Below are 72089 nucleotides of genomic sequence, written 5' to 3'. Positions count from 1 at the left end.
AAATACAAAAGACAACCTGATCCTTGCCTTGATGGCCTGTTTCTTCATGGCAGTGATTCAAAATCAAGCCTATCTCTTTTTTATATGGCACTTTTCTCAAAATGCTATCCTTGCCATAAACCATGAGATCCTCACCTACCAATGTGTAGTTTCTTGCTTTTGAAACTATTCTCTTACGCCGAACCTTTGACATGCCCTCTCGGCATTGCCCTTTACCAAGAAATACCTTTACATATTGCAATGATTCCCTTCCCGCATACAAGGCTTCCTTGACTTTTAAAGGAGCTACCAAAGCATCCAACTTGCTCCTAACCAATTGCTCAGCTTCTTTATTTTGCTCACGAGGAACATGCTTAAATTGTATCTTCTCAAACTCATGCAAAATCTTCTTGATGCCATAGACCCACTTTTTCAAATTGTCTTTCTTAACATTCCACAAACCAAGCAACTGATTCATGACTAGCAACGCATCCCCTTCTGCAATGCCCCTCTTTAATCCAAACCCAACACACTGCTTCAACCCAAGGAAAAGCGTGAGATACTGTTACTTTCAGCTTCATCAAGATCGTAAGCTCTAGAAAATATTACACCGCCTTTTGGGTTCTTAATGACTACCCTCCACTTGCCTTTTGAATAACTTTCCTGTATGCACCATCAAACATCATTGTATACGCATCCATAATATCTACTTCCTCTTCATGATCATCATTGCCAACCCTTGGATAAGATGGAGGCTCCCCTCCCTTGTGGAGTTAGGTCTTCAAGCGAGCTCAACAGAGCAAACTTTTTTTTTTTTTGGAGGGCCTCCCTCCCTACGTTCCCTTCCTCCTCTTGCCTCCCATGTGCTTCCCCCTCTTCCCTTGCTTCTCCTCCTCAGCTTCCTCCTCCACCATCCTCCCTTTCCTCCACCTCCTCTCTCCATCTACTCCTCTAGCCGCCCTCCCTTCTCCAACAATCACCCTTTGTTCCTCAAGATTCAACTCTTCTTCCTCTCTCTTTCCTTATCATTATATAATCTCTCTCTCTCTCTCTCTCTCTCTCTCTCTCTCTCTGCATGTCCCTCTCTCCGGCCCCTTATTCTTCCTTCTCTTTCTCTTTGTCCCCCCATTCTCTCTCTCTCTCTCTCTCTCTCTCTCTCTCTCTCTCTCTCTCTCTCCCTCTCCCTCCTCATTGGATAGATCTTTAAGGTCTCTTGGGATAGCTTTCTACGACATTAAAATTCTCTTCATCTTCTTCTTCTTCTCTCTTGCTCGCTCTATCTCTCTCGAACTCACTCATTCACTCTCTCCCTCTATCTCTCTCTCCCCTTCCTATCTCTCTCATTTGTCGGGGGACAAAAGGGAGGAAAATGGTGGGGTAGCGGCGGTGGCGGAAGAGAGAGAGAGAGAGAGAGAGAGAGAGAGAGAGAGAGAGAGAGAGAGAGAGAGAGAGAGAGAGAGAGAGAGAGAGAGAGAGAGAGAGAGAGAGAGGGAGGGGCCGTAGAGGGGGGGGGGGGGGGGGGGATTGTGAGAGGGAGAGAGGAATGAAAGGAGTTTATGCCCCCAAAAAAAAGAGCTCTCTCAAGCAAAGCTAGTAAAGGAGCTTCAGGGCAAAAAAAGAAAGAGCTCTCGCTAGTGCTTCCCTTGAGAGCTCTTTTTTTCTTTCTTAAACTCTCTTTCACTCTTTTTTTCCTATTTATCTTGTTTATCCCCCGTTGGACCCTCAGTCCTTAACTGAGATGTATATGACAACCCTATCCATTGTAATGTTTTGTTCTTTTTTGGTCCCATAGGTCATATATGACCTCCGTGCACGATAATATAATCTATCTATCTATCTATCTCTCTTTGTATCTCTCTCTCTACCCTAGCGAGCACCCTCCTCTCCATCGTTGGCATCCCCCAAGCCTGAAGGGCTATCTTGTGGGGTGGCATTAGAGCTTAGTTTTTCCTGTTCCAAGCCCACACACATTCACTCTCTGCTCACCTTGCTCTGCCTTGCAGTACATTCTTGTAACTCTACCTCGCAACACCTCGTGGATCTACCCTTGCTCAGCCTCACAATTCAATACTATAGTTCAGTCCTGCTGCTTAGCCTTTCGCAACCTTGATGTGCCTCCTTTTTTCCTTTGCACTCAACACCAGCCCACGCGGCCACCACAATATCTTTTAGGTTTACACTAGTCTACACACTCACACACTTTAGCCGGTGCTCCTATGCTGCAAGCCAACCCAGCCCCATCGTGGGCGATATGAGAACCAAAGAGAAGACTACAACACCAAAAACCCTGTGAGGGCACGGTCAAGCTTTGCGGTTGTCGTGGCAGCTCGAAGCAAGGTTGGCCGCATTAAACACTTCAAACGGCTCTCAATTGGGACATGGAAGAGAATAGAGCAAATCTTGTAGCTTATATGCTCTTTACTTGATTGTCTCGGATGCTTTGGCATGCTGATTTTTTGAGCTGTCCACATCAATAGTGCTTGTTTTTTATCTTTAACCACCATTGGTATTTTGGTTTTCTTTGAGCAGAATGGTGTGGATCAGTCCTTTGAGGCTTAACTCTCCATTGTTGACCGGTTTTACAGTCTTGGGAGGGGATAAGGGATCCTTTTTCTTCCAAATCCATTTTGTTTTAGGTTTTCTGCTCAAAGATGCTTCTCTTTGTGCTTTGAGCTTTAGAAATGTCTCTGGTACTGTAGATGATTTTGTGGGCACACATATTTGAATCGGTTTGTCCTTGAGCTTTGCTTCTGGTACCCAAATTTGCCTGACTCCTTGCATGCTACTTGTAGAATTTACTTGTCAATAGGATGGAGAAGATTGATTGCTTCGTGGTTTGCTCTGCTGGTAGCCTCTTTTCCATTGCTCTTTGCTTGGTTCAATTGAAACAATCAGTTGTCCACCTTTAGGTGATAGTTTGAGCTGGTTGGTATCTCAATCTGGTACTGTCTTGTAAGTCCGCATCCATGGGATTCCAAGAATCATTGTCTCATTCATCTGTTCATCTAGTAAGCATACAAATTGATGAGGACATGAACATCCATGTACTATAACATTTAAGTTGACTACTCCCAATGTTGGTGTTGGGTTCTTGTTGCATCCTTTAATAGTCGCTAATCCTGCTATCAAAGATTGACTTGTTGCTTTCTTGTACGTGGAATAACTGGTTGCATTTACTCAAGCTCCTCTGTCAACCAATGCATTTGTGCTATGATTGTTCAGTTGTACTTTGATGTGAAGGTCCATTCTATCTAACCATTCATCATCTGTTGACACTGCATCTTTTTGTGATTCCCATTGTCGGTCAACTATTTGCAGAGTGTTGATGGAATAGGTATTTGTTGATTCTTGAGAGTAGTCAAAGCCGAGATTCCTCTTGGGCCTCATCAATAATCTGTTGTCATTTTATGTTTCGTTGTTTTGCTGGATGCATTCTTTCTAGCAATTCATTGGTTAGTGACAAATTGTACTTCTTTAAACGGCATTCACTAATACAATTAGCCATTGGTTCACCATCCAGGGTGGACAACTTAACTGCTCCATTTGGAGATACATCTTCAATGATAAATGGTCCATTTACCTTTTTCTTAAACTTGAAAATGTGTTGCTTAAGGGAATAGACTAAAACTAAGTCCCCTTTTTTGAAGATTTTTGTAAGTAGATGGAAATCAAAAAACTGTTTTTGTTTTCGCTTTTGTGCATGGATGTGAGCTACAGCAGTTAGACTTTACTCACATCAAGATTTTCCAAATCTTCGGTCTCTGTGATGATTCTTTGTCCCCAGTCTTGTCCCCAGTCCACTCAAGATTCTTATCTACCCTTAATGTTGGCAATAGAAATTCTATTTGTAGTATGGCATGAAGACCATAAACAAGGTTAAAGGGTGTAGCATTTAAATCTGTTTTGAATGAAACTTGATATGCCCAAAGAGCAGCATGGAGATTCATTTCCCAATATATCCCTCATGAACTAACTATTTTTGTCAATACCAAGCTAAGAATTTTATTCATATGCCGAGCTTGTCCGTTTGCTTGTGGGTAATAGGGAGCTGATTTGTTATGGATGACCATAAATTACTTAAGCAGATACGTGATTACCTCACTAAGGAAATGAGTTCCCCTATCACTGACTATTTTTATTGGAAGTCTGTATCTTGTGAACACATACGCATATAAGAATGCGATAGTGGTTCTGGCATCATTCTTTTGGATTGCTTTAGCCCAAGCCCAATTGGTCAAATAGTCCGTAGCTACAATGATATATTGAGCTTGGGTTCTATAAGCAGGTGGCTGTATTGGCCCAACAAAATCTATACCCCATTTTGCAAAATCTCTAACCCCCATCATTGGTCTCAAGGGCATGCTATCTACACAGGTTGGCATTTTTTCTCACTGACAAGCACCACACTCCCAACATATTCCTTAGCATCTGCAAAGAGTGTTGGCCACCATATGCCTACCATTAAGATTGCTCTTGCAGTGGTCTCGCTAAAACAGTGATCTCCAGCTAATCCAATCCAACATGTGCTTGTTCTATAATGGGAATATATTTGTCTTCATTTCCACAAAGACGCAAATGTTGGCCCTTACCTCTCTAATACAACTGGTTTCCAATAAGAGTATAGTCTCTTGCTTTTGTTTCAATTGACTTTTGACGGCGTTTACTCGTATCCTCAGGAAATGTTCGGCTCAATAAGTAAGTAGCTAGGTAGTTACTCCACTTAGGAACATGCGACATTTGGAACAATGTTACATGAGGTATGGGTGTTTTTTTTTTACATTAAGGACAATCTTTCACAAAAGAATATACATCCCTCCTCATAGTTGGCCAAAATACTCAAAGTCTCAAGATCCGTGGCATAGTTTGGTCTTCAGCAAAGTGAAGTCCTACTACGGTAATATGTGGTTCACTTAGGTACTGGGTTTTCTCCTCAGGATTAATGCACAAAAGCAATATTCCATCTCGATTTCTTTTGTACAACCTTCCAGCTAGTAATTGATACATAGCCGATTGCTCAATTAATTTGATTTTAATATGAAGCTTTATTTGCAAATCCACTTGAGCTATTGTCATCAATGATACCATGTTTTCCGACCATCGAGGTATCATTTCAACGAAGAACAGATATGAATCTCTTAGGTCATCGTCTACACCCTTAGGTGGTTCTCTTGAAACAATCCTCGACAAATGATCCGCTCTTTGATGAGCGATGCCCTTTTTTACAACTACAATGAAATTAAATTTTAGAAGAATGATGAACCATCTCACTATTCTTCCTGTGTTGCGTGGCTTGTTGACCAAGTACACTAAGGCTTGGTGGTCCACAAAGAATATAAATTTGTTTTTAAATAGATAATGTCTATACTTTTTTACGGCATAGATCATTCTTAATCCGTCCCTTTCGGTGGTGGTATAATTTTTTCTTCCATATTCAACTGCCGGCTAGCATAAATAGGAAAATCAAATTTTCCGTCTCCCGGTTGAGCTAGTAAACATCCGGTGGCAAAATTGGAAGCATCTACATGTATGTGAAAATATCTTATACCAATCTAGTGCTTTCAATATTGGAGTTGAAGTGAGAGCTTGCTTAAGCTTCATGAAGGGTTCTTCACACTCATCAATCCATTAAAAGTGTGTGATCAAGCTGGACATGGGTTTCTTACTTGGGAGAAAATGAAGATGAATCCATAGTGTGTAAAACCACTCAGGTAAAAAGAGCGAAACAAACTCTAGAAGTAGACAACATCCATTCAATCATGTCTACACCCATCCAATGCACTCTTACTTTAGGAGAAACATTAAAATTAGACCATATTTATTCCCTATTTATTGAATAATCTACAAAAAACTCTAGAGAAGGTAAGAATAATAGGGCTAATCGCAAAGAATTTGGTAAAATTGAAACAAAAATTGGATAACAAAGAGATTAAATCTGTTCCAATGAACAAAGTCGGAGAATACTACGAAGGGGAAGAAGGAAACACCACTCTTCCAGTGCGATATAATGATATGGAAACCATGGCAATACTGGATAGTGGGGCAACCATAGCCATAGCCACAAAAGTAGTATGGGAATCTTGGGGACAACCAACCATTAGACAAACTCAAATGAAACTGCAATTGGCTGATGGAGGTATCGAAAGACCTTTAGGACTCCTTGAGAAAGTGATAGTTGATTCCTGTGGGATTGAATATCAACACACTTTTGTCATACTAGACTTTGGAAAGAAGCTAAATTATGAAATCATATTGGGAAGATCTTTCATGTGACAAGTATATATCATCCAAGATTGGGGAAACAATTATTTGTACTCGAAGCAGGTGGGATCAATAACAAGGGTTAATCTAAAAGATCACACTTAAAGATATGTCATGAAAACAACCATACAAGAATTTGATTCAGTCTCCTTGGCTGAAACTAAGCTTCCATTTTGGTTGAACAAAGACACTCCTATTTGGATGTGCAGAGCCTCAGAAAACGGGAGCTGAAAACGAGAAGAATGCATCTTAGAAAGGGATTGCATAGACGAAGCCTATGTACGAGAACCCTTTCCAGAGCATTTGTTTGAGCCATCTGAGTGGACTCAAATCTTAGCAAGAATGGATGTATGCATAAATACGTTTGTGCCTACTCAATTTTGCAATGGGGATGCCTATGACAAAATTCCCATACAAATGATTTCAACCCTTCACATTGAAGATGAAACTCATGAACCTAGAGACTTGATGAAAGATCAACAAGGTTTTTTAGACCTCTACTATGATACAATAGATGAGCCAGAAGAACATTCAGCTACCTCAAATTATTCAGGGTCAGAAAAAGAACATGTGAGAGCTAAGCTACTCATGCAAGGAGGAGAGGAAAAGTTTTGAGACTTTCCAAACTAGAAACCGAGAAGATAGAAATGGTATAGATGGAAAAGAGACACCAGAAACTTGAACGCTAGACCTATGACATCCGTCTCTAGCAGAACACAGTTCCTGATGCAGATAGAGGCACATGATTGTGTCAAGGACAAAATCACTGGTAGGTATCCTTTAAACGAAGAACAAAAAATATCAAAAACATCAAGAAAAATGAGAAAGGAAACTCAAGTAAAACCAAAACACCAGGACAAGAACTCGACCATGACACGAGTTGAACGGAAAAAGAAATATCAAGAGTTAGAAAAAGATCTAAAGGAGATATATACAACCGAAATGGAAACCACTGAGGAGGATGGTAATGATATAATGAGTGTTCCATCCCATTACAAGAAATATACTCTCCAAGACCAAAAAATCATAGTTGAACAACCTGTCAGGGAACTACAAAATTAGGGTAAGTCCTATGAAGGACTTGAAAACGCAAAAAAGATACAAGGTCAATGGTTTCGATATTCCTGAAGCTTCAAATCCGCAATCCCCATACAAGGATTGTACATCCATGTCCATATCAGAAGGTAGGTTGTCTAACCAAACTTCCTCTATACGAGCTGACTTCAGAGTTAATCTCCCGTCATTAATCTCTCTAACTTTTTTCCATAAGTGTCCTGGCCAATCTTCATCTACGAACGGAATTCCGTCTAAGGCATCTTCGTTGTCCGGCATTATAATTTCTGGCTCTCTTGTTTCAAGGTAGGGTTCTACCACTACTTTGAATTTTTCTTTATAGGTTTCTACCACGAGCTCCTAAGGTTTTGCCATACTTTTGATCTTGGGTTTTTGTTTTTCTAGCAACTCTTGCGTGATTCTTACCAACTTTTGATAAGCTTTAAGCTTAGCTACTTCCATGTCTAAAGAAGGATAGTTTTTTATTTGTTTCTCATATTTTGGCCTGCTTCAAGTTCTGCTTGGTAAGATTCCAAGGCTGCATTAATAGGCTCAAAAATTTTGTTAACCAAAAACGATCCTCTAGATTTAATGGTGGATTTTTATATTTTGCTTCTAGCTTCTTTCACCTTTTCTTGGAATAGTTTCTTTGCTTTCTCCTCGATTTCAGCCTATTGTTTCTGTTTTCTCATTTCATAGCTTTTGTTTCTGCTTCTTTTGGTCTTTTGAAAGAAAAGTTTTGTATTCTCCGAATCATCAGAGGAGTTATGTTTCTTTTTCTTAGCCTGGGCTCTGGTGATTACCTTGATTGTAACAATTGGTTCGCTCTCAGATGAGCTACCAAGTATCACTTGGACTACATTAACTACCGTTTTATCTTTGTTTAAAGCATTTTTAGGACAATTTTCAAGAAAGTGTCCTCCCTTTTTGCAACATTGTATGCAATAAGCTTCGACTGGATTGAGGTTCTTGTCAGGCTCTGGGAATGCATTTTTCCAATGATCATCTACACCACAGTTATGACAGTTTCGAGTTCTTGGCTTAATCATGGGTCTTACCATAGGAGGTCTAGCACTTTGATTAGCTACATAGTACATTGGTGCAAGTTCTGGTGTAGTATAAGTCACAGGTTCTTCCATTCCTGGTGGATGTGAACTTTACCATTCTCCTTCTACCATTATTGTAGATGGACTAGGCTCAGCATAGGGTGTAACTAGCACTCGTGCTTGTTCATCTATGATTCCCTCTGGATGCATGTACTTTATAGGTACTGCATTATGTCCAGGATATGGAGGTTGTTGGCCCAACACGGGTTGAGGTCTTTCCATACCCATCGGTGGTCTTTGATCTGGGACCATATGAGGCTAATATTTGTATATGGGTTGTCCTTATGGCCTCATAGGCACATATTGAACATTTCCATCATACTTTGGTCAGTAGTAGCACTCATTGGTCTCATAGTTGGTCCATTTATCCTCGATTGCACACTATTTTTGTGTCCTAATTGGTTGTCCTTGTTGAAGTATCCCTTGTCTTGGTCCCTTCATAGGTGCTTTTTGCATGTTATTAATCATGTCATTCATCCTTTTGAGCATGTCTTCTATGGTTGAAAGCGGTGCTGCAGCAGCTGTTCCCACTTGTCCTCGTTTGGTGGATGTTGTTATTTTCTTTGGTTATCCTTAGGGACATCTTCTTCGTTGAAAATATCACAATTGTCTCCTAAGTCAATAGCATTTGACATACACTTCTTCGAGGGTCGTATGCTTCTTGCTATATAGTATAGCATGAAGTTCTTTGTTTAACAGTCCCTCTAGAAACAATGATACAAGTTTTTTTTTTTTAGGTATCTCTAGATCTGGACATCTTGCAATGCATTGTCTCATTCGAGTTGCACAACCCCTAACAGACTCACCTTGTTTCTGTTTAAAGCTGTAGATTTGAGCTAGTGTATTGTGTTTGATCCCCGTTTTGAAACAAGCAGCTACAAATCCTTGAGCTAATGTATTCAAGTCCATGATTGACCTTGGTGGAATGTTTTGGAACCATGTCAATGCTTTTCCTTCTAATGGCATTCCAAACCCCTCGAATTGAGTATGGAAATCAAATATGCATTCTGCTCTTAGAGCTTGCTTAAATCTTGCTAAGTGGTCGTATGGATCCTCAGATCCACTGTATTTTTTTACCCATTATTGAAAATCAGCTAGTATAACGTGCCTATTTGATTCAACTCCCAGTCTCTTGGCAGTTGGTCCTGTTCCGAGTCCTTCAAACCAGTCTATTGAAAATAGTGACTCATGTACCCCTGGAATGGCTTTAGTGTCGCCCGGTTTTCTTTGTGATGAGGTGGTTTTTGGTTTCTTAACATTACTCTCAGATGATCTCTCATGGTGTTCATCTCTTGGAATAGTTTCTGGTCAATATCCAATCCCTTATAGAGTACCCTTGGTATTTGGTTTGTTCCACCTCCTCAGGAGTGATCATAACAAAGTTATAGGTATAATAATCCCTAAACAGGTAGGTTGGTAGATCTGTTGATCTCTTATCTTTGATTTTGAATATATAGATGATCTTCATGGATGTTAGTTGTCCTGATTTGGCATGCAAAGTCCATAGGAGATCTTGTATATTTCTATCCTCCCAACAATAGACTCTGATCCTAGGATTATCCGTACTAAGCCGTTACAAAGGCTTCAAATCAACTTGATCGTATCCCTTGAATTCTAAAGTTGGTGGTCCCTATTTTGCTACCATATATGGAAATATGGTATTTACTTCTAACCCCCATTTGTCTATCACGTTAGGGTTTTTGACTTGTAAATATCAATTCCGTTTCTATCCATGTACATTTTTCCTTGTTTGTTTGCCCTCATCTACTCTTCAAACTCAATACCATGGTCATCGATGTGAATAGCATACTCTTTGTTAGGATCCAGGTAAACCTGAGCTCCATGGCAATTAGTCTTATAAAAAGAGAGTATATGCTTATAGGGCACTGTCGTTCCGGTTTTTAAGTGAGTCGAATAGGAAGAAATTTCAGATGTTGAATCCGAAAAAGCATCTCAAACTTACTCAAGGATAGTGTGCAAGGAATTGCCCTAATTCACGCTTTCTTCGGTGGATATTGTACTAGTGGTATCTCCAAATATGCCTTGGTTTCCTAATACACGACCAGATCTAAGGTTCATATAGACTTATGAAGCCTTAGATAGAGTACTTACCGTCAGAGTACTTGTTGTCAATTTCTTCCACTTGATTTGAGTGCAACTTCCATCAAGCTGTCGATTCCTTGTGTGCAACCTGATTCTTGTATCATTTTTAATCAAGTTAGCTATTCTTTCACAAAGACTGTATACTTCTTGCTAACTATGGTGATTGGTCTATGTGTATCACTTCAAATTAAGCTAAGTAGTAAGCAATTGAGACTTTCACATATCACTTTTGCAATAAGCCAAAGGACTAATTTGCAACTTGAAAACTAAATGAACATGTACCACTTTGGATCCAGTTGAACCCAAAACTACCCAGTGGCCTTGTATTATGTTGGTCTAACACTGTATAAGTACAAAAGTCAAAAATGGTGTCAGAAATCGTGATTATTTACTTTTTCTCAATTTTTTGTACTTTTTGGCTTGGTTTGCCAACTATACAACCTATCAAGATCCCTGGACAAGTTTTACTAAGTTTGGACAAAAATAGTTCAAGTTTAGCAACTGTTTCGTGTCCGTAGATTCAGTTTTTGAGAATCTGGCTTAAGTCTCACTTTTATGATCCAAATTTCATCAAAAATTGATTTGTTGGTCTACTTGATATGCTTGACCTTATGGTATATTCAAATATGAAAGATTATCAATTTTTGAAGCAAACGTAAATAATCGTGATTATTTACTCCTACTATATTTTTGCAAATTTTTGTCTCAATCTTCACACAGATCTGTTAAGTACCTCAACTTAAGTTTGGACAATTTTTGGTTTAAATGGTCATCAGCTTTTTATCTGCAAACTAACTTTGCAAATTTGGCCACAATTTCCAATCCAATGATCCAAATCTTACCAAATTTGGTTTGTGGGCTTAATACAACATGGTTAGGCTAGTGGTATGCTAACTTGGTAAAAAAAGTTGAAAAATGGAGCAGATATAAACAGTCGTGATTATTTACATCAGGTATTTTTTGCATCTTTTTTATCAATTGAGCATGTATACATGTCTATCATATCAATATAAGCCTATGAATCAAGTTTCATTGAGTTTGAACAATTTTTCTTCCAATTTACACAAGTTATCAGAAGTCAGTACATAATTTAGTTTTTACCCCTGTTTTGGTCAATTTGGTGATCCAAATTCAATCTGCCTTTACAAAAGTTGTTTGTACACATGTATAGAATCTCTGATACCAACCTTGGTCATTGTTTAGCCAAAATTAAATAATCAAGATTATTTAGTTTAAGCCCAAAATGAACACTTTCTTGAACTTTTTCACTGGACAGTCTTTTCATGAGCTATTTTAAGCCTCTGAGTCAAGTCAAAACATAATTTGGCCTAACATGTCAAGAAAAAGTAAATAATCTAAGTTTTTGCAAACTCTCAAAATTTTTACCTCAATGTGTCCTTGAGCTTACCCACTAGTTCATACAACTTCTAAGCATACTCTCCAGTCGGATTGAGTGGTTGACTATTTTTTTGTGCTATTTATGGCCGTAGACCTGAAATTCTACAACTTCAAATAACGAATAACAATTGATTCTTTTGGAGAGAGAACTGTTCTGAAACCCACCTTGGATCCTACTTACCCTACTCCTAGATTCTACTGCAATGGGGTTGTGGAAAGTGTTCACAAACACTCGTTTTCTTGTTTTTTATGGTTTTTTGAGCCTTAATCTTAAAACTTATCTTGTCTATCAATCATTCTCAAAACCCTACTCCTATTCTACAATCCTGCCATCCTAAAGGCACTCAGCAAGTACAACTACTTCCAAGCTACCTCTACACAACAAAAGATGACAATCTTAAGCTATGCGGTTCTAAAAAGAAAGTTTTGACTGTAGGTGAACCTAGAGGAAGTTAAAGGATAACTCCACAAGACGCTCGTGTTTTTCCCTAGTTTAGGTCTCTTCAATCCCCGGTAATGGTGCCGAATGTGGGACGGGTGTCTAACCTCACTCCTATCTTATTGCAGATGTAGCGAGAACTGGGACGAAGCTGACTCGACTAGTGCATAGAGGCTACAAGAGGTTGTCAATCTCTTGGAAAAGAACAAACAACTCGCATCTAACTCCAGCTACACTCAAGTGACTGAAATCACCAAAAGCCAATCGCTCATCGACAAACAAATCACATCCGTTACAGCACCATGTGACATACAAACGTAATGAAACTTCTAGGACATGTTTATAAGACATAAGCACACATGCTTATGGTCTCAAATCCCACTTTAGGTCAAGTGCAAAAATCGTACTTATTAACAGCAGTGGATTTTTGATCTAGTCGTCTTTGACCCAGAATGCATCTAAATGCTTAGCAATGAAGAGCAAATTCCTATTTATGATGAGATTAGGCCGTGGGTGGGTGACACCAAAAGCTACAAAATATCATGAAATGCTTACGCCATTGCATTGAGATCTTACTTGCGGTTGCAACGCAATAGACGCGACTGAAATGTGATAACCAGGGAGGGAGTAGGAAGCACGAGAAGGAGAGAAGTGAGCGCCGTTAGCTCACACTATGTATGTTATTGGGCACAATAACAACAAGAGAGACCCATTCGGATTCCTCCACTCTAAAGATGAAATATACTTTCAAAAAGCTTCGTCGCCTCTTCATGAAGTGCCCTCTCATGAATGATCCCCAACCTCCTAAGCTTTTGAACCTTTGGCTTGGCTCCTTCTTTTAGATTGATTCTATGCTCGACACATTCAGCTCCTTGCAACTCTGTATATTCAGTGGAGGATATCTTTGGAAACTCCGTGAATATGTCTTCATACTCCTTTTTTTCTTTCTCTGTCAAGTCCTCTCCTAGCATGCTCCTTGCGTTCACTTTGGCAGGCTCTACAATTGCTTTTGTATTATTCTTCTCCTCCTTGACCTCACCTCATGCATCAATGCTTCCTTTTTGACACTTATGCCAAAAAACTCAGGACATAATTGCATCAAGCCTTCATCTACACTTTCTTCTGATGATGTAGACGAAGCATCACTATCGTATAATGTAATTTCTATCGAATCTCTATCTTGCATCTCCAATAGGGTCTGTGTACGGCTCTCGTGTGTCTTCATGTTGTAGACAATGGTCCTTCCTTTCTCTTGAGATCAGGTAAGGTGATGAAGCCCATGCCCCAATCTTGCTTAGTACCAAGGGTTATAAGCCATGGACTCCCTAAAATGATCGGATAAGCATTCTCACCCAATTGCATCACATAGAAATCAAACAAGCACTCAATCCCCAAGACCTCTATCTTCACATCTCCACATATCCCAAGACACCTTGCCTTTTTGTGGTTGGCCATCCTCATATGGATCAAAGAATTCACTGACATCTTGACACCTACTTCCTTCATGATAGCCTCGGTCATGACACACACCTAGGCACCACCATCCACATATGCTTGCACTTCCGTCTTCTTTCCCAACATAGCTTCAACTATTGGCACCATATCTACCTGGTGACCAACCCTCAAGGATGACACCATGCTTTGATGCTTTTCCTTTTTGGAAAGAAGTTGCGTACTCACACACTTGGTCCACTGCCTCCTCAATTTAGCATTCAAAGCCACCAACTGACCAAAATATATATTTGCCTCCTTTGGACCTATTTTCCTTCTTCGTCCCCTCTTGCTACTCTCCGGTTTGTCTTCTACCTTAGCCTTCCCTTTCCTTGCTCTTGTTTCCATCTCTTCTTATGTCTCTTTCTCACTATCATGCTTGGCTATCTTATTGGCTAGAACATCCACATCTTGATGCACAAGGGTAATGATGTTAATAGCCCTACCTTCTCCATTTGCAGGCAACGGTTGTGGTTGTTGTTGTGGCGATGGTGCTTCTAGTACCCACTCTTGATGATTTTCTTTTATTCTCCCTCGACCACGTCCTTATAAGGGGTATATCCCTCCTCTTTCTATTGGTGGTTTAGGAAAATCAGGGGCGTAGTGACCCTCTTCATCACAATTGTAGCATTTGCATTGTAGCCTTCCTCCCCTACCTCTCCCAGCTGGCCACTCTTCTCTTTGGTTCCTATTCATTATGTTAATTCTTAATTCTTGCAACTGACCAGCAAGATCATGCAAAACTGGGCCGTAACGGGATCTGGACCTTGAGCCACTCACTCCACTCTATCATCCACTACCATAGCAACCATTGGCTCAGCATGTGTCATGGCTTGATCCCACCTTCTCTTAATCTTGTTTCTCTTGGCCTTGGCAATGTCCACGGCTCTTTCAAATGTAGCAGGCTCCTCTTGATTAACCTTCTTCCTTACACTTGGATGGAAACAATCCATAAACTGACGCACTTTAAAGAAATCCCCTGGAGGTACTCGGGGTGCCGCCTCTAATTGCACCCAAATTCCTTTGAAGTGTTGCAAAAGCTCTTTAAAGTTAGCATGAACATCTTGCAACAAACCTCTCAATTCGTTGCTTCTGTTGCGATTAGTTTCTTTCCAAACATATCAAAAATTGCCTGCCTCACCTACTCCAATGTTTTCTTTTTGTCTTCCGCTAAACCTTCAAACCACGTGCGAGCTTCTCCTTTGAGTGCAAGAGGAAATACATGAATCTTTGCTTCATCATTCACAATATGCATACCAAGCATATGCCACTCAAAGTCTGCTATTCAATCCTTCACATCCTCCTTCCTTGTGACCATTGGCCGACTATACGCCATCCCTTCAAAGTCGCTTCTCCATTGCATGAGGAACTGCACAAAAGTTGAAGTCTTTTTAGTCAACCAAACCACCACTTTTCTTCAATGAAGCTCAAACTTCATAGCAAAAACGCTTCATCTGGGTATGCAACTGGATAATTTCTCTCCCCAACGGGATCACCAAAAGATGATGGAGCAAAAGATGTCGTGCACACACTCACACACCCAGACAACTCAGCACCACACAAGGAATTTACTTGAATTACAACCCACACACACCACCACTCAAGAGATCAATAAAATTACTACCCACAAGGTCAATTCAAACTCCAAACACCTCGACCTACAAGCCCTTGCTTGCCCGCAGACACTACAAGGTGAGTCGAGTTGATCAACACTTGATGCTGACTCAAATATACGATAAAAACCATAAAAAATTAAAAACTCCAACTACAAATGGCCTCTCTCAAACCATTTCAAAGCCTTCACCAAACTCAACTCTGTCGGACTCTTTGGAGTAGCGCCAACTCTAATGGCATCAATACAGGGTCACATAGTCTTGCAGAAAGTCGCACCTTCTTCGCTCATTTCCTCACACACACACATCCATGGAAACCTTAGAAATTCCATAGAATCTCCCAAGTGCAAAATTGAAGAGATAAATCTCTCATTCACTCCTCCACACACTCAAAAAGAGGACGCGACGCGACAAGAGTGCACTAGACCACCTGTAGGAACCTTGCTTCCTCCAACACACAGAGAGGTGAAAGTGCCAAGATTTGGCTTTAAAAATTCTCCCTCAGCTAGAACACTCAGAGAACCATGAGTGATGTGGAAATTTGAAGCATTTTTTGCCATTTTTTTACCTTTCTTGACCCAGCTTGGCCAGTCTTGACCCCTGGCGGGCATTTTTCGCAAGAAAAACCCCAAACGAACTCCAAAATTCACCAACTTTTGTATGCTTGATCCTTGATACCCAAAGCAGTTTTATACATCCCCACATTGCATTTTTGACCACTTCTAGGGCGGTGCACGCATCATCGCAGATCAAGCACCATAAATAGACAGTTACTGCATGTCCCAAACTTCTCGAGTGGGATGAGAGTTTCGACACTTGTTGCTTGCATTATTTACATTCTAGAAAGCTCAAACACATTCCCCAAAGCCAAAATAAGCCACCTAGAACCATATCTAAGGCTCCAATATGCTATCCAGGCATGTACATGGGCCCGACCCTGTTGGTACGCGAACCTAACTCTCGCGGAGTTCACTATGTGTAAAACTATCATATCACGTGCGTTCAAGACATGTTTGTAAAACCCCTTATCTGTAAATTTTGTTACAAATATAATGTACCCTTTTATTTTAAAATTTGTAAGGTTTTTTCAAATTTGAAAAAATAATGTCCTTCTGTATATATATTTCTGTAAGTTTTAAGAACTTTAAATACCCTTCTGTTGAACTCACGTGATAGGTTACATTTTTCTTAGGTGACCTCCCCAGGACCTAACTATTCACAATGTGTACACTTTGCATCTTTTTAAAAACTTGAAACCACTTTGCAAAGCTCCCAAATGCATGTATTTACATCTTCTTGTACATATAGCCATTCATATACACGCTACTTTGTACACGCCAGAAGCGGTCTACCAACGACCACTGTCACAACCACAAAGGCACTTGACTACGACCACTACAAACGCCATGACACAAGGGAGGCTTGTTTGAGTAAAGCATCAAGTTATGGAAGCGCCAATTAGGTGGGCCATGCCTATGTTCATGAGTTTCGAACGAAAACATTAACGTCGTAATCATCTTTTATTCCACCTACACCCCTCATAATCTCTCTTTTGTGTGTTAACACAAGATCATTGTATATTTTTTACTCTAGGTTTGAAATCTAGGGCATGAGTGAGAGAAACAAAGACACATTAAATGAAGTCTTGGCCAGAGTTAGAGCCACTACTGCTATAAGTGGCGGATTTATCTTCTCCAATGACAAACCACCTTCGACAACGGCTTGTAAAAAAATCTCTCTCGTCTCAAATGAGCTAGCTACGACTAGCATATCTTGTAAAACCCCAATTCCTCTACCCTCCTTGCCCATCCATGTCTCTCTTCCCCTACTATTTTCTCTTTGTGCACCTCTGTCACAAGCATCATTGCATTAGAGATGGCTGACCCACGGTCACATGGTGTAGGTCACGTCCCAATAGGAAAATCCCACCCTCTTTTCCTATATAAGGAGGGGTCTCTATCACCAAAAGACACAAGGCTCTCACCAAAGCACAAGCTCTAGGGTATTAGAGGTTATGAGCATTTTTGAGGTGTAGGTACCATGCCTCCACACTTCTAATATAGATAGAAGTGTTAGTCCATGTAAAAGGGCATGGAGAGACACCATCACACCACAAGGTTAACAAAGTTATGCACACAAAACCTACTCATCAACACACTCCCACCTCCATCATCATCAAGAGCCACGTCTTGGTGAAATTTGCAGTGGAGGATTCGACATTCAAAAAGAGTGAAGCTTACCCTCACGCTATTCCTTGACATCATCGCCACCATCAACAAGGCACCCATGGTCTCCTCCTTCCTCTCTTGCTACTCTCTATCCATTATATCTCTCTCCCACAAATAATCTATTCTTTTTGTTATGTCATTCTTTCTATTGTGATGGATTTGTGACTATTTCACATAGTTGTTTATTTCTTTTGCTTTGTATGTAGAGGTGTGCGGGCTTGCCACCTCTCATGTGAATAGTAGTCCACACACCTACATTCACAACTCACACTATCTATATCCACTTGTTTCTCTGCCACCTCGTACCACAAATCATAACATGTTCAGTTGCGTGACATGGTGTGCGGTGTGCTGTATAGTATTGCCATTGCATCCTAGCCGCATTTCAAGCTAGGTGGTTCCCCTATTGTTTGCCTTGCATAATGAGGCCATCCTACGTTAGCCCTTGTGTTGAGGCCATCGGGTCTATCCTTGAAAGACACCTCTCATTTGGTTCCCCCTCTGAGGATGGCTCTTAAAAACTTCAATTTACAAGACTGACATGTTTACCTCTCTTCATGGACGAGCGGCTTCTTGATTTCTTCAACTAGACCACCAAAGAGGAGGGGCTTCAAGAAATCTTGACACAAGTCATCAAGACAGTCTTTCCACGGTGATGTATTGTTAGCATAGAAGAGGTGGTAAGACCCTCTTTCCCTACTCAAACTGTTTACATTTCTCATCATCCCCGCAAGTGTAAAAAGCAAGGCACAAGCCGCATCATGCTCACATTGTTGCCAAAAAACACACCTACGACATGAGTGCAACCCAAAGTGAAGAGAAAACCATCATTTTCTCCCTTGATATCCACACAAGCATTCTTACTTTGGTATGCTTTCAAGTAGCACCAGGCTTCTCTACACCCACACCCCCATCTTTGCCACCTATTCCACCTACACCCAGGACAAGCCTTCGCAACTTGAGGAAGCTACTACGAATGCGTGGTCCCTCCCTCCCCCTTGCACCAAAAGATTCAAGGGTGTTACAACGCCAAAAATCACCACATCTTTAAAACAAAAGGTTCAATCTTCCAAATTATTTTTATACCTCACTCTCATCTTATGAGCCAGTAACTAGAGACAACAACATGGATTCTACATTGTGTACCAAGTGAAGTGATGGAGCTTGTCATCGACAAGGTCTTTGACACGGGGTTTGCTTGGAAGAAAGACAAGACCCTCCACCTTCAAGGAGTGTTACTTGTGGACCAAGGCTATGATGATGACTTTACAGCCTCCTACATATCAATTCAACTTGGATTAATACAAGTGGTAAGACTCACCACCTACCTCATCACACCTGTGTATGCAATGGATGACACTCTATCTTGTAGGAAAGTGAATTTTCTCAGAGAGAGAGAGAGAGAGAGAGAGAGAGAGAGGCAGTCCTAGAGACAAAGAAAACCTTGTCCTGTGGTACTCCAAATTTGGCCTTGACTACCAAGAGCTCTCAAAGCTCTGACTATAACCTTCCACCACAAAGGAGGGAGCCTTTTAGCATTATCATGTGATGGATCTAGCGCATTAACCTTTTGCAAGGGACCAAACTTATGCACCACAACAAATTCAATCAATCAAAGTAATCTTGGACCACAAGATGTTCTATTAGTAGCTCACTACAACCATTTTTGGTAGAGAATGATTGCAAGAGATAAACACCTCTTCTCTACCCTTTATCTTCCCTATGATTAACTATGAAGTATCATCTGATGTAGTTATTTTCATCCTTGTATAGTATGTTCCATCTACCAAGCACCTATGTATTGAATCTTTTTTTTTAAATGATTTCTAAGTCGATTTAATTTTCTCACTCTCACAATGGAAAGTGTAGCATTTCCAACCTCTACTACTAAGGTGGGTAAGGATGCTGCAGACTTTGTAGAAAACTTAGAAATAACATGTGTCATCTCTGGGAGAGATGATGATGCTTCATGCTTGCACATCTTCCCACCTCTAATGAAGGTGGAGGCAAGATCGTGGCACAATGACTTAGCACAAGCAACCAAGGAATGATGGGACTTATTAAGAGCAGTCTTTGTCAAGCATTTTGGAGAGGGCACAGCATCAGAGAAGCTATGGAAATTGTTGACGGAGTTGAAGCAAAGTATCATGCTAGAGTACGCATCACATGAGTCAAAGTTTGTAGATATATGGGGGCGATGGGTTGCATTGCTAATATAGGATGAGGGGCCACATGATTTCCTAAAGAAGGATTGGTTTGTGGATGGGTTATGGACAACTATGAGCTATCACTTGAAGTGGCCCACCTTAAACACAAGAAGTTGTACCTACAAGCTAGGAATGCCGATGAAGAGAAAGTCGTTAGGACCCAACTACCTCTAGCACCACCTACAACAACCTCCCAGAGGAGTCAACCACAAGAACCAATTGAAGATCAGCAAGACCTGCTCAACCGAACTACCAACATCTTGAGAATCTCTCTGTCCATTTGGTGCAACAAGGGCATGCACACAATCGCAACCAAGATGAAGGGAGAGGACAACGAAGAAAAAACCAAGAATACCACTGCTATAATTGTGGAGAAGGCATTCATGGTATGTATTACTTCCCACACCCAAGGAGGCATAATTTTAATAAAGGAGCACGGCAAAACCAAGTTTCACCACCAAGAGCAAGATCACCACCACCTAGAGCACCACAACAAGCACCACCAATGTAAACTCTACAACCACCGGTTCGACCACACTCACCAGCACAACAACCTCTCATTCCACTCTTACCTCCACAACCAGCCAAATACCAGACGGTGAGTGTTATCAGCCTTGAAGGTAAAAGAAAGGTGAAAGTGGAGGATGATATCAAGGGAGTGGAAAATTTAAAGACCAAGGTTAAAGGAGTAGATTCCATGGGGGTAAACCATGCCAGGCATGGTGAATCTTCCCAAAAGGAAGAAAAGATGAAAGCCAAGGAGGAATCTTGCAAAAAGCCATCCTAGTCACGATGTCAAATTGACATTGTAGATTTCTCTTTGGTTGATCTGCTGGATCTTGCAATTTATGGCTTTCGGTTGTAGATATGGCCACTGTAATCCATGTACAATGACCCTGATTGCATATGCACCAACTGGATGGTTTGTCGCCTTGTGCAGATTTTTGGATAAATACTTGGATCTCTCTTTTCGTGCTTCAATATGGACTTCATTTTTGAGCTTGCAATAACTGGCTCCACTAAAGTCGGTGAACATATGGGAGTTCTCTAAATCCAACTTCATTCTGACCATTAGGATTATGTCTCCTATGTTGCTTTTGCTGCTCAGCAAGTATCTCTAACCTTCTGAATCTGCATATAAAAATTTATCACCATTGTAGCCATATAGTTTTAGAAGCTACTCTATTATACTTGTACTCTCAGCTCAATTTGAGTCCATGCTAGCTCAGTCTCTAAAAACTATCTTCTAGCAGATCTTGGTGTTTATTAGAAGAATTACTCTGCTCAAGATTGATAAAACTACTCGTGTCAAAGAAATTTGGACAGTTGATTGCTCTTAGACTCACAAGAGTTGATTAACTCTACCTCAATAATGTCAAAATTGATTGCAGCCTTTGAAATGATGAAAATCTCGGTCTTGAATAGACTAACCTGCAATTCAATGTGATTTGTGTCCCTGTTCGTCCGATTATAAGCTCAATTTGCAATGAAATTACTTGCACTTGCCGTTTCTAGTCACTATGATCAGTTCTAGCTCCTTGACTGAATCGCGGCAACTCTGTCAAAAATTGGCTAGAACAATGATATTCTTGTCGAAAATAACTCAGTCCCAGTTGCTAAGGATTTTCCCTAATTCTAGGTCCAAATTTGAAACTCTCACAATTTTTGCAACTCGTACTTGCTAATTTTCACCCAAAATCTGTTATTTCAGCGTCGAGTCGCAATTTTCACGCGTGAAACTACTTTAATGGCTTGATTTAACTCAAAATACGTGTCAAACTGCGCTTTCATGTGCTCAATTTTGTTTTCACAGATTTTCAATCGTTTGGTTTTAAACTCCTTGATTTTTTTGTTTTTTGATAAACTTTTGAATTTCAAGACCAACTCACTGCTCGCTTCGCTCATTTTTTTACGTTTTTTTGTTGTTTCTAGCTTTCTCTGATCGTCTGGTTTGATTTTGACTGTCTTGCTTGTAGTATGAAATTTAGGCCGCTTTTTTTCTTTTTTGCCCCCCTTTTTTATACTCCTCTTTCCTTATTTCTATTATTTTTTGGTGAAATTTTGAGTTTTCTATTTTTTTAATTTTGTTCAAATCTTTTGTCTATTTTTGTGTTTTTTAATTGACCTTTTCTTTTTTGTGATTTTTTTTTAATAATAAATAATAAATGATATGAAAGTGAGAGAGCAAAGAAAATGAATTTGAATTGAAATGAAACAAAATTTAAAGGGAATGAAATCGAAATGAAATGGAATTAAAATAAAATTGAAAATAAACAAACTGAAATGTATATAATAAAATATTCAATGATAACAAAAAAAGGAAAAAGCCAAAAGGCTTACTAAAGAGAGAAAGAGGACAAGGGAAAGAGAGAGGTCCTTTTTTTGTTTTTTTGTCTTCTTGTAGCTTAATAAATTGTGTGTCTAGGGGTGCGTTCACGCATGTGTGTGTGCGTGTGGTGGTTGAGTGTGTTCACGCCACGAAGAGAGAGAGAGAGAGATTAAGTATCCCATGGTGGCCTCGTACTTGCAAACGGCAAGGAAAGGAGTCGATGTGCGTTACTAGGCTAATAACACCGAGAGAAAGAAAGAGGCGATTCTCATCTACAGATATCGTTGGGGGTCTATTTTTGGCATCGGAGCCTGAAATTCTACTACACAATCCGCATGACCGCCAACAACATGTTGGAACGTACACTTATGCTCGTGATGAACCGGCCGATGCTCGTCGAATCCAATTTTTCAGTTTTTATTTTCTTAATGCTCAAAAAAAACAAATTTAGATTGAAAATTAGCCAAAAACCCTAAAAATCACCCAAAAATCCAAAAAAGTTTAGAAATCTTAGAAAATCGTTGACAATCACAATCAAATATTTTTGACACGCATAAGCACACGAAAAATAGCCAGTTACAACAAATTCAATAACCCGGCCCCCAACAATAGTGAAACGCTCAAAACTTGACCAATGAGGACACAAATGCACCCAAAATGATGCCATAAATACACACACAAAACAGCTCGTCAAAATCACAAGATATCAAATTTTTACAAAATTAAGAAAAAATTAATGCAAAAATATATAAAAACTATCCGAAATATGCTCGAATTGTTTTTGAAAATTCTCCATGCATAGGGGATTAGTGCAGCTAAATCAAATCACAATAATCACATTGATTCAAATGCCATATAATTTCATCAATTAAATCCAAACTAGGCAACAAAATTAGATGAAAAATTGACGCATTTGAAGTGTGTTAATCCCTTTTTTGAGCTAAAAACGGAGCAATTAACCATTACACACATCGACTATGCAATCAAACATTGAACCAATCATGCACATTTAGCACATTTTAGGTACACACACACACACACATAATTAATAGTTTTTACCATTTTTCTGGTGCGCACACAAAAGGGTTAATCTTGTCGAGATTGCAATTTGAATTCATAAATCTTTAGTCGGGCATGAACACAACACAAATCAATCACCACAATTGAAAAATCGTTAAGCACACATTGATAGGTGCACAAACAAGGGCAAAATAGTGTATACACACCTAAAATTATGCATACACACTCATCTAAAATGCACACACACTTGATTTTAGTGCACACACACTTGCAATTGACCATTCAAGCATGCAATTAGATCAATTAGGCACACAATTAAAAATGTACATTTACCAATTAGCAGTTGAACTTGTCAATTTCATACGTCTCCAAATGTGGAAAATTTCGACATTACTACTACATGAAAATGAACATTTCAAACAAATTTAAAGTATAACATAGCATCTACATGTTGTAATTAACATAGTATAGCATAGCATTGACATGGTGTTAATTAGCATAGCATATACATGGTGTTAATTAGCATAGCATAGCATAGCATCAACATGGCATCTCTACTAATCTCTACACATGTTTAGATTCTAGCAAGGTTGAGAATACCACCTTGTTTACCTTTCCAATGAAGATTGGTTGAACGGCTGAAAGCTCCAATTTTTAGTAGAAAATTAGTGTGTAAGTTAGCAAAAATTAGTGAAAGTAGCAAGGGGTTGGTGTGAAATTAGAGTGCGTAGACACACAATTGGCAAGATATGGTGAAAAATCAAGGAAAAATGAACACATTGCTTCGTGTACACACATCCAAAATCCAAAAAACCATAAACACACAAGTGAAATTAGTGAGGAAACACATCCGATTATGCCATAATTATATTAGCGTAGACCATCGTCCCTGAAAACGGCGCCAAATGTTGGGGGTACCATCATAGCGTAGCTCCAATGACCAACAAATTATCAATCCAGAGGGATGAGCTACCCCGCTAGGGCATGGAAACCCTCACTCGATAAATGATCTAATCATGGCAACACGAATGGTGACTTTACGAGGTGAGATTCTTGGCCTATGGTGGAGGAGCTAAGCCACAATGATTGGCAATTTCCACATCCACTTCCCTTCACCTCCAATCAACCCAATCACACACACTAACGATTGCAAGACGCACACATCACTAATCCTATCATGCAACACACTAGTCACAAGCACCTAGACATAGATTTATTGAGCACCACACTCCAATCAAACCTACATGCACACACAAGCAAAAGAGGGCAATCACACAAGATTAGAGAGTAATTAACCGCTAATTAGTTACGATCTAGCTAATCAAAGCATCATTAGCAATCACAAGAAGTATGAGAGAGGCATAGTGAAAGAGAATTAAGCATTGATTAATGTTAATCAAGACACATGAGCAAGGAGAATCTCAAGGACTTCATAGACACATACCTCATGACCTCCCACCAAAGAGTGGTCTCAACAAATGAGCTCGAGAACCCTAATTTCTTTTACACACTACCTTATATACCTAGGGTAAAAATATGCATTGTCTGGGTGTCCAAGGCCTTTAGGGCACCACCACTTACTAAATCTGCAACCTAGGTGAACTAACTGACCCGTTCTTTAAAGCTTGAAACTCTCATTGAGCCCCTAACACATTAAAAATCTTACAATGGCTTGAAATAAATCGTGAATTTACAATACATGACCATTTTGGGAAAATGTTAAAAATGTGTAACTCCAATCTTTATTGCTTCTTCATGTTGATCTTTGATGTGCATCCGTAAGGATCGTCCTTTAGTAGCTTCTGTTAATTGACATCGAATCAGTTAACACATCTCTTCAAAAAAGACTTCAATAATAGGAGCATGAGTACCACAACTTGCATGTAAATGAGAAGAGGTGTAGAACTTTAAGCCCACATCATCACTAGTGGTAAGCATCTTCTCTTCATCTTCATATCTAGTCCTTGACAACATATCTATTGTTGGGTTATCTCTGCCTGCAATGTGACAAAACTCTGGGTTAAGAGACTTAATAAAGGCTATCCATCGCAACATTGCAATGGTACAATTTGCAATCATCTCTATCAATTGTAAACAATTTGTCTCTACTACAACTAAAGCACCAATGAGATATTCCTTGTAAGACCTCATGGTAGTAGCAACACCCCAAAGTTCTCTCTTGACCTATGGATAACCTCTTTGATGATCATTAAGCACTTTTGCTCCAAACTGGACTACATACATGTGACCATCCTCATCATCTTGACCTATAGCCCAACCAATGCATGTTAAGCTAGTGTCAACGGTTAAGATCATTGGGCTTCCACAATTATAGTCTGTCTTTCTCAAGTTAGGAGCCTTGAGAAGCATTGTTTTCAAAATTTTTATCGCCATCGTATGAGCTTCTTCCCATACGACCTTTTCCGCTTCCTTAGCAATTGATAAAGCGCCTCTACAACATGAGCAAAGTGCGGCAACCAAATACGATAAAATACACATGCACCCAAAAATCTTTGAATCTCAGAGATCGATGTGCATGTTTCTTTCATCTTCTGTATAGCTTCAGCTTTAGCCCGACTTGGCCATCTTCCATCTGGGCCACACATATGCCCCACAATGAAAACCTCTTTAGCACCAAAAATTGATTTTGGCCCTAAAAGTGTCAAGTTAACTCCTTCAAGCCTAGTTAAAATGCCATCACAGTCTGCAATATACTGGGCAACAAACTGTCGGCACCCCCTCTTGTCTTTTACCTCATCTTTGAACCCTTCTCCACATCCCTTGATCGGCAAATCATCGATGAAAGGCATAGTAACATGAGGAATAAAATACCTTAGCACCTTATTCATACCATTCACCATATGAGCTACAGAGGTAGTAGCACCCTGTGGTAGAGTGCACATCCTTACTAAATGGAGAGTCAATTAAGGCAAGAAATGGTTCTTCAAGATCACCTACCTTGATCAATGTCTCTGTAGTAGCCCGTGCCCAATGACTTCTAGAATAGTGGCTCTTAGGAATACTTTGAGATTCTTCCCCATCATCAGTTGTAAGGTTTCCACTTTCTGAAACCTTGAAGGTTGTATAAAGCTTAATCAAAATGATATGATTATTGAAAAATCAATGTAGAATTGTCCGACCATGGCAAATATTGGTATTTTTGGAATCTTAAGCACAGCAAAACCCGGGGTAGAAATTTTCAGAATTGAATTGTTAACCCTCACGGCACACAGACATCCTATGATCTATAAACGTTGTATTATTTAGAGTCAGGTACCGGGCTTGTCGGACCAATAGGAACAGGGTAAGGGTGATCTCCGATGATAGGCGCACTCTAACTGGAATATTCAAGGAGTTAGTTGGCTAAGTATGGGCGCCCAAGTGTGAATGGGGTGAGCTCATATAAAAGCCACTAAACCTAATTTTTACTCATTCTCTCATTGTGCAATAGAAGCTGCTCTTGCTCCATCTCCACCTTCTCTTTCACGATCTCCTTGTGTGTGTGTGTGTGTGTGTGTGTGTGTGTGTGTACGTGTGAGAGAGAGAGAGAGTGTGAGAGTGTGTGTGTGATCGAGCGTTGCGGCGGCACGACGGCGGCGAGGCGGTTGAGCGCGGCGTAGCGGTGTCTCCCTCTTCTTCGCGGTGCGGGAATCCTTATTCGCAACTACGCAGGAAGGTGAGTGACACACCATTCTCCCTCGTGAGCTTGTCTGTTGTATGACTGTGTGCTAGGAGCCTTTGTGGCTCGCACACGGCGCGTAGCAAGTCCCTAGCCGTGACATTTTTGGCGCCGCTGCTGGGGAGCTACTGCGCGTGAAGCTCCAATGGCGACCTGTAAATTGTATTGAAGCTATTTTTTATGTAGGAAAGGCGCGGCTTAAGTTTGATTATTGTTGTTATGCAAAAACAGTAGAGAAAGACACAATGTTGTTGACTGCATTCAAGTTTTCTTTGTTCTGTTAAGCTCTGTTTTGCTAGTTCTATTAAGCTCAGATTTCAGCTTACACAGTTAGCATTTCTTGCGTTTCTGCGTTTTTTGCATTTTCTGGTTTGCACTGCACAGTTCTGTCAAGTTTCAATTTCCTGCATTTTCTGTGTTTTCTGGTTTGTGCACAGTTAGTTAATTAAGCAGGTTAGTAATTAGGTGAACCATTGATTAGCAGGTCAGTAGGTAGGTGGGACAGTAAATAGTTAGGTGAGGTCAACGCGCACCAAAACGCGTACCAAATAATATCCAAAAAAATATTAAAAAAAATATTTTTAAAAATTAATTATTTTATAAAAAAAATCGAAAAATAAAAATGTGAGGTTATAAAAAATCGAAAATATTTAAGCGTGAGTGATTGGAGGGATCACTAAAATTTCGATCGCGATCGGGATCATTTCCCCAAGCCCAAGCCCAAGCCCAGGCCCAGGCCTCAGTCCTCAGTCCTATGATATATTCTAGACTCACTCTTATATATATACCCTACCCCCTCAAGAGGGAATGAGAGCATGTGGGGCAAGTCCTCCACTCTCCTCCCTTCTCTTCCCACTTGCACCCTTGGACTTGCTATTTGGAGCCTAGTTCCCCAGCTAGGAAAAGATTGTTTCGGGCTTTTCTGGAGCAAAAGAGAACCAAACGGTGGGCTGTAAAGCACAGCACGTCCCTCCTAGCGATACGCTCGTTTCGAGCTATCACACGGCCCATTCCACGACACGCTCTACAAAATCTAGCAAAAAAACAAACAAAAAACACGCAAAAAACTAGTCACAAGGCCTCCTAGAGCAGCTTTTTGACACCTTAGGGTATCAAAAGCACATGCACTTACGCTCTGGGCGGGTGCTAGAACACGAGCATATTGAGGGTGCCTCTGTTCGTACAGACACCCATTACCCATCCACGATAGGCTCTAGACCCTCAACGGGGACACAAGGTAGCACCACCCAAGACCCTAAAATAGCCGCTAGTGATTCCTCCTCCGACTCAGAAATCATGGAAGCATGCCCTACCCAAAACACTGAGAGAGAAGGTCATGCACCTCCCGAAGCTCCAGAGCCTAGTACAAGTATGTTTAGCCGTTTCATGGAAACATTAGGTAGAGCTACTCGCTCGGAACCTGATGCAAATGAAGCACACGAAGGGGGTGGGGAAGTGGACTCTCCTTTCACATCGTACGTGGATCCCACACCCCCAAAGAGTGTCCATGTGGATATCCTGCCACCTTCTTACCAAGAAGGCCCTATTGAGCTGCCTCCTTCAGAAGTTCCCTCTAGAGTACCGTTGGTGACAAGTAAAACCACGGGGAGCAACATTGCTTCTACCTCACAAGAAACCGTTAACACGTCGACTCTAGAAGGATTGTTCATTAATGATCATTGGACATACGACCTCCACACTGAGGTGTTGACGGATCTACACTCTGGCCACGCCTACCATGTAGGATGGATAGAGATTGTACAATCCACCTCTAGTGCCACTAGCATCGAAGATCAACAGAAAATGATCTATAATGTTATCCATGGCATTATTCAATCAGAAAGGCAAAACTGAGGGGTAAATATACTCTCAACTGGCCCCATGAGATTTCTGGATATGAGCAAGGCTCAACAGCCTACTCTATCACAAATGGAGACTCCTCTAATGAGCCCCATGGACCCATCTTATGTCATTTCACCTGGGGTCTCTATTCAATCTGAGCCTCCGAGCGACAACTTTAGCTTCCCTAACTTGGCTCAACCCTCTATTAAGGAAAACACAGTGCTCACTCCAGGGATAAGCCTAACAGAGAATGTACCGATGACATCTACGGTTAGCGCAGTGCCACTACCTAGTGTCGTAGTACCTAATATGGGGCCTCGACCGTATGTGCCTCTAGCCCCTTATGCACACATGGCCCCCACACCTCCAATTGTACCACTTGTTTATGCTCCTCGAGTGCCGCTCCCTAGCCCTTATCCGAGTGGACCTATGCCTGGTTATGTTCCATATCCTACATCATCCACACATATGCCAAGACCGGTACCCGTCCCTCTCCCACATATGATTCCAAGAGTACCTACACCGGCCCTGCCTCCTCACATAGGTGACTTGGCAGTGTTTGCTCAAACCATAGGTCGATCTATCGCGGAAAATATGCGTCATGCATCTGATAGAGAGCCTAGAAGTAAGGTAGTACAAATTGCCAAACTCACGCAAAAATTCAATGGGGACGAAGATGGTAGAAAACACATTGAAGTGTTTGAACAAGTATGTGATTCCTTAGGGGAACGCAACGAACTACATAAGTGCAATGCCTTAAGCTTGACATTAAGTGGGAAGGTTGGAGATTGGTATAGAACCCTAAGGGTGGACGAGAAAACAATCTACCCTACCCTTCGAAGGTTGTTTCTAAAGGAGTACATACGAGAAGGTGTGCTTTGGGGTGTAGCATCTCAGCTACAAAAGGCTGAATGTAAGGAAGGAGAGTCATTAAGGGACTTCATTAGTCGTCTAAAGCACTTAAACTCTCGTTGCCCTGTAAATGAGCGCTTCAACAATAACCAACTGCTTGATCGACTCATTCAAGGGTTGAGGAATGAAGGAATCTATAATGGACTAGTGATTAGAGGTATCACAACCTGGGAAGATGTCACTGCCAATGCAATCCAATTAGAGGACAACTTGATGATAGCAGGCATGAGGGTGTCTACTGACACGAGATCCACTAGCTCACAAGCCATTGAGTATGAACCCATGACTGCAAAGCCCATTGCCAATGAGCCAAAGGTATTTGAGACATTCTTGAAAGACCTCACCAAGGCAATCCAAGAGTCTCTTAAGGATAATCGACCCCCTCAAAATAGTCACATGTATCGAAGAAGGGAGCAACAATGGTGTTCCATTTGCTTGGGTCCACATAGCACTAGTGAGTGCCCTACGTTTAGAGTAAAATTTAATGGAACTTGCAACGCATGTGGTAGGTATGGTCACCAAGCTAAGGATTGTTTAATGATCAAACGTATGATGGAAAATAGACCACCTGTAGCCTAGAAGGATGCACCTCGAGCTCTTGTATTGATGCCTGCTCCACCTGTTGAGCAACTACCGCAACACATGGTCCCTAGATCTCAAAATGTTGTACAAGCTACACCGCTACCACCTCCTGTGCTAGGACCGCAGCCCCCGCATCCAAGAGTCGCCCCTATGAACCAAGTGGGTTGCGAGCCATCTAATGCTTATGCAGATGGCTGTGAGGAGGAAATAGACACTAGTATTGCCTACGGACTTGATATATTGGAAGAGTGTCCTATATACTACATGGAAGATTATTGGGTGCAAGTCAAGCCGGTTTATCAAGCTGCTGCTCTCGCATCCAGAGGCCAAAATATCAACACCCAGGCTAGGAGGCCACCTCTTCAATGCTACGAGTGTGGTGGACCACATCGAGCACCGGAGTGCCCTATTAGGTTGCAAAAGAATGCTGCACAGATGCAAATGAATCAAGGGAGCACGTCTGCAATGCCAATACTCACATGTAATAGTTGTGGCATAGATCACTTGATTGCCCAATGCCCCTATAACCCAAATGCGCCTAAAATCACACCCCTAAATTTGGTCAAAATTGCTAGTGTGACATCGCCAATACCACGAGTCGCACCCGCTTATGCGATTACACGGTCCATGCTTCAAGGGCCAGGCCATATCCTCGAAGAGAGAGATACTGCGTCAGTTATCCAAGCAAAGAAAAAGAAGACACAAAGGAAGAGGTCGCAGAATACGGGAAATTCAAAGCCAAGTTCCAAAACAAACATAGGAACAGGAGATGACCCCGTGTATATGAATAACCTCGAGGATGATTCAGATTCAGTCGAGACAATGGAGACTAGAACCAATACCACAAAGGGAAAGACCGACCAAGAAAATCGTAACATGGAACCAAATGAAAACCAAATAAGAGAAAACCATAAAGAGCCTCTGAAAACACCACAAGTGTTTCCAAATCCAATCCAAGACCCCCAAGATAAACCGCAGGGGCAAAAAAGGAAGAATCGTAAAAAGAAGATTGGGACGTACCCAAACCCAGTAGACGAGATTAAGCAGGTGAAACATCTAAGAGGTTTAGTGGAGGAGACTCAAAGGAAACTAGAACCAGAACCCATGCATGTCAAAATTCATGACACAGTGTTTCCCACGCAAGTTCATCCACCCCACATGAACCATAGACCGTTAGCCATATCTAGTATCATCCAAGAAGGGAGTGAGGACGGGACATTAGAAAGTGAGCATACACCCTTCTTGTTGGAAAGGATGTTTAACGAAGGAATACCTGATCCCATTGAGGAATATGAGATTCCATCCTCACCAGTTCCTAGTCAAGGACCTACACCCTGCAAAATGCCAATGAATGTTGCCAAACTAGTGGACTTCATGTCTTCTGAGGTCCGAACCACGATCATAGCAAAGCTTTATGGAGATCCTGAGTTATTCCTTGCACTTCAAGCATTCCTTAATGGAGAGCTACGAACAGGATTACCGCAGTTTGCGCAACCAAATAGGCCTGACTCGATTATGATTGATGAGGAAAATCATGTGCAATCACTTGACTTAGATGGACACGAGTCTGTGATCGAGGTACCCGTTAACGAATTAGGGCAGTATTTTGAAGGCGACGAGTCTAATGCGCCCCTACCCATCACTACCAAGGGATTAACTATAAAGGGAATTCTTGATGGTGGTGCGGGAGTTAGCATCGTTACAAAAGATTGTTGGGAATCCATGGGAAAACCCCGCCTCAGTGTTACTAACATTGTGGTAAAGATGGCAAATGGTACCATAGCCAAACCTATGGGGATGCTCAAGGATCTTAAGATCAAAGTTCTAGGACACAAGGTACGACATACGTTCATTTTAATGTATTTCTCTAAACACCTTATGTCATATGAAATGATTTTAGGATGACCATTCATGAGGGAAGCACAAATGGTTCACGATTGGTCTAAAAATCATGTCTATTTGCAATTCCAAGACTCTGTCCTTAGAGTGGATTTGGTGACTAGTAAGGTACACCCCTTAGGGAGTAAAACCATTATTTATCATCGCTCTGACACCACAGTTCACTCGGCCCCACTACAATATTGCTACACTTGTAAGAAGGATACAGACATTGGCCAAGATTCTCCTTACATGGATGTGTTACCGGCTATGACGGAATCAGACAACGTAGACTAGGTACACCTAGCTGCAACCATAGATACCTGGGGAAATAGAGGAACCACTTGGGTCACACCAGAGGCGGAAGAGGTACCACAAATTGCACCTCTGAACATGATAAGTGCCATACATGCATCTTCTAAGGGCAAGGCAATTGTAGAACAATCTGACAGTGACACCGATAGCTCAATAGAAGACTTTGACCAACACGACTCAGACACTGACTGCCAGAGTGAAACGGATTCTGAATCTCATGAATTAGAGAGTGGAGCAAGTTCAGAGTCAAAACATTCGGAAGGACCGAGCACATCAACCGATGATAGCTCCTCCGAGAGTGAAGAGGACACCAACGAGGACTCCTTTAGTGAGCCAGATCTAAATGCAAATCAAAATCAGGTCTCAAATAAGAAAAAAAAAAAACTTTAAGAGGCGTCGATATCGAGCCAATGTACGTGCTAGGATAAAAAATAAGAGATCCTCAGCAGAATGGCTCAGTTATATAGGAGCATGTGATGCTCATCAAAAACTGGTAGATGATTGGGGTCAATATCTCCAAAATGTTACGTGGTGTAGACCACGACCCCATGACATAGCCCAATTAGAGATCATAGACAAGCCAAAGTGGAGCCGCACTGCAAGGAGGCGTCAAAACCAAGAGTTAGCTCGACAACACAAGAAAGCAGAAATGGAAGCACAGACCAAATCACAACCAGAATCCACAGACTTGCATCCTTCACCAGAACATTTCAAATCTTATACCACAGGGGAAGCAAAGGTTGTGTACACAAAAGCCCAAAGAATACCTATCGATGGGAATAATGGAATCTATGATGGTCCGGCAATAGTTAAAGAAATAGAATTAGCCGACCCCGGTGAAGAATCAAAACCTGTTTTTATTGCCCAAGACCTCACAGAAGTTGAAGAGGCGGTCCTCAAAGATCTTCTCAAGGAATTCAAGGACATATTTGCTTGGACATACCATGATATGAAAGGTGTTCCACCTTCTGTGGTCCAACATACAATCCCTATGATTAGCACTGCGAAGCCCGTACAACAAAGACCCTACCCGATGAATCCTAAGTACGCAAAGATCATTCAAGAAGAACTAGAAAAGCTTATCAAATGTGGGTTCATATATCCTATTGAACACTCTGAATGGGTGTCTCCAATAGTTATCGTGCCAAAAAAGAATGGGAAACTCAGGGCGTGCGTGGACCTCAAAAAAGTTAATGCAGCTACTAGAAGAGACCATTACCCTCTACCATATTCTGAACATGTACTCGAAAGAGTTGCAGGCAAGGAAGCTTATAGCTTTCTAGATGGGTACTCAGGCTACAACCAAATCACGATAGCGCTAGAGGACCAAGCTAAAACTGCCTTCATCACAGAATTTGGCGTGTTTGCATTTCGTGTGATGGCTTTTGGCTTAACAAATGCCCCTGCTACATTCCAACAATTAATAAACACTGCTTTTAAAGAATATTTGAGAGAGTTTTGTGAAGCTTTCTTAGACGACCTTTGTGTTTACTCTTCTTGGAAAGAACATCTATCATGTTTGCGGAAGGTGTTTGAAAAGTGTAGGTTATATCGTATCTCATTGAACCCGTTCAAATGCCAATTTTGGGTCAAGCATGGAGTTATTTTAGGGCATATAGTATCTAAGAATGGTATCTCAACCGATGAGAGCAAAATTAAAGTGATTCTAGAGTTACCACCACCAACCAATTACAAGGGAGTTCAAAGGTTCATGGGACACGTGGGTTATTATCGACGGTTTATTTTATTTTTCACTGAGATAGCACGTCCTTTGTACAAGATTCTCATTGAATTTAAATGGACTGAAGAGTGTGACCAAGCCTATGAACAATTGAAGAAAACACTAGCAAGTGCTCCGATTTTAAGGACACCTAACTGGGATGTCATTTTCCATGTGCATATTGATGCATCAAACTTTGCTATTGGGTGTGTTCTCACTCAACCAGGAGAACATAAATTGAACTATCCCATTCACTTTGCAAGCCGTCAATTGAACGATGCTGAAAGGAACTACACCACTACAGAGCGAGAAGGTTTAGCAATAGTTTATGCAGTAAAGAAATTTCGCTACTACCTTCTGGCAAACAAGTTTGTATTTTATGTGGATCATCAAGCGTTGCTATATCTGGTAAACAAGCCATGCTCCACAGGAAGAATCACATGATGGTTGTTAATTCTTCTGGAGTTTGATTTCACGATTGTAGTGAGACCCGGTAAAAGGCACGTCATGGCTGATCATTTGTTTCGCATACCCAATGGTGAAGCCCCTACAGGAGTTGATGATGAATTATGCGATACTTCCCTATTCATAGTTGAGACTATGCCTGAATGGAGTGAGAACATTGTTAACTTTTTAGTTAATGGTTTTTCACCCAAGGAACTTCGTAAGGATATCGCTCGAAGGCTAGTAAAAGAATGTGAACCCTATTGTTTGATTGCCGAAACTCTGTATAGACTAGGCAAGGACGATATTCTTAGGCGTTGTGCCCGCGAGGATGAATATTTGTATATCTTGCAAGAAGCACATATGGGCATAGTAGGAGGACATTTTTCAGGAGACCTGACTACTAGAAAGGTGCTGCAATCAGGCTATTGGTGGCCAACTTTATTTAAGGATGCATCACTTTTTACAAAAGGGTGTGATGAGTGCCAACGTTACAAGACCACACAGCGCAAAGACAGAATGCCCTTACATCCTATTAAAGTAACCCAACCATTTGAAAAATGGGGCTTAGACTTTGTAGGTCCAATTAGTCCCGCAGCTCGCAACACTCAATCTCGATATATTCTAGTTGCTACAGAATATGTAACAAAGTGGGCTGAAGCTAAGGCTTCACAAAAAGCTGACGCGAGGACAACAGCTAAGTTTCTTTTTGAGAACATTATCACAAGATTTGGTTGCCCTTTTGAAATTGTTAGTGATAATGGTACCCATTTTATAAATGAGGTAATAAGAGAGCTTACCACGACCTTTATGATATCCCACCATAAGTCTACACCTTATTACGTGCAAGCTAATGGACAAGCCGAGAGCACCAACAAGACTCTAATCTCTATTTTAACCAAGACGGTAGAAGCTCATCGCACTGATTGGGATTTGAAGTTGACATCTGCTCTATGGGCTTATCGTACTGCTTACAAAGTGGCTATTAATTGTACGCCATTCAAAATGGTATACGGCCAAGAAGCGGTTATGCCTTGGGAGTTTGTCATTCCTAGTCTTAGGGTAGCTTCGTAAGAAGGATGGAATGGTAACCCCTTAACCGAGCGTTTGTATATCTTAGAAAAACTAGACGAAGAGAGACAGTTGGCTGTGCAAAATGCTCTTGTGGAAAAGGATAGGAGAAAGAAGTGGTTTGATGGCCATGTGAAGGACAAGGACATCAAAGTTGGTGATAAAGTCCTTATGTATGGAGTACGTAAAGAGAAGAAAAAGTTGAAATATGCTGGTAAAGGACCATATAGAGTATGTGAAATTACCCCACAAGGTACCCTTCGTGTGGAAAATCTTGATGGAGTTGAAACCATTGGATTCCTCAATGGGAGTAAATTCAAAAGATATTATGATCCTTTAAGCCAGGAAGAACTACGGGCCATTCATCAAAAGAAGGCCGCCAAAGCACAAACCGAGTTAAAGAAGATACAAGCTCAAGCTGAGGCTAAGGAGCAACAACAACGTATAAGACAAAAACGAGAGGCTAACCTTGGAGTCACAAATGCATTCCACGTGGAAATCGAAGAGGATTGGTTGGAATCTGACACACCTCTACGATACCCTATTGAGTTAAATAGTGCCTATGGAAAAGTGCTATATAACGCCTTATTGGACACGGGTGCTAAATATAATCTGCTATCCTATGGGGTGTGGTGTCAGCTAGGGAAGCCACCTCTATCTGAGAGTATTATCCGATTCAAGGGTGTCAACAAGAAAAAAACTACGGTTTTTGGAATCTGGCACACTTCTGTCACTTATGACAAGGGAATTGTAGCTCAAGACTTTTTGGTCATGCCTACTGGAACTATGGAGGGTAATATAAACCTAGGACGCACGTGGATGATAGCCACCAAATGCACTATTGATTGGGGGACTGGGGGTGTCACAATGCAAAAACCAACTCTTATCCCTACCACTCAATACATAGTCCCTGAGATATTGCCTAAGGAAATAAAACCCAAGACATTGCATGTCCAGGAGGTTGAACCATACGTCCCCATAGGCCAACTCTCTAGATCTTCAACTGATGTAGTTGAAAGAAAGCTTGAGACAAAAAAAAACCATCCTAATATAACAAAGAAAGCATACAAGTGGGTCCCTAAAGCTTCTTTAGTAACCATGACTGATGCTAAAAAACGGAAGCCTCGTAAGAAACGTCCCACTCGCTCCAAGAAATGTAAGAAAACGTGGCGCTGGATTCCTAAACGACTATTAAAAGCCCAAGGATACTATGATGGAAATGAGCAAATTTGGGTACCTAAACGTAAAATGTGTCCTTCCCTATCGACAACAAACCCATATGAGTCAAACAGCGTAACGCTAAAGCCAATGACAGACCGTGGGAAGGGAAAGATCACAGAATGCTACACACCTAGTCCAGAGCTAGTTTGGGCTCCAAGGCAAACCCAATTTATTCCACCTAGCTCAGGAAGGGTGGAGTTCCATGAAGCTTCTAGCTCCTCATGTAATACATCCATAGAGGTAAAAGCTTCTACATAGCCTCCATCTATAGTAATGGACCTCAATGAAGCTACAAAAGAATCCACACCTCCCATTGTTCAAGAATCACCTGATAAACCACTTCAAGTTCGATCCTGGGAGAGTACCTTACCACCCTTGCAACTTGACGAGGAACCTAGGGTAATAGAAAACTACTGGCAAAAATCCTCACCTATTACCGACTGGAACAATTGGTTTCAAAGGGTGACAAGCTCATTTCAAACGGTATGATCTACCCAAGGAAGGGGGGAGTGTTTGTGGACATCCATCATTCACTTGCTTCCCTCTCAACCTTTCTCCCTGACCTCTTAATCTCCGATCTTAGGGAATGTATATATAAAGCCTTATACTCACAAAAAAAAGATAAAAAAGTAAAAGAGCAAGAGCCATCACACAAATCATAAAAACAAATTATGCACAAGAACACGACCCTTGTAATATTTGCACTCTAACCATCATCTATTTGCGTGTACAGATATGGCTAGTACGCTAGAGTCATCCACTCCTGCCTTGGGTGAGAGGTACCCTCGTTACTTTTCACAAATGTTTCACATGGTCTTTCCAGTGCTTGCATGTGAATGGGATTTGATAGGTACGCTAGCATGTGAGAGGAATTTTGAGGAGTTAGAATGGCTGATACGCCTCTTGACCACGTCTGATCCATACTTAGTAGAGAGCGTTTCTCCCATTGCACAAGCCTACCCTTTTGACCAAGATGACTATAGGCGTCTAGTGACCTTCTTAGTAAACATGGGCACCTATGATGAAGAAGAAAATTTACATGACTACACGGATGGCACATATGGTTTCATGGATGATGACTTTGTTTATCTCGACGATGAGGATAGGGGTTTAGCCTTAGGGTTTCCCACCAACCTCTACAATATCCTATTCCCTTGACTCTTTCGGAGGAGTGAAAATAATTAGGTTAGGGTTCCTTATGTTTTTTGTTGTGTTCAATAAGTGTTGGTACCTTTTCCCACTAATGTGCCTTCTGGAGGTATTCCTTTTGTTTCCTAGTGTGTACAAGAGCGTGTTGCTATTGATAGGATTTGGACCTTCATGGAACCTTTCTCTCGTTCACACTTCAAATCAAGCGCGACCATCAACACAAACAGGTGTTTTATGTCCATTAGCATTGCCCTTATCTTTTTGCATCCATGTTTGTCTGCTTTGATTGTGATTGGTAGCATAATATTCAACGCATTTGCTTAGTATCAAACATTTAATTCAATGTAATGTTTTGTCATAATCACTTGTCTAGGTTTAAAAATCAAGCAGTCCGACTAAGCTAGTTTGACCAAGCTAGGTATTAGAAATCTTCTCTTAATACCATGGGGAATGCCTTCCTAATAAGCAATGGTTACTTAGGTTCTTAATCCGATTTAGGCAGCATTGTATGAAATGTACTAGGGCTTTCTAGTGGGCTTAACCCTATTGACCTTTAGCTTAAGTATTATAAAGGGAGTTTACTAATGTGATGAGCCTGGGGAGGGTAACAGTGTTATATGACCCCCCAATCAATTTGTCTGTCTATTGCATATGATTTTTAATTGTATATGAGAATGCAATTACTGTGGCAATGTTGTTTGATTTTGCAGTCATTGAAGAAGACTACGCACATCCATGTCGACTGCTCTCCCATCTCGACGAACGAGCTTCAACTGAATAGCTTCCGAGGACGGAATCTACATCAGGAAGGGGGACATGTTAACCCTCACGGCACACAGACACCCTATGATCTATAAACGTTGTATTATTTAGAGTCACGTACCGAGCTTGTCAGACCAATAGGAACAGGGTAAGGGTGATCGCCGATGACAGGCGCTCTAACTAGAATATTCAAAGAGTTAGTTGGGAAAGTATGGGCGCCCAAGTGTGAATGGGGTGAGCTCATATAAAAGCCACTAAACCTAATTTTTACTCATTCTCTCATTGTGCAATAGAAGCTGCTCTTGCTCCATCTCCACCTTCTCCTTCACCATCTCCTTGTGTGTGTGTGTGTACGTGTGAGAGAGAGAGTGAGAGTGTGAGAGTGTGTGTGTGATCGATCGAGCGTTGCGGCGGCACGACGGCGGCGAGGCGGTTGAGCGCGGCGTAGCGGTGTCTCCCTCTTCTTCGCGGCGCGGGAATCCTTCATTCGCAACTACGCATGAAGGTGAGTGACACACCATTCTCCCTCGTGAGCTTGTCTGTTGTATGACTCTGTGCTAGGAGCCTTTGTGGCTCGCACACGGCGCGTAGCAAGTCCCTAGCCGTGACATGAATTCCGATAAAAACTGGCATAGTTATGACCCCTGGAAGTTTACACTGTGAATTGAGTAAAATAGGTAAAATTGAAGGGTTGCAGTAATCATTTAAGCATAGACTTTATTAAAGGCCTCCTAGATATTTACAAGATATTTACTAATTAAGCAAAAATAGGTCAAAATATAACAGAATTGATATTTTAAAAGCTGGCAGGTAATGGGAGGGTCATCACTGACCTGCCAGGGACTCATTTAGCAGTAGGGTGCATTTTTTTGACTTGTAGGGGACTGCTTGAACTGCAATCAACTACCTTTTTCAGTCGGTGAGAGCTTATGAGTGCCAGAAAACTATAAATAGGATCCCTAGCTTCACATTTTAGACAGACTCAGAGCCTTGATACTCTCTCTCTCATCTAGAGAGAACACTACGCAAAAATCATTAGAGATTAATCTCTAATTGATTAACCTAAACGATAATTAGCCTAATCTTTCTTAACTAGCAAGGTTAGATTAAGCTATTTTGTTAATAAATCAAAGATTAGGCCTATGTATACTCATAAAACCTCTCCTAAGTAATTAATTTCATATGATTATTGTAATTAAGCTTAGTAATATTAAGCTAATTAATTATCCTATCATATTAGGGCTGAAATTAGCCAAATTAACTATGAATGGTAAATATATTAATTAAGCTTAGATTAAGTTGAAGTAATTATCAGAGTTGCACTAGATAGTCATTAAGCTAAAAACATTATCCTATAATTTTTTGAGTAATTTTCCTAATTAATTAGGCAGAATTACTCTATTTTTTTAGCAAATTAAATAGGAAAAATTAGTAAATTGATTTCAAATTCCGTGATATATTTATGAGTGGTTAATTAAGAGTAACAAAATTTGTGATCATTAGGAGAAGCTCATATAATTAATCTAGCTAATTACTTTAGCAGAAATACTCTATTTTTTGAGAAATTTAAATAAGGGAAATTAGTAAATTGATTTCAAATGCTGTGATATATTTATTAGTGGTTAATTAGGGGTTATGGGACTCGTGATAATTAGGAGAAGATCATATAATTAATTTAGCTAATTACTTTAGGAGAAATACTCTATGTTTGAGAAATTTAAATAGGGGAAATTAGTAAATTGATTTCAAATATTGTGATATATTTATTAGTGATTAATTAGTTGTTAAACAACCAGTGATAATTAGGAGAAGCTCAGATAATTAATCTAGATAATTACTTTAGCAGAAATACTTTGTTTCTTGAGAAATTTAAATAGGGGAAATTAGTAAATTGATTTAAAATGATGTGATATATTTATGAGTGTTTAAGTAAGTGTTAAAAAACTTGTGATAACTAGGAGAAGCTCAGATAATCAATCTAGCTCATTACTTTAGCAAAAATACTATGTTTTTTGAGCAATTTAAATAAGTAAAATTAGTAAATTGATTTTAAATATTGTGATATATGTATCAATAGTTAATTAGATATTAAGGAACCTATGATAATTGAAAGAAACTTAGATAATTAATTTAGCTAATTACTTTACCAGAAATACTCTGTTTTTAGAGAAAATTAAATAGGGACAATTAGTAAACTACTTTTAAATGCTGTGAGATATTTATCAGTGGTTAATTAGGTGTTAGAAAACCCGTGATAATTAGGAGAAGCTAAGATAATTAATCTAGATAATTACTTTAGCAGAAATACTCTATTTTTTGGACAATTTAAATAAGGGAAATTATAAAATAGGTTCAAATTGAATTGATTTATTTATTAGAGGTTAAATAGATGTTATAAAACCCATGATAATTATTCTAATCTCAGATAATTAGTTTAACTAATTATTTTAGTGGAATTACGCTATTTTTAGGGGTAAATTAAAGGGGGAAATTAGTAAATCATGTGCTATAATTACACGCTATTGTTAAGAGCTGTATTAAAGGGTAAAGAGGCCGCGATAATTATGCCAAGGTTAAAAAAGTAGTATAGATATTTATCTAAGTCAAATTATACTATTTCTAGCTAAAACCTAAAGAGAGAAATTAGTAAATCATGTGTTATAATTACATGCTATTTATCAGAGCTGTATTATAGGGTAAATAGGTCGTGATGATTATTCCAAGGTTAGAAAAGTAGTATAGATATTTATTTAAGTTAACTTATACTATTTCTAGCTAAAAATTAAAGAGGGGAATTAGTAAATCATGTGTTATAATTACATGCTTTTTATCAGAGCTGTATTATAGGGTAAAGAGGCCGTGATAATTATGCCAAGGTTAGAAAAGTAGTGTAGATATTTATCTAAGTCAGATTATATTATTTCTAGTTGAAAACTAAAGAGGGAAATTAGTAAATCATGCTATATGATTACATGCTATTAATCAGAGCTAGATTACATGACGAAAAGGTCGTGATATTTATGTAAAAACTAAAAACTTAGTATAGATATTTATCTAAGTCAAAATATACTAATTTTGGTTGAAATTTCAAGGGGAAAATTAGTAAATCATGCTATATGATTACATTCTATTTATCACAGTTAGCTTACATAATAAAGAGGCCATGATAAATATTTCAAGGTTAGAAAAGTAGAATAAATAAATATTTATGTAAGTCAAATTATCCTAATTTTTAATGAAAATTGAAGATGGAAATTATATAATTAATTTAGAAAATAATAAGATAATTACAAAAGGTCAAGAATATCCTTATCTACTTGTGGTAATTATACCATAGTTAATTAGTGAGGTTAGTAAATTATAATTGACCAAAAGTCCTATTTTTAGCAAATGATTAGTTAAAATAAATAGACTTTGTGGTTAAAAATTTTTAGAAAAATTATAGTAAATGTAAACCTATGATATCAACTTAAGGAAATGAAATCTTTAAGAGAAATTAAATACAGTAAATATTAAGCTCAAAATAAGTAGATTATTAGCTTAAAAGTTGATGGGAAAATTAGGAAAAAGATATAGAAAATTATATAAAAGTTAGGAGAGCTTAGAAAACCCTTAGGGAAGCGGTGGAAAAAGTTATCATGCCTATAAAGACAAATAAGAAATTACTAGGTCAAGAATTTATCAATTAAGACTATAAATTTAACCTTGGATGGGTTACAGTTGAATACAAAGGTTAAGTCTAGATTTTGAATTATTTACCTAATGATTAAACGACCTTTTTATAAAGATAAGAAGTTATGGCACCAAAAAGAACCCGAGCAAATCCTACATTTGATGATGAGGACGTAGTTCCAAAACGAACTAGAGCATCGCACGACAACGAAGCCGGGCCTAGTAGTAGGCCTACGGAGGAGAGTCTTCAGGCGCCAACGCAGCAGCAGATGGCCAATCAATCCGAGGTGGGTGTTCCATTATTCAATGAATTCTTTAGTTAGTTTAAGCTCTTTTATAATTTAGCATTGCATACGTAAGAAGGATAAACTGGCTGAAAAGGGAATGTAACTTCCAACGTGCATTTGTTTATAATGTAAGAAAGAATTGTTTGGGTTAAAACTGGTTGAATTAGGAAAGATATGTTTGATCATCCTTAAGACAACTTGTCTCAAGACACCTCCGACTCCTTAGTATAAATTGATGATAATGATTGGCTTTCTAGACACGGTTAAGTCGGTTACCCCCATGAACGATGAGTTTCTACTCGTGTCATGTCTTGATGTTTCTACATAAGTTAGGATACCGTTTTTTATCCTAGGGGAGCCGCCCGGTTGTATGGGCAATTGGTTTGGTGTATGGGCACTCGGAACCTTGGGTGGGGGTTTATCCACTTCGGATTTGAATAAGGAATGGGTGTCGTTTTTCACCCTTAGGTGGTCTTGAGACAAGAAGAGTACTGATCATGGTTATTATGGACAATGTTTTTATTGACAGTACCCTGTCTTAAGTTTAAAGATGTCTGTTTTCTAAAAAATGCTTTTAATGTTGTCTTCAAGGAGTTACTGTGTTGGAACGTTAAAAGAAACCATTATTTTAAATGTTAAAACAATGTGATAGTAAGATAAATGAATCTTGTGTGAGTGCGGGGTGGCAAGTGGGGATTGACTAAGGTTGTCAATCATGGACGGGTGGACCTGATTAGTTAGGTAACTATCCATTCCCGCACACTAAAACGTTTAGAAACTTCTCACTTGGACGAGGAATCCACCAACGGCTGTGCCCTCACATATGCTAGGGGGAAAAAAGCGTTAGCTGAGGATACCTTAGCCCAATATGTGGAAGATATACGGCCGAAAGACTTTTGGGATTGTTAATATGTTATCCCGTTTCCGCTGTGAGACAGGACTATGTCTTCTTCTAAGGCTATAGACCCAAGCCATTGTCAATGGCAAAGGTTTATTCCTTGGATTTTTCTTGTCTAGAGACTCCGATTTTTATAAGGCCTAGAGGCCTGTCAAGGATCCCATCCCGATCTTGGTGTAGTCCGGGTTGGGACCATTACATTAGCAAATTTCACTTGCCTTACATTCCAATAAGAGTGGTAAAATCCCACTATAGTTTCGCCGCCTTCTTTAGCACGCACCTGTACTCCTTGTGTCTTACAGTATCGCCTTCATCTTGTGGGTGAACAGACTCTATAAGTGTTTGCTTCTTTCTCTTGATGATGTCAATAATTTCTTCATGGAATTCACTCTTGACTATGCCAACCACCTCACCCAAAGTAAACTCAACCTTGCTATTCAAAATCCTCTCCTCTAGAACTTTATTCAATTCTGTAGCAAGCTCAATGTTAAACTGTAGTTTGTAAGCTGGTCCTTTTGACTTACCTTTTGTTGGCTCCTTTTTCTTTCCTGTTGTAGATTCCTCCATGGTCACTTTTAGTGAAGGTGCCTCCTGTGTTGGTTGTGCTCGCAAAGGTGTTGCAACATTCCTCCCTCCACTTCTTGTAGCTCTTTTCAAAGGACCTTTATCACCAGTTTCACGCCTATGCTTGTCTTGTACAATGGCTTCATGGCTTTGGCAGTTTGTAATGCAAGCATGGATAGACATTGAATCCACTGGATCACTCCGCCCTGTTTCTAGTCGTATGCAATCATCTGCCTCATGTAGAATCTCTTTTGTAAGATTTCCCTTTTTAGCTAATTTCATGGCATTTGGCCAAAGTGGACCATGATGATCACTCACCCCTTCATCACTAAGAGGCTCAATTTTTACTCAATAAGTAGCTACATCAACTGAAGAGGCGGCATGGTTCTTTTTCATATCTTCAACTGAGGTTTGCATTCCCCCCTTCCCCAAAGTTAGTTCTCAAGGGTAGACCTGTCTCTCTTAAGTGGATTTTACCATCCTTAAAAAGACAACATCTTTTGTCAAAGCATAACTAAAACTATCAAAATCCCTTCTTACATGGTCTGTACTATCACACCAAATACATCTATTAACAAAACCTTCTTTGGGCTCTTGTCTTTGCATAGGAAGTGGCCTTGATGGTTGGCCTTTTCCTTCAAGATTTGCAAGCTTCACCTTCAAGTCACGCATTCCCTTCACAAGCTCATCTAGCATAGACTCATCAAACTTAGGAGGTATAAAAGTAGGCTTTACCATTTTGTCAAAAGATGAGGTGGAAGGACTTGTAGTGTCTACTACCATCTTGTGTCTTCTTGTTTGTTGTTTGGCAAGCAATGAGACAACACCTTTAACTTCATTCCAATTGGTTTTTAGTCCTTGCTCAGCATCTTTATCTTCAAGAAGAAGCTCCAAATTTTCTTGAAACTCTTTACCTGTAGGTTGTAAGAAAAGATCTGTCTTCTCTGCATCTATTGTGGCCCTTTCTATCCTGATGAGTTGTGCATAGCACCGCTCAACTTCCCTAAGTAGCTCTGTTATTGATAGTCCTTGCTTTGGATTGACTACCCATTCTAAGAATGTCCTTTTGATCACTCTCTCAGAGTCCTTCATGAAATAAACCTCCTTTAAAGCTACTTTGAGTTCTTCCCAGTTTCTCCTATGCCCATCTTTAATTTCCCTAACATGTTCCCTAATTTTTGGAGCAACAACTAGCTCAAAGCTTTGAATCATCTCACCTTCTGACATGCGATGCAACTCCATCTCCTTCACATACTTGCGTAAGTACTTAGTTACATCTTGGCCCTTGAACTGACCCATTATGTTGACGATCGCTTGTATGGCCTTGGTTGCTCAAATCTCCCTTCTTTCAGTGGGATGTTGTTGTTCCATGAACATTGCAAATGCTTGAAACATTTGCATTGTTGTTGGGTCAAAATGCATTACCTGTTGCTCAACATGATCACCCATGGTTACCCTAAAACTCTTACCCTGGCCGATTCACGTCGGGTTCACCAAAAATATATCGAGAAGTTTGCAGTCTTGTCATGAAAGCACCGGGCTTTTGGCTGTGAGAGTTTATGAGAGAACTCCAAAAACTATATGAAGGAGTTATACCATGGATTTCATAAAGTTTAGGGTTTGGAAGGAAGAGGAATCAAAGAAGCCCTACTGTTTCTCTCTTAGAAGGAAGAGCAATCAAAGAAGCCCCACTCTCTCTCTCTCTCTCTCTCTCTCTCTCTCTCTCTTACACTCACACACACAAAGAAAGAACACAAGAGAAAATATCAAAACAACAAAAAGATAAAAACATCAAGGCCATGGTCGTATTGTATCATGGGTAATATAAAAGGGTTAATAGATGAGTTAATGGCATTCAATCTTTGCCAACCAAAGATGCTACAAATTGTAATTTACCCTAGATATAGGATCTAGCTAGGGTGTGAGATAATAATGAGATAGTAGAAAGAAAAAGCCAATGCTTTTTACCCCAATTTAAATAGACGAAGCTATTAACGCTTTTTCCATAGTACTTTTTGACGATAAAGTAAGAATATGTTACCCTTGAGATAAATAATAGGATGAGACAGAAAGCTTATTATTATACTTAGATATGCATATGTACATCATAGGCAATATGCTTATATATGTAAAAGGTTGCAAGATAGGTCTTGTAGCATTCGTTCCCACTATGTGCGTATCACAACACGACCACATGTCACAGCATGACAACATCATGGCGGCTTGGCACGAGCATGGCTAGAATCTATAATTTTAATATCATAAGTTATTAAGTAGGATGCAAAACTTGCAACACTAATAACACAGGCACTACGATGTCAACATTAAGACTATCACTAGTGTAGTTATGATACATGGTTGCACTTAAAACCTTTACAAACTAATAGCCATATAGAGACTATAATCACAAATGAAATTGATAGTGCCACTACTCACACTTTGATTTGATGTATCTTTATTTGGTGCTTGAGGTGCTTTCCTTGCCTGTGAAAGCTCTCCACCTATATACATGAAAAAAATATCAATTTGCATTCTAAACCTTACAAACCACGTGGTTTGAATTTAGAATCATCCTCTACAACCTAAAGATAATTCCGATAAAGAAATTTGAGTTTATAAAAAAATGGTGTAGTGCGATCTACATGTAAAAATCACTATTGGTTGTAGCTTTTCACATTTGTATCGTGGATATTATGGATTCTTGAAAAAATGACATAAGATGACTTACATGTACATTAAGAGTCTCGTTGTTTATCGCATGGGACTCTAGATGGAGATCATGAACCTACAAAAGTAAAGCAAACAAATTAAAAATAGTACATTGCTTTTAGAGGAAAACGGCTTAGCTTAGACATTAAAATTTTAGAAAAATCTTATATTTACTTGCAAGAGATATGGTGTTACCTTAAAAATGCATAGTCTCGAAATGTAAAATTTAAGATTTTAGATGGAAATGTAGTGACAAAAGAACGCTTTCACTGAAATGCGTGGAGAATAAAAGCTATCAAATATTTTGATAGTTACTTGAAAAATAGATATTTGAAATTTTAAGAAGGCATGAAAACTTCTCTGACATTGATATTTTGATAGTCTTGGCTCTTTGAAACCATGATACTTCAAGCATTACCAAAATGAAAAACACCACAATATAGTAGAGGCTATATCACAATATGCTTTCTCAATAGTAAGAAGAATAATAACAATAGAGCTAATAGACCTTGCACTACTAGTATACACAGAAAGTTGTGTCATATGTCGCAACTCTATGAAATCTACAATAAGAACATGTTGGGTCATATAAGACACTGTATAGTTGGTCCCATACGATTTGACCTTAGGAGACAATATGTGAAGAGCATGATTGTCGTGAAGAAATGGTTGATGACTACACTTAATCCCAAAAGTATCCTGCATGGAGGAAAAAGTGCACAAAAGTAGTATGTTTTATAAGGAGATCCCACATAATACTACGAAGTGCATGTTTTGCAAAAATGAGAATGATCACAAAACTTGCAAAACAAAAATATCACAAAGAGAGGTCGAAACGAGCCCCAGTAAAAGTACTTGTAACGCTCAAACCTCGCAAAAGAAAAAGCTCAAGCTAGTGGAGGGGAAAAAGTTCTCTTGCAGACCCGAGTGTCTTTACATAAATCACTAGGATGTCATGGTAACACAAGCTAATAGAGCAAGTTATACAGCCAATGGAAGAGAGGGGGAAGAAATCTAATTAAATCGAAACATTGGCTTTATAACTTCAAACACAAGAAGTTCTCCTCTCAGGTGAGTGAATAATTATATGGATGACATTCATTTTAGGGAGACAATCGAATGCAGTACATACACAAGAAGTTTTAGACAAATTCTCACAATAATTCCCACATTGTGACTTACCTCAACATCATGAGTTTCTGTGAGGGAGGCACCGTTTACCTAGCTAGGTATGGGGTGCCTCTCGAGCAGAAGCTCATGATGTTATGCATGGTATGGAAAACACTGAAAAAGACTCCGTTTTCCTACATGAGAATATTTCTAAATCTTCTTGTGATACCATGTGGGTATAAACTATATCCTAATGAAGGAAAACTATATCCTAATGAAGCATTATGATATCATAAGAACCTAATTACATTATGAATCCATTAAGACATATCCCCTTATTGGTGGCACATGACCACTCTATGGAAGCATTAAGACTCCTTGAATGGGGATGATTTCCCACAAATGAAGAGGCAAACAATATGCATTACTTTTTATGCGTTTCAATTTTTTTGCAATTTTCTAACATATATCTAACACAAATTTTTTGTAATTTTAATTCTAACATATATCTAATATGCATTACTTTTTATGCGTTTCAATTTTTTTGTAATTTTCTAACATATATCTAACATGGATGGAGAGAGAGAGAGAGAGAGAGAGAGAGAGACTTAGTTACTTTTTCTTACCCTTTGTATGTTCTCTGTTGCAATTTCCTTTATTTCCTCGACTTGGTCCTTTATGCTTGCAAATCTTACTATTTTGTGAGAGTGCTCTACGTAATATTGCATATGCTCCTTCAATTTCCATCTAGAGGGAGAAAAATTCAAGTGAAAAATCACCACAACACTTCTAAGTGATGTTTTGATAAGACACTTGTGACTATACATTTCATATTTTCTTTTAAAAGATAACCACTTTTTTCTACCAAAACAAAAGTCTAGCTTCAGAAATCGCATTTGGGTGGTGCGTTCAATCATGATCCTTGTTTTATGTACCCAAAATCTTTGTGAAATCTATGTGTTTGAAAGTTTGAAGCAATTTTTGTTGCATCTCCGTAACCCCGATAGAAGTCCGCTTTGATGCATTGTAAAAATGCTAGATCAGCAATATGCTTTCTGCTTAAGTCATTTGAAACAACCAAGAAATCTGTTACAAATGTTCAACACCAATTATGTTAGTCGGAGTTTTTGATAAGAAACAACTCTTATTTGATCCACCAACGAACATGTGGGAATCTAATAATCCTTGTGAAGATTGGTTAAAACTTCAATGTTATATGATGTGCCTTAATACTTCATGTTAAGCAATACTTTTTTGGGCTAATGTATGATGAAGACTCACAAGAAGATTTAGAAATTTTATCATGTAGGAAAAGGGAGTCTTTTTCAATGTTTTTCGAACAATGCATAACATCTTGAGCTTCTGCCCGAGAGGCACCGCATACCTAGCTAGGTACGATATTTGGGGGTAGGGGACCACCGGGTTGGGGGTCCCCTGTTCCCAATCGTACCTAACTAGGTATGCCATGCCTCCCTCAGAGAAGCTCATGATGTTGAGGTAAGTCATAATGTGGGAATTATTGTGAGAATCTGTCGAAAACTTATTGTGACTATGCTCAAAACTGTGCTAAGAAGTTTGAAGTTTTCAAGCTTTAAGAGGCGTAGCAAGGGGATATAGAATGCTTTTGGTGTTAATTATTTAGCAAAACACCATGCTAATTATCTTTTAAATGATAGGCTAATTTCTAAGAATTATATACAGTAAAAAGAATGAAGACGGAAAATAATGAGAGTAGTGGTATTGGACGTACTGAAGTTGTCCTGAGAAAGAACGTAGAAGGTGTGGCGATTGCAGGTGAAGGTGAGCATATTGCAGTTCGTATCGTCAGCGTCAGCGTCATCGGACATATGATCAAGGGAAGAGGCCGAGGGCCGATGATGATGACCGGCTGGAAAGGGATAGAGGTTTCCGATGACTAAGGCAGCGAGGGAGGAGCAAGCAGCGGAGCCCAAGGGCGAGTATTCGGCCAGCACTACTTCGCCACAAGCTAACATGCTGTACAGCAGCCCTTGCTCATTAACATGAGGTGGAGAGAGAAAAAGAAACAGAGAGATCTGTATTGTCTGCAAACCCAAAGAGGGGTTGTCTAGTTTAATAAGCCTATGTGGCAGATTGTGCTCCTGCCGCGTCAGCTAAACGGCAGGCCCAGCTTTGAGGAAAATGGAGGCAGCTCTCGCCAAACCTGTTGACTGCCAAGGAAAGAAAAGACCCATTCTTTGTAGGTTTCACTTGACGTTGAAAAGACGGTGATATAATTTGGTCACGCCATATGACATCTGTCGAAAACCTTTTTTGCCTTCCCGGGCCTTCCCCCCTTTGAAGTTCTGGAAGATATCCTCATTTTTGGTTTTATAAAAGAAGCTTTATAATCAAGTTGGGTTAATCATACTTTCAATTTTTTTATTGATGATTGAGACTTATCTTAAATTTTATTTTAATTTAAAATAGTAAATGGATTTTTTTATTTCATTTTCATTTTATATATGATATGTCTTTATTTTTTTTCCATTCTATTGTTTTAAAATGTTGAAGTGAAACTTTATTTATACTATTACGATCGATCAGCTGTCTTCGGCGGCCTCTCTCTCTTCCTCTCTCTCTCTCTTTATCGCGTGCACATGGGCTTATTTTATTTTTGACTTTAGCCTTCAGGTCGTAGATTGTGACACGTGTAAAAGGCTCCCCCTTCCGTAATATTATGTTAGTAGATAATTGTAGTAAATCCTATGGACACACACACACACACACATTAATAATGAATGTTTTTAATTTCACATTTCATTTCAAAGCCTCACATAGCTTGAATTTTTTTACATTCTATAACTTAATTCTTGTCAATATTCAGGAAAGCCTCTTTTATTAAACGACCGTCAGTCGAGTTCTCTCCTCACAAAAAAGCGAACCGGAAATTCTACCATAAATTTAAAATTTGTAGGATTTTTGAACTATTTTCTCACATATTTCACCAATTTTTCTTCCCTTTACTATGGTTTGCAACCAGCTAGTCTCGATTTTCAACTAGCTCAAGGGGAAGCTTAGGCAATTCTTTTTCAAACATTGATTCTATTTAAACTCAACCTAATGATTTTATCACGTTCTAATTGTTTTAGAAAGCCACCGTGATTCTTTCACTTGTTTCATTTGATGTGGCTCCTCCCCCCTTTCAATACCAAAGGTTGCTATGTTTTTTTGCTACAAATTTACGAGCAGTTTCCATTTTGTGGAATCTCACGAGATTCCATCAAGAGAACCATCCGGGCTCTAAAACTTGCAGTCCGTAAAAGTTGATGTGCTCCAATCGAACTTAAAACTTTTGGATTCTTTTTGTAAGCACATTGTCATCGCACACAGATCATAAAACAAAAAACATATTTAGTACCCGTCGCCTTTTCTCTCCACTTGCCTCGTCTCATCTCTACCATGATGTTGTCAGGCATTTTTTGGATGAGCATAAAGTCAATAGATCATGCCAAAAAGCTTGCTAACTAGCCTCATGTATATATGTGTATATAGTGCTTTGAGTCTTGGGAGTGACCATGTAAAAAAAATTTGTACAAAGGTTTGGTTTTTCCGGGTTTGGGTACTAGTGTTTTGGGTCGTTCGAGGCCCCAAAACATGATTTTCAATAAGTAATTTCAGCCGTGCTTTAAAGCTTGTGAATCTGACTTTCGTTCGAAGTGGGCGGTCTCGACTTAGAAAGTGATTGCAGATACATGCGACAAAGGCAAGTAGACCAACTTGATTATTCGAATTAGAAATGTTGAGATTTAAAATTTCTAGAAGTAGCCGAGGTGGTGGGCTCCAAGCTGTACTTTACGGTGTGTCATTTAGTGAGACCGGAGCAGCAAGTTATGCTCGTGGAAAGTTGTTTGGGAAGTTCTCTTACTTGGAGGAGGAGCTAGAAATTAACATGGACATGAGGGAGTTGAGAGGATTGTGGAGGAAGTTACCATGTGGCATGGGAATTATCCCACATGGGAAGGGGTAAGAAGAGAATGGGGGGTATATAGGGCAAGTGAGGAACTCCCATAGTTTGAATCACTTGGTGAGGAGCTTGTCTTGTTGGGCTCGTGGACTCTTGGGAGATGGGGGCACCTTTTTCCAGTTATTCACACCTGCGTGCCCAAGCGCTCCCTCCTCTTTTGGTCCTCTGGACAAGTGCCCACCCCTTGCTCCAGGCTTTACCAGAAAAGGCCCAAAATGAACCATTAAAATAAAGACCCCAAGAGGCCATGTCGGCTCAGGATAGAGAAAAGAAAGATTTGATTAAAAGGGTAAGAGAAGCCCCTTTTTAATAGTTGCAGCACCTGCAAACTTTCCAGAGAGCTCATTTTTAGCAAGAGAGAGCACACCCCCAACTTCGGATGGCCATATCTCTCTCATTTTTCCTCTGTCTTTTGTCTATGGATACTCTACGAATATCTACTAGAGACGAGCTACTTCATGATGTCCTTGGGTTCTCCTGATTCCAAGTGTGCTTCATGCTAGAAGGGTTCTTCATAAATATTTACAAGTGCTTATCACAGGTGGTTCTGGCGGTGCAGTAGTTCTTCCTCTCGATGGTGTGACTCGTGCAAGGATATAGAGGCACTCGTTTTCCATGTTTGCACACTAACATCACTTTCATGCCCACACTCGAAGAGCAAGTGCTCATGTGCTCTAATTCTTGTGAAATATTTCTATTTTGTATCCAAAGAATGTAAAGGGGATGTGGGTCCTTATGGACAACCGCCTATGTATGTGTAAATTGTGGACATCACTTGAGGCGGTCATGTAATTGGATTGCAACCTTTCGAGGGTCGTGAGGTTTTGTGAAGCCAAACACTGGGGGGCGGGTTACTCAATGTGAGGTGGATTAGGTACTTGAGCGATCCATCGACATCCCTTGAACTTTCAATGTCACATGTAAGTGTTTTTATGGCAATCGAACATGGCGGACAAGTTTCCACAGTTTCATGGATTTCCTAATGAGAATGCATGGACTTTTATTGAGAAATTTGAGGTCAATGGCTTATTGCAAAATATACTAGATCAAGCTATATTGTTGCGGTTGATGCAATATAGTTTACAGGATGAGGAAGAAGTTTGGTTACAAAATGATTGAAGAGCTGGTGCATGCACAAACTCCAGGGGTGGTTTTGGATTACAATCGTGTGAAGAAGGCTTCTCTGGCACAATACAGGAGCATTGAAGCACCTGAAATTTTGGAGTATACTCAAAAGGCTACTCAAAGTGTTGATGATTTTGTCATGTAGTTCACCCGTTTATGGGATAAATGTGCATGAGCTTTAGGAAATGAAATCCCTCCAGCCATGTTAAAGAAGGACCGCTGTGTGGAAAACTTAAAGGAAAGTCTGAAGTTTAAAGTTGAGTTCAAAAGGCCCGCTACCTTCGAGAAAGCAGTCACTATCGCCAAGGAGAAAGAATGGAAAGCTCAGGTTGCTATCTGTGACGATGTGGTTTGTTGTAGTGAGTAGGTTTTTTCTAGTATTTCTTGATAGGTTTGTAGATATTACTAAGTAGGTGTTCTAGTAGTCCTTGGGAGGTTTGTACTACTTGTTGAAAGGTTTGTAGCTGTGACTATGTGGCTTGTTTCAGCGAGTAGGTGTTTGGTAGATTTATAACAAGGTGGTTTCTAGGTGTTTGGTAGCTCCATAACAAGGTGGTCTCTGGCATTGTGACTTGTGGTTTCTAGCTTTGACTAGGTGGTTTTAAGAAGCAGTTAAATGGTTATCAATAGTGCTTGGGAGATTTGGGAGGTTTGTAGCGGTAGATGCTTTTTTCTATAGCACTAATTGGGAGGTTTCTAGCAATTCTTGGGAGGTTTCAAGCTCTTTGTGGGAGGTTTCTAGTAGTGATTGTTAAAGAATATGATGTTAAAGAATATGTCCATTGTGCTATGGGCGGCCGGACACTGACTTTACAGTGTTGTAAATATACTTTGGATAATAGTTCAAAGAGAAGAAGAGAAGAGCAGCTCGTTGAATGGCTGTTGCAGGGTAACGATTGTGTGTGTGTGTGTCTCGATGTGTGTTGGTGTGTGTGCGTAGTCTTCTTTTCTACCTTCTCCATCACCTGTGCACTCTACAAAGTGGTATCAGAGCTTAGTTTAAGGAGCTACAGTCAATACAGAGATTTCCGCAGCTCTGGAAAACAGCAAAAAAGAGAGGTTTTTTTGTCATAACTCCCTCACCCGAACTCGGAATACAGTGATCCAGGAGTCTATCTTTATGTTTTTGGACATTCCGGACACATTGACATACTCAGATTTGCCAAAATCTGTAATTTTCTGCAGCAAACAACCAGATCACACAAGCATAGGAGATGTCCAGTTTTGCACTCGGCAATAGATTTACAGGTTACAGGTGAAGAATTCAGCATTTACACAGGTTTTGGAGAGCGACATAGAGCTTTTGCATCATGGTATTGTGTTATCGAAGATTATGTTTGGTTGTTGTGGGTCCGTTATGGACAACCGCCTATGTAAGAAAGGTTGTGGAAAGAAGTTGAGGCGATTATATTGTCAGATTGAGTACTTTGTGGTTATGTATGGATATGCGGTTAATGTATTTTGAAAAACTACAGCCTTTGTGAGGGTCGAGTGAGGTTTTTTGAAGCCTTTCCTTGGGAGCTTTGGTACCTTGGCAAGGTGGATTAGGTACTATAGCGAACCTCCGACTGTCCCCGCGAAAGACCTCATATGTCGTTTACGACTATGGGAAGAAGGTGGATGTATGGATATGTGGTACAGAACAACGTATGGATTGCATTTGCATACAGGTCCATGTGGATATTGTTTTAGAGTATTTATGCATAGTACTGAGTCAGTCTGTGGCAAAGTGAGTCAGTGGATTTTCTCTTGGCAGTGAGAGATTTTCTGTCGGTGTTTATGAGCACTTTGGTTGAGATTGTCAATTGAGATAATGTCCAAATATAAACGAAACTCTGCCGAAATTTTTTCAAAATCCTTTGGAAGAAATTGAGAGAGTGAAGATGACTGAAAGTTCAACTCAAGTCGCACAGATTGTTGAAGAGAAACTGACCAGAGAGAATTACAACATATGGTCTCACAGGATGGAAAACTTTATCATGGGCAAAGGTTTATGGGATTATATTACAGGTGAACAAGAGTGTCCCGAGGTTGGTTTGGAACCAAACATAGAGAATGTTGAAGCACATAAACCATGGCAAGCAGGAGTAGAAGCTTACAAGAAGTGGATCGAGAATTCAAGGAAAGTGATGCATTGGATTTCACTATGCATTAGTGACTTCTTTATACCACATGTGAAGAAGGCTCAATCTCCAAAGGAAGCATGGGAGATACTAGCAAGAATGAACAGCTCCAATACAGAACCACGAAAAGTTCACTTGAAGCAAAGGTTACATTGTGTATGGCGAGGAAATAGATCCATATCAGATTATGTGACAGAGATAAAGCAAATACAGGAAGATCTTACGAGCATTAATGTTGAAGTTCCAGATGATGACTTAGTTTCAGTGACATTGAATGGTTTGGGACCGGAATACAAGTCATTGGATACATCTATATTTGTTCAAGGACACATGCCTGATTTTGAAGAGTTAGTAAACCTTTGTTTTCAAGAAGAGGTGAAGTTAGGCAAGTCAGGTCATTCTACATCAAATAACAATTCCAGAGATTAGGTTTTTTACTCCAGAGGTCGTGGAAACAATAGAGGTGAAACATGAAACTATGGTCGTGGAAACAATGCTGGAAGAGGTCAATGGAAAAACCAACAAAGCCAAAGTTACAATGATTATAGCCAAAGAGGCAGGGGGAGAGCCCGACCTCATGGACGTGGAGGTGGACGATTTGTACATCCTCAAAGAGATGGATATTGTAACAGATGTGGCATTTATGGTCACTTTGAAAGAGAATGTTACACAAGGCTAAATCAAAATCATGATCGTGGTGGAAGAGGACGAGGTTATGGCAGACATTGAGGAAACTTTGTTGGATACAATCCTCATGATCAAAATATATGTGACAATAGATTGAATGGACATTTATTTCCTATGGAGCATGTAATTGGAAGCATGGTGGACCCACATCATACAGATGATTGGTATTTAGATAGTGGTGCCACAAATCATATGACATATCATGGTGAATGGTTTGACAGAAAACAGAAATTAGAAGAGGATGAGTTTGTCACTATAGGTGATGATACTATGCATCGGATTACACATGTTGGTTCAGTTCTATTGCTAGAAAAAGACTGGACATACAACACATTGGGAGATGTTTTATATGTACCTTCAATCACAAAGAATTTAGCATCAGTTGGACAAATGACAGATCAAGGGTTGCAAGTCCATTTTAATCGTTATGGCTGCTTCATAGAGGAATTTCACAAAGGTAGACCAGGCAAGATATTGGCACGTGGAAGAAAGAAAGGTCGCTTGTTCTCATTGGAAGCTGGAGATCCATGTTTACACAGCGGTATGTATGCAAACAAATCAGCCACTCAAGATAATTGGGCAGAGTTATGGCATAAGAGGATTGGTCATGTCAATTTTCGAAGACTAAAGCATATGCAATCAAATCAAATTGTACATGGATTACCAAAGTTTGGCAGATTGAATTTTGATCATGTTTATGAAGCTTGTCAATTTGGAAAGCAATCTCGTTTACCATTTCCAAAGAGGGGGAGAATTAGCAAAAGTCCTTAGGAAATTGTTCATTCAGATATTTGAGGACCTTCTAATCATGCTACACCAAATGGTTGTCGATATTTTATCACATTTACGGATGATTACAGCAGAATGACATGGGTTTACTTTCTAAAGGCAAAGTCAGAGGCATTTGAGGTATTCTTGGAGTTCAAAGTTATGGTTGAGAAAGAGAATGGTTGTCAAATTAAATGCCTATGTACAGATGGAGGGGGAGAGTACATGTCACAGAGTTTTGATGATTACTTACGTGAACAAGGCATAAGAAGACAGATTACTTGCAGATACACGCCACAACAAAATGGAGTTGCTGAGAGAAAGAATAGAGTCATAGCAGAGATTGCAAGAGCCATGATGAATGAGATGAATATGCCATTAACATATTGGTCTGAAGCAGTTCATACAGTAGTACACATTATGAATCGAACACTAACAACTTCCATTCATGAAATTTCACCTTATGAGAGACTTTATGGGATCAAGCCAACAGTTTTCAAAGTTTTTGGATGTGTTTGCTATGTTCATGTTCCAAATGACGCAAGAGAAGATGGAGCCAAAGGCAGTGAAGTGTATATTCTTGGGCTACCCAGTTGAAAAGAAAGATTACAAGTGCTATGATCCAACGACAAGACAAGTTTATGTCAGTAGAGATGTCAGATTTTGTGAGCATGAACCATGGTATAAACCAAAGCCAGTAATGATAGAAGATGAGTATGAAGAGCAAGAGAATGTGCGTCATGTTGTTGATAATCCAGGACCATCAACAAGAACTATTTCAGGACCACATATGGCAGAGGAGAGTACAAGAAGTGTCAAACCATGGAGTGGTCGTTTGCGAGATAAGAAGCAAGACGAGAAAGGCAAGAAGAAAGTGGTTGAAGAGAGTTCTAGAGATGAAAGCTTCAATGAAGAGCATGGTTTACCACATTTGAGGACACCTGGCAGTAAGCATATTGAGAAATATGTACCCCCATATGCAAGAGTTGAAGAGAAGAGTGCACCACAGTTGAGAAGATCAGAGAGGGTGCGTTATCCAGTTGATAGATTGACATACAACGGTTACATGCGTACACATTATGCATACATGGTTTCACGTGTGCAACATAAAGAGCCTACATGTTTCCAAGAGGCAATTGGAAAATCAGAATGGGAGCCAGCTATGGATGGTGAGATGGATGCTCTTGTGAAGAATGACACTTGGGGTTTGGTTCGCTTGCCAAGTGGAAAGAAAGCAATTGGTTCAAAATGGGTATACAAAGTCAAGTGCAAGTCAGATGGTAGTGTGGAAAGATACAAAGCGAGGCTTGTTGCTAAAGGTTATGCACAAGCAAAAGGTCTTGATTATGATGAGACATTTAGTCCAGTTGCAAAGATGAAAACAGTCAAATTGGTGATAGCAATGGCAAGTATGTTCGGTTGGAAGTTACGGCAAATGGATGTCGATAATGCATTCTTGAATGGTGACTTGGAAGAAGAAATTTATATGTTACAGCCAGAGGGTTATCAACATCCAGAGTTTCCATATTATGTGTGTAAGTTGAAGAAAGCATTGTATGGTTCGAAGCAAGCATCTAGAGCTTGGTGTGAAAAGATAACCAGATTCTTGAAGGAAATTTGGATTTAAACAGTCTACTGCTGATCACTCATTGTTTTTGAAGCATGTTGATGGAGAGATCGTCGTTATTGTTATCTATGTTGATGACTTGATTCTCACTGGAAGTCATGATGAGAAATTTTTGCATGCAAGAAGAGTTTGTTGAGAGAATTCAACATGAAGGACCTTGGTGAGTTGAGATGTTTTTTGGGAATCGAAATTGTCAACACTTTATCAGGAATTTGGATGATACAAAGACAATACGCGTTGGATATGCTTGAGAAGTATGGAATGATAGCGTGCAAACCGGTTGATACACCTCTTGATCAAAATGTGAAGTTGTTTGATGATGGACATTACATTGAGGATGTCACTATGTACCGCAAGATGGTTGGAAGCCTTATTTACTTGACAATAACAAGGCCAGATTTGAGTTATGCAGTGGGTGTTGTGAGTCAATTCATGCAAAAGCCATGTAAAAGTCATCTTGATGCAGTGAGACGAATTATTAGATATGTGAAAGCCACTGCCAGTTATGGAATGTTTTATGAAAAGAATGGGAAGCTTTGTCTTTATGGTTACACAGATGCAGATTGGGCATGAGATTTTATGGATAGAAGATCTACAAGTGGTTATGCATTTTTCATTGACAATGGTATGATAAGTTGGAGTAGCAAGAAGCAATCAACTGTAGCATTATCAAGTACAAAAGCTGAATATCGTGGAGCAGCTTTGGCAACATGTGAAGAGTCATGGTTGAGAGTACTTATGGTAGACTTTGGTTTTGACTATCTTGACAGTGTCACTATATATTGTGACAATATTAGCAACATCATGTTGGCAAAAAATCCAGTCTACCATGCTCGCACTAAACACATTGAGGTACATTATCACTTCATTAGAGAAAAAGTTTTGGCAGGTGAGATTGATTTGGTGTATGTGAAGACAAATGATCAACTTGCGGATATATTTACAAAAGCTCTTGGAAAGGAGAAGTTTTGCTACTTTCGTGAAGCATTGGGAATCCATCATATGCAAGCTCATTCTGAGCTTGAGGGGGAGTGTTAAAGAATATGATGTTAAAGAATATGTCTATTGTGCTATGGGCGGCCGGACACTGACTATACTGTGTTGTAAATATACTTTGGATAATAGTTCAAAGAGAAGAAGAGAAGATCAGCTCGTTGAATAGATGCTGCAGGGTAACGATTGTGTGTGTGTGTGTGTCTCAATGTGTGTTGGTGTGTGTGTGTAATCTTCTTTTCTACCTTCTCCATCACCTGCGCACTCTACAGTGATTTGGTGGTTTGTAGCACAGATGTGCTTTGGTGATTGGACTACCTAGTTTCTAGCACTGAGTAGGTGCTTCTTAGTACTCCTTGACAGGTTTGTAGCACTTCACTAGCATTCAATCATTGTGTTGTTTTTTAGGTGGAGGTGTTTGAAAGGTTCAAAGATTCATATCCAAATGTTCAAATTCAACAATGATTTTTTGAGTATCTGAAGCCATATTTTGTGTGCAAGCTAAAGGAAAGACTTACATATTGTAGCATTGTGCATGTGCCAATGACCTATTGAAGGAAAGATGCACAAACAAGGTCTATGTTGGAAACTGGATGTATCACATGATTCTCCCCATTGATGCATTAGGTAGTGATGATGAAGAGGATGATGATGAGCGCTTGTACGCAGGCCATCATGATGCTTTAAGTCTCTCATAGTTGGAGACAACTTTGCAGTCAATGCAGAACCAAACAAGGATGAAGGTGCATAGTTTTAGGTTATCAAGTGCATTGAGTCAAAGCAGAGGGCCCAAAAGGCACATGATGGGGATATACTATTGAAAGGGGGGTCCTATTTTGTAACAAGGATGTTCTATGGAGTAGTTGATGCAAGAACGTATACCCTCGTCCAGAAAAGTCCACCTGCACACCTTGTGAGATCCATCAAAATTTCCATGGAAGAAGTGGAGAGTTGTAATAGTTTATCTAGAATGTCATTAGAAGTTTACGAGGTGGTATATAACAACATGCTAATAGATCTTGAGCTACACGATAGAGTGTTTAGTGAGTAGGATGAGTGCTGAAAAATATTGAGAATGTATTCAATTCAGTCATAAGAATGTACTACATTTGGTTGTCGCCTCTTCCCTTCTCAAACCATCTCAGTGTATCTCAAACATATATGTTGTTTCTTTTCCATTTGCTTTCAAGAAGGTATAATGGTGTCTTCGAGCAATTAGGTTTCTATCATGTCAAGAATGGTTTCTATCGGTTTCTACCATTGCAGTAGGAAAAACAATATCGTGGTATGGTTCCTAGACTAGTTTCCCTCGTGGCCGCGATTCACTTCCCTTTATTGGGCTTCTTCATGATTTCTTTGGTCAGATTCTAGTTGTCTTATGATTGCATCCAAAAATGCATCCTTGCCAATATCAAATACATAGTTAGCTATATACGCTTTAGGATCCTCCAACTATAACCATAGAAATAGACAGTCAGCCAAAGTGTCTGCCGCTGAGTGGCATAAACTGGTAACCATCTTTTTGCAACATTTGTCAGCCTACTCAACTTCCTCTTCCTCATATGTGTATATATTTTTCTATGCTATTAAGTTATCTAGAGTAAATTCCCCCTCTTCGTTTAACCTTTGTGGCGACACATACATTATACTCTTCCAAAAAATGTCACCTTAGTCATATATTTATATTACCACCCTTTTCTTTTTTGCTTTGTAAATAGTATAAGCATACAATAACCAACTATATACCCCCAAACTTTCTTACCTCTTGTGAATTAGTAGTAGAAAAATAATATATCCATCTTCCACCCCTTATAGATAACTTCCCATGGAAATCAACTCTCCACTTGTCTTTACCAAAGATTATGGTCCCTCTCTACAAGTCTTCTATGCCCCCTACATAGGTGGCCCAATATCTCTTAAGAATATACATATAGTTTCTCTCCTTTCAAAAAGAATCCAATTGTATATTATTTTCACAAGCAAATAATATTGGGCCCTCCTCTATTTTTTTAAGCATCATAGCCTTTTGAGAAAGCATGATTCCCCTTGGATGCATACAAGCAAAGGGCCCATACAAGAAGACTTTGAAGCAAAAGGTTCCCTAGCCTAGTGTGGACCTTCCAAACCGAATTCCTTGGTGCATGGGCGTGAAGAATAGTCCAAATTCATATCAAACATGTTGAGAAGGTCAATTTGGCCTTTTGAAGCATGTCATTCCGAGCTACATGTAAAAAGTTATGGTCAAAATAGTGTAAATCTGTCAGATTCGCAGCAAAAGGGAACTGTAAATCAAGTAAATCAAGAGAATGAGATCTTATTTTTCCCCTACTCATCTTCTAGAAGATAAATGAGTGTTCAAGGTCACTTGCATGTGATGGGACCAACCTAAAGATGCTTTCTAAATGCCAAGACAGACAAGTTGAGATACCCCGCAAGAGCCACCCGTAGGGCCTCATGGTGGGGCCCACCTACATTATGCACCCCTATGGAGCCTTCACGGTCTAAAATGATATTTTTGGTGAATAAATATTCCCTTTTATGTCCAATATTCAATGAGTGGTCAAAGGACACTTAATTAGGTCTAATCACTTACTCTAATTAAGTGTAGCATAATCCCACTCCTACACAACTATAAATAGCCCCCCTTGGAGAGACTCAAGGACACACACACACCTATATTTTCAACTTCATGTTGTTTCTTGATCAATAGTAGAGAAAACCCCAACTCTCCCTTTTTCACATCCTCCCTCCTAACCCTCCTCTTTGGAGGAAGTGGAACTCTATTCTCCACTCTCTCCATTCTACAATCTCTTACTCCATCAACCCAATAAATCATTTGTAGCACCTCAATAACTTGTAGATACATCATGATCTCTCTCATGGTTATGTTAATGAAATCATCTTCAAAAACTTTCAAGTGTCGCAATTCGTGATGGTTAGCGAGCGTCTGTCCTCCCCTTAAAAGGTGTGCGAGAAATCAAGTAAGTGTTCTATTCTCAATTTACCATTGGTTTGTTTCTCCACACTTATTCAATTGGTCTAAAGAAATTTCTCACTCCAACTCTCTTTGCTTCATTACATATGCATGTGGCTACCTCTCATGGTGATTTTATTTGTGTCACGGCATTGCATAGATGGAGATGAGCTCTCTATGCAAAGTGTGTTAGTTTGATGTAAGTGATTCTCTTGTGTGTTTGAGAGGCAAGTCTTGCGCGCATGATTTTTTTGATGAGTGCTTGAGAGAGGAAGAGTTTGGATGTATTATGGGTATTCTTATGGGGAGAAGGTGAATGCTATTCCACAAATTGCATATTTCATTTTGATGCACGGCATTGGGTTGCATAATCGTTGATGGTGTTCAAGTGTCCAAAGTGTATATAGAGTAAGGGGGTTTTCAAAGTGTGTTGCTTGGGTGGGTGAGTGCAAGTGTTATTTTTTTGATTGGTTTCCTTCTCCACTCCCAAAAGAAGGTGGTGCCCCAAGTAGTTTGCGTACCTCTTTACGAACATTTTGTGAGGGTAGGCCCATTGGTTTGGGTTTAGAGGCCCCATTTCAAAAATCTCGCCCTCATAAAGTGGTGCCCGCACTGAGGAACATATTTTCAAGTTACCTTCAAATTCTTTAGTGATGAACAATGGAGTTCCCATCTATCCATTTCATTTTGCACAACACATTAGAGTAAATGTTCACTTAGATAGAAAAGTCTTTTTCCAGCAACGCATTGTTTTTATGTTTGGTGCAGAAAGACTTAGAGAAATACTGGCATCACCCAATCCAATTATACTTCCAATCATCAATTATGAAACTTCTTTTGATGTTCACGTTTTCATTTTGTTTTAAAGGCAGGAACAAGGAGTGGCGAAGGGGTGCTCAAGGGCCATATGAAGGAACGAGGTCTTCAAACCAACAACGAGGAGTAGCACATGAATCACGATCAAAATAATGAACCTTTTAGGCCTATTGCTCGGCAATCCATTCATATAATCATTGCAACTAAGTTTAGGTTTCAGTCTATCATAAGGAGGATATTTGGATCCACTCGCCTCAATGAAATCAATGCTTCAATTAATCCATTTATTCTACCTATGATAAAGTATGAATTAACAATGGATGTGTACATCTTCATTTTAATGTAATCAGATTATAGTGTCAATAATCTTGTGCGGCCTGTAAGAGAAAAGTTTCTTTAAAAAAAAGAGATTTAAAAAATTCTAAACAAAATGTCAAGTTCTTTTCCCACGTTCTATGCAAGAAGTGGGGAAGATGCGCAAGAGTTTCTTGACAACTTGGAGATGGCACATCTCATATCCGGGAGAGATGAAGAGGAAGTAAAGCTACGAGCCTTCCCGTTGGTTCTAAAAGCAGAAGCTAAAGCATGGTATGAGACCTTGCAACCCCAAATCAAGTCCAATTGGGAGATACTGCGAGCAAGCTTCCTCTCCAAGTTCGGGCAAGGTGATACTTCTGAAGGACTATGGAAATGTCTTATTGGGCATAAGCAGGTATCACTTGAAGACTATCCCTCTTATGAAGCAACCTTTGTCAATCTATGGGGTAGGTGGGAGGCTACATTAGAAAATCATGGTGGTGCACCTAACTTTCTAAAAAAAGAGAGATTCATGGTTGGCTTGTATCAACTTTTAAAGGCTAAAGTAGAGCTAAAATTCCCATCCACCTTCGAAGAAGCACGTGAGGTAGCCATCGTCAAGTTTAGAAAACTACACTTCCAAGCACATAGAGCAAGGGGTTTGAATGAAGTGAGTGAGAGGGAGTCTTCACAAACCATGGAAGCACCAATTAGGGCCCCTCTTGCACAATCTTCACAAATAGGAGATAACTCTCAACAAGAGGTTTTACAAAGGCTAACTCAATAGCTTGAGAACCTCACTCTGAATCTAGTACAAGGCCTACCTCAACAACGACAACCAAGAGAAGGGAATCACAATCAACGAAGACAAGCTCAAGAGTTGCGATGTTGGAATTGCAATGAAATGGGCCATGGCATGTACAATTGTCCACATCCAAAGCGACTTCCGGGAGACATATATCCCCCTAGACCGCCTCCTCTCACTGTGCAACAAGAACAAGCTCAAGGCCCACAAATCCTTCGACAACCACCACCACCAGCAAATATACCTCCCGTCCCACATGAGGAGGAAGAAAGAGGAGTCAACATCATCAAGCTAGAAGAGGTAATAGATGAGCATACTCTAAACTTTGATGTTATGCCGGCAGAAAAACGCACAAGAGCACATGATAAGGATGAAGACATGAGAAGTGAAGGAACAAATTCAGCCAGAAGGGTCAAGAAGAAGAAGTCAAAGATGGAAGAAGCTGAAAGTAGCAGGAAGAAAAGATCAAGGCGAAGGGAAATTGGTATCAACGACTTCCCATTGGGAAAGGAGCTAGAGCCCTAGAACATCTTGGAGGATTTACAAACCCAAAAGCCAAACATTTCATGGCCTCAACTTCTACACCTATCAGCCAAAGTAAGAAGGCAATGGCCAAAGTTGGTAAGTACAAGAATTCCAAAAAAGAAAGCAAATCTTTCCATTAATATTGTGGCCTCAAAGCTACAAAAAGATGTGGAACCCATTGTGGATGCTTACATAAGGGGTAAAAAGGTGTCTAATGTATATGTTGATGGTGGAGCTCAAATGTGTGTGATCACGGAAAAATCAATGAACAAGTTAGGGCTTGAAATTACAAAGTCCTCTAATTGTCAAGCTAGGCTAGCCAACAACTCAAGTGTGAAGTGTTTGGGGATCATTGAAAATGTAAAAGTCTCTGTATGTAACATAGATGCACGAGTGGATATGTATGTCATGCCAGCTAAGGGGAAGGGCTATCCCATCATCCTAGGGAGGCCTTGGCTCATTGCTGTGAATGCAGATAAAAAATGGAGAAGTGATCGTTTGATTCTTAAGAAGGGTCAACTGGTGGTGTATGATTGGCGAGAAGGAAAGCAACTAGATATCAACTATGAAACCACGGCAGATGAAGAGAGCGAGGAGGAGAGTCCCTACTCAAGTGATGAGGAAGCATCAACCAGTGCATCAACCAGAGAAGAGGAGTCTTCTTTGGAGGTAATGGGAATTGTATTCAACGCCAACACTCAAGATGTTCCAGTAGAAGAAAAGCCAACAGACAATCACACACGAGGGGATGAAAGATGCCACCACATTGAAGAAGGATTTGAGAAGATGCTTGCAAAAGATCTTACTTGTGAGGAGAAGAGGTCCTACATCAATATGTTAAGGAGGTATCCCAATTTGTTTATCACTGACTACTCACAAATAAGAGGTGTAGATGTAATAGAGCATCGAATTGAATTGAAACCAGGGACCAAACCCGTGGCTCAAAAGTTAAGGCGACTAGGATCTGTGCAACAAAAGGCTCTCCTACAGGAAGTGAATCGACTCTTGAAGGCTGGCTTCATCTATCCAGTATCCAACTCCGAATGGGTATCACCTATTGTAGTCACTCCCAAGAAGAATGGTAAGTGGAGGACCTGCGTGGATTACAAACCCCTCAACGCTGCGACAAAGAGGGACCACTTCCCTCTCCCTTTCCAAGATGAAATTTTGAATGAAGTAGCAGGTCACGAATGCTACATTGTGTGTGATGGGTATTCAGGATATTTTCAAATTAGAATAGCAGAAGAGGACCAACCAAAAACCACCTTCATCACACCTTGGGGATGTTTTGCATTCAGAGTAATGCCTTTTGGGCTCACCAATGCTCCTAGCACCTTCATGAGATTCACAATATTTGTATTTCAGCCATTCTTTGGAAAATCTATAAGAGTCTTTATGGATGATTTCTGTATTTATAGTTGTAGATCACTTCATTGCCAAAAGGTTGAAGAGGGGCTTAAGAGGCTCCATCAATTTGGGGGACAACTCAACCCAGAGAAGTGTCATATCGGTGAATCTCAGGTGGTTTTGCTAGGCCATGTGGTTTCTTCACAAGGAATTCAAGTGGATCCCTCTAAAGTAGAGGCCCTTTTGTCATTATCTCCACCAACAACAACAAAGGAGCTAATGACCTTCAACCACAAAGTGAGGTACATGTCTCGCTTCATCCATCTCCTAGCAGAAGCCATCGCCCCTTTGCATAGGTTGGCAAGCCAATCTACATTTGAATGGGGGAGGGAACATGCAAAATGTTTTGAGGAAGTGAAGGGCATTCTTAGCTCTCTCCCAATCCTAATGCCACCAGATCCAAAGGAAACTTACTATGTCACTCCAAGTGTAGGTTTCGAAGCAATTGGTGTTGTTTTGATGCAAAAAGATCCTAAAACATCATACATGAGGCTGATCTATTTTGCAAGCAAGGTGATGAATCCAGCCGAGAAGGGATACACTGAAATGGAGAAAGTGGTCTTTGCAATCTTGTTTGCGGTAAGGAAGTTTCGATCGTATCTTCTCCCTGTGCCATTTGTTTTTCTCACCTTAGAGCACAATCTACCATATGTAGTACAACACATGAGCCTCTCATCTAGAATAGCAAAGTGGGTGCTTGAACTCCAAGAATTTGAATACACTTTCCTTGTAGAAGATAGCACAAGAGCTGGACTTGCAGACATTCTCACCTACAAAGTGAGAGAAAGGGAAGGATCACGACTACAAAGAGAGGAAGGCTCAAAACAGTTCAAAGTGAAGGAGATTGATAATGCCCATACTTTATGCTTTGACGGAGCCTATCAACGCCAACAAGACAAAGCAGCAGGGGGGATCCTCATTTTAAACCCACAAAAGGAGGTAATGGTTAGAAAAGGTATCACTCTACCCAATGTTCACTCTAACAATGAGGCTGAGTATGCTGCTCTAACCCTTGGGTTAGAAGAATGCAAAGAATTAGGCATACAAAGACTTATTATAAAAGGTGATTCTTTGCTAGTGGTCAGGCAAATCCAAGGGACTTGGAGGTGCAAGAATCGTACATTGTTTGAGTGGCTTAGTAGTGTAAGAGCTTTGATGAAGGGTTTTAAAGCAACACAGGTACAACACATTGTGAGAACTCATAACAAGGAAGCAGACTTACTCGCAAATGAAAAGCTTCAAATGGCGGTAGGAGGTGTGAAACTATATGAACCCAAATATCAAGGTCAAGAGGAGCTAAAAGACATTATTTTCTTTCTACAAGCAGGTGAGTGTCCCAAACACTTAGACAAGGTGCAAAGACATAGACTAGTTAAGAAGGCCACACCTTACCAGTTGATCGGGGATGATTTATATCACAAAGGGAAAGATTTGGTCTTGAGGAGAGTACCAGGTGTGCAAGAGATAGAGAAAATTCTTCTTTCATGTCATGATGATGTCTGTGGTGGTCACTTTTCTCAAGATATTACAAGTAGAAAGATTTTACAAGCAGGGTTTATTTGGCCGAGCTTACATCGTGATGTCCAATATTGGTGTAAAGCATGTAAGCCATGCCAAATTGCTGGGGATAGACGACTAACATATGAGGCTCGAGTCCCAATAATATCTTATGGCCCTTTTGAAAAGTAGGGTGTGGATGCAATAGGTCCCCTACCTCGTACTTCTACAGGGAAGGTTTTCATCATCATGGGTGTTGACTACATGACACGATGGGCAGAAGCAACAAGCACAACCCGAATCACAGCTGAAGAGGTATCAAAGTTTATTTTTGATCATATTTGTAGTAGGTTTGGAACACCCCTAGAAATCTTATCAGATCGAGGCCCGGGTTTTAGGGCTGACCTTTTGAATGATCTCTTGAGGAGGTTAAAAGTGAAACACCTGCATTCCACACCCTACTATTCTCAATGCAATGGATTGGTGGAAAAAGTGAATGGAATGATATGTAAGATCATTTCTAAATAGGTTGTGGACCGGCCTAATGATTGGGATCGCCATTTGACGGCTGCTCTTTGGGCGTATAGGACATCTTTCAAGGTATCTACCCAATTCACCCCTTTTCATCTAGTTTATGGACAGGAAGCACTTCTCCCCATTGAGGTAGAGCTCTCAAGCTTGCGCGCTCTTGCAAGAGTGGCAAAAAAACCAAAGGAGGTTCTACATGAAAGGATCTTAGATCTCCAACGACTTGAGCTAGATAGAGAAGAGTCCATTGATCACTACATCACCAAAGCGACAAGCCAAAGGGATAAAATCAACAAGAAGCTCAAGGGGAAAGGATTGAAGGAAGGTATGTTGGTTCTTCGCTATGATAACCGACTTGATACTCGACTTGACAAAAAGTTTTTGCAAAGATGGGAGGGACCTTTCATGATAAAAACAAAGTTTGGGAATGGTAGTTACAGATTAGCAGATTTATCAGGAAAACTCCACAAGACCAGAGTCAATGGATGGAGATTAAAGCCCTGCTTTCAACGTATCAATCTGTTGATAGGCAGTCATCTGCCTACATCGTCTAAGCTCCAAATTGGCATGGCTCCCTTTGGCTTGGCAAATGCTCCACCTATTTTTAAAGCTTTGATGTGCAAAGAAGAACCAGACTTGGAATCTGAACTTACCCAAGGCAACCCTCCCATCTCCGATTTATGGGATTGAGGTAATGAAAAGCAGGTCTAATGGAGTAAAAGAGTGCATGACACTCCTCCTATTGAAAAAAAAAAAAAAGTGGAAAAGGAAAAATGACAAAAAAAAAGAGAAAAAAAGAAGAAAAGAAGCAACAACGTCCTCCTAAAGATATGAATATCTCTAGGCTTGGGGGAGGGCTAATATGAGTGGCATAAAGTGGTAACCATCTTTTTGCAACATTTGTCAGCCTATTCAACGTCCTCTTCCTCATATGTGTATATATTTTTCTATGCTATTAAGTTATCTAGAGTAAATTCCCCCTCTTCGTTTAACCTTTGTGGCGACACATACATTATACTCTTCCAAAAAATGTCACCTTAGTCATATATTTATATTACCACCCTTTGCTTTTTTGCTTTGTAAATAGAATAAGCATACAATAACCAACTATATACCCCCAAACTTTCTTACCTCTTGTGAATTAGTAGTAGAAAAATAATATATCCATCTTCCACCCCTTATAGATAAATTCCCATGGAAATCAACTCTCCACTTGTCTTTACCAAAGATTATGGTCCCTCTCTACAAGTCTTCTATGTCCCCTACATAGGTGGCCCAATATCTCTTAAGAATATACATATAGTTTCTCTCCTTTCAAAAAGAATCCAATTGTATATTCTTTTCACAAGAAAATAATATTGGGCCCTCCTCTATTTCTTTAAGCATCATAGCCTTTTGAAAAAGCATGATTCCCCTTGGATGCATACAAGCAAAGGGCCCATACAAGAAGACTTTGAAGCAAAAGGTTCCCTAGCCTAGTGTGGACCTTCCAAACCGAATTCCTTGGTGCATGGGCGTGAAGAATAGTCCAAATTCATATCAAACATGTTGAGAAGGTCAATTTTGCCTTCTGAAGCATGTCATTCCGAGCTACAGGTAAAAAGTTATGGTCAAAATAGTGTAAATCTGTCAGATTCGCAGCAAAAAAGGAACGTGAGATCTTATTTTTCCCCTACTCATCTTCTAGAAGAGCAATGAGTGTTCAAGGTCATTTGCATGTGATGGGACCAACCTAAAGATGCTTTCTAAATGCCAAGACAGACAAGTTGAGATACCCCGCAGGAGCCACCCGTAGGGCCTCATGGTGGGGCCCACCTACATTATGCACCCCTATGGAGCCTTCACGGTCTAAAATGATATTTTTGGTGAATAAATAGTCCCTTTTATGTCCAATATTCAATGAGTGGTCAAAGGACACTTAATTAGGTCTAATCACTTACTCTAATTAAGTGTAGCATAATCCCACTCCTACACAACTATAAATAGCCCCCCTTGGAGAGACTCAAGGACACACACACACCTATATTTTCAACTTCATGTTGTTTCTTGATCAATAGTAGAGAAAACCCCAACTCTCCCTCTTTCACATCCTCCCTCCTAACCCTCCTCTTTGGAGGAAGTGGAACTCTATTCTCCACTCTCTCCATTCTACAATCTCTTACTCCATCAACCCAATAAATCATTTGTAGCACCTCAATAACTTGTAGATACATCATGATCTCTCTCATGGTTATGTTAATGAAATCATCTTCAAAAACTTTCAAGTGTCGCAATTCGTGATGGTTAGCGAGCGTCTGTCCTCCCCTTAAAAGGTGTGCGAGAAATCAAGTAAGTGTTCTATTCTCAATTTACCATTGGTTTGTTTCTCCACACCTATTCAATTGGTCTAAAGAAATTTCTCACTCCAACTCTCTTTTGCTTTATTACATATGCATGTGGCTACCTCTCATGGTGATTTTATTTGTGTCACGGCATTGCATAGATGGAGATGAGCTCTCTATGCAAAGTGTGTTAGTTTGATGTAAGTGATTCTCTTGTGTGTTTGAGAGGCAAGTCTTGCGCGCATGACTTTTTTGATGAGTGCTTGAGAGAGGATGAGTTTGGATGTATTATGGGTATTCTTATGGGGAGAAGGTGAATGCTATTCCACAAATTGCATATTTCATTTTGATGCACGGCATTGGGTTGCATAATCGTTGATGGTGTTCAAGTGTCCAAAGTGTATATAGAGTAAGGGGGTTTTCAAAGTGTGTTGCTTGGGTGGGTGAGTGCAAGTGTTATTTTTTTGATTGGTTTCCTTCTCCACTCCCAAAAGAAGGTGGTGCCCCAAGTAGTGTACGTACCTCTTTACGAACATTTTGTGAGGGTAGGCCCATTGGTTTGGGTTTAGATCACGCCCCATTTTAAAAAGCTCGCCCTCACCGCCAAGAAGTCTTGCCGGTGTTTTTCATTCTGGTGCCCCAACGTCTTGGGAGCAAGAAACCAAGTGACTTCATTGTTTTTGCACACTTTGTATCTACTTTCATCAATAATAAGAGTATTTTCGGGCCTATACTGTGAGTTTTGTCTCCAAAATATTTTCAACTCTTTGAAGAATGCAAGCGTATTATGCATCATCCAAGGCACCCTTGTGAAATCTTGTTGTGACATAACACCTGATAGCAAATGCCGCTACGATTTGAAGATAGTGTCTAGAATTCCTTCCACTTTATTTGTCATGCAACTGCTCCATATAAGCACATTAAAAAATTTAATGCATCAATCCAAAAACCTGGCTGTCATTGCAACAATACACTTCGCGGGAGCACTGACTGTTGTGTGCTTTACCATTTCTCTTGCATGTGTAGTAGGCTTTTCACCAAAGCGGGTCTCCACAATGGTAACCAATGAGCCATTCAAATCAAGTATGAGGGCCCGCTAATCGTATTCCTTCAGTTGTGGCACCCATATTGGGTCCGCTAGAGGACACCACTAATAAAAAATGACATCCCCAGAGGGATGTACGTAATTGGACTACTCCTCAGTTTTATTCCTACGCATAATCAAGCACTCAAGGCACTTCTTGGACTCCATTCTCTCTCTTTTGAGAGGCTTGGACTTTCTGATTCGCCACGTTTGGGCTTTTTTCCGTGCAATGGCGTAGTTCACATCATGCAAGGGAAACAATGCAAATTTTTCCTCCTTTGCAATGGCATGTTTGTTGGCATCATTTCTTGCATTGGTGTTTACACAGTGAGGAGGATATGGAAAACTTGAATAATCACAAGATGTACATGTTATGAACAACCAAAATTATAGGTATTAAAAATCAAATTGAAACATCAATTTAACAACACTTGAGACAAACAAAGGAAATGGACAAAAAAGTAGTTGTTATATTTAGTTCCAAAAGG

At 39.9% G+C, this 72089-nt stretch overlaps 1 protein-coding gene and 1 pseudogene across 2 annotated transcripts; one reads left to right on the top strand and one right to left on the bottom strand.

The window, feature by feature from the left end:
- Positions 1-46593: 46593 nt before the first annotated feature.
- On the bottom strand, positions 46594-50141 carry LOC147433178 (vesicle-associated membrane protein 722-like). 2 transcript variants are annotated; one of them, XM_086491723.1, is made up of 4 exons: positions 49790-50141; positions 48666-49125; positions 46949-47005; positions 46594-46721 (listed from the first exon to the last, which is right to left on the bottom strand). In XM_086491723.1, the coding sequence occupies exons 2-4, from the start codon at positions 48954-48956 to the stop codon at positions 46653-46655; spliced, it is 417 nt and encodes a 138-aa protein (XP_086347849.1). In that variant the 5' UTR covers positions 48957-49125; positions 49790-50141; the 3' UTR covers positions 46594-46652. The 2 variants fall into 2 exon arrangements, with proteins under 2 accessions (XP_086347849.1, XP_086347850.1); XM_086491724.1 differs by lacking the exon at positions 48666-49125.
- A 4891-nt stretch (positions 50142-55032) lies between these two features.
- On the top strand, positions 55033-55746 carry LOC147433177 (uncharacterized; annotated as a pseudogene).
- Positions 55747-72089: the final 16343 nt, after the last annotated feature.

Source organism: Adiantum capillus-veneris, chromosome 20, assembly GCF_014529385.1.
Source record: "Adiantum capillus-veneris isolate H3 chromosome 20, ASM1452938v2, whole genome shotgun sequence".
Taxonomy (NCBI): Eukaryota; Viridiplantae; Streptophyta; class Polypodiopsida; order Polypodiales; family Pteridaceae; genus Adiantum; species Adiantum capillus-veneris.
This window is presented reverse-complemented; position numbering and strand designations above follow the sequence as displayed.

Bases quoted from the DNA above. Each gene is read 5' to 3' on its own strand.
- LOC147433178 (XM_086491723.1), bottom strand. From the start codon at position 48,956: ATGATTGAACGCACCACCCAAATGCGATTTCTGAAGCTAGACTTTTGT. The intron at 47,006-48,665 runs GTAAGAAAAAGT...TTACTTTTGTAG, and splicing joins CAACAGAGAACATACAAAGG to GTTCATGATCTCCATCTAGA. The intron at 46,722-46,948 runs GTAAGTCATCTT...TCATGTATATAG, and splicing joins ACGAGACTCTTAATGTACAT to GTGGAGAGCTTTCACAGGCA.